This window comes from Elephas maximus, chromosome 7 (assembly GCF_024166365.1).
Source record: "Elephas maximus indicus isolate mEleMax1 chromosome 7, mEleMax1 primary haplotype, whole genome shotgun sequence".
Classification (NCBI taxonomy): Eukaryota; Metazoa; Chordata; class Mammalia; order Proboscidea; family Elephantidae; genus Elephas; species Elephas maximus.
In genome coordinates, this window is record NC_064825.1 from 128143832 (window position 1) to 128212880 (window position 69049).

The 69049-nt window shown below is 48.2% G+C and overlaps 4 protein-coding genes across 7 annotated transcripts in view; 3 read left to right on the top strand and 1 right to left on the bottom strand.

The window, feature by feature from the left end:
- Window positions 1-16103: 16103 nt before the first annotated feature.
- Window positions 16104-44933, bottom strand: BATF2 (basic leucine zipper ATF-like transcription factor 2). 3 transcript variants are annotated; one of them, XM_049892423.1, is made up of 4 exons: window positions 44755-44933; window positions 43970-44042; window positions 20076-20180; window positions 16104-18228 (listed from the first exon to the last, which is right to left on the bottom strand). In XM_049892423.1, the coding sequence occupies exons 1-4, from the start codon at window positions 44772-44774 to the stop codon at window positions 17587-17589; spliced, it is 840 nt and encodes a 279-aa protein (XP_049748380.1). In that variant the 5' UTR covers window positions 44775-44933; the 3' UTR covers window positions 16104-17586. The 3 variants fall into 3 exon arrangements, with proteins under 3 accessions (XP_049748380.1, XP_049748379.1, XP_049748381.1); XM_049892422.1 differs by having other exon boundaries at window positions 16105-18231; XM_049892424.1 differs by lacking the exons at window positions 43970-44042; window positions 44755-44933 and adding an exon at window positions 21609-21806 and having other exon boundaries at window positions 16108-18231.
- A 63-nt stretch (window positions 44934-44996) lies between these two features.
- Window positions 44997-51944, top strand: ARL2 (ADP ribosylation factor like GTPase 2). The gene is made up of 5 exons (XM_049892426.1): window positions 44997-45151; window positions 48255-48365; window positions 48451-48613; window positions 50378-50458; window positions 51468-51944. Exons 1-5 carry the CDS (start codon window positions 45087-45089, stop codon window positions 51600-51602), a joined length of 555 nt encoding a protein of 184 aa, XP_049748383.1. The 5' UTR covers window positions 44997-45086; the 3' UTR covers window positions 51603-51944.
- Window positions 51945-55710: 3766 nt separating this feature from the next.
- Window positions 55711-65953, top strand: SNX15 (sorting nexin 15). Of its 2 annotated transcripts, none has more exons than XM_049892427.1 (8): window positions 55711-55930; window positions 59798-59833; window positions 60058-60178; window positions 63246-63361; window positions 63459-63627; window positions 63895-64038; window positions 65049-65306; window positions 65569-65953. In XM_049892427.1, exons 1-8 carry the CDS (start codon window positions 55832-55834, stop codon window positions 65673-65675), a joined length of 1050 nt encoding a protein of 349 aa, XP_049748384.1. In that variant the 5' UTR covers window positions 55711-55831; the 3' UTR covers window positions 65676-65953. The 2 variants fall into 2 exon arrangements, with proteins under 2 accessions (XP_049748384.1, XP_049748385.1); XM_049892428.1 differs by having other exon boundaries at window positions 63898-64038.
- Window positions 65954-67591: 1638 nt separating this feature from the next.
- Window positions 67592-69049, top strand: part of SAC3D1 (SAC3 domain containing 1) — a 2533-nt gene continuing 1075 nt past the window's right edge. The window contains exon 1 of the mRNA XM_049892429.1: window positions 67592-68324. Coding sequence (XP_049748386.1) covers window positions 67751-68324 — 574 coding nt within the window. The 5' untranslated portion in view covers window positions 67592-67750. The remainder of the gene's footprint in view (window positions 68325-69049) is intronic.

Genomic DNA, 69049 nt, shown 5'->3' on the forward strand with positions numbered 1-69049 from the left:
GGTAAGAGAGTACGCAATACTGGGGAAGTCAGCACAACTTGACCAATGCAAAGTCATTGAAGCTTCATAGACACACCCAAACTCCCTGAGGGACCAAATTACTGAACTGAGGGCTGGGGACCATGGTCTCAGGGGGCATCTAGCTCAGTGGGCATAACCTAGTTTATATTCTACATCCTACTTTGGTGAGCAGCAACTGGGGTCTTAAAAAGCTTGTGAGCAGACATCTATGATAATCCATTGGTCCCACCCTGTCTGGAGCAAGGGAGAGTGAAGAAAACCAAAGACACAAGGGAAAGATTAGTCCAAAGGACTGATGGACCACAACTACCACAGCCTTCACCAGACTGGGTCCAGCACAACTAGATGGTGCCTGGCTACCGCCACTGACTGCTCTGACAGGAGTCGTAATAGAAGGTTCCTGACAAAGCTGGAGAAAAATGTAGAATAAAATTCAAACTCACAAAAAAAGACAAGACTTATTGGTCTGACAGAGATTGAAGAAACCCCAAGATTATGGCCTCCGGACACCCTTTTAACTCAGTACTGAAGTCAATCCTGAGGTTCACCCTGGTGGTGCAGTGGCTAAGAGCTACGGCTGCTAACCAAAAGGTTGGCAATTCAAATCTACCAGTTGCTCCTTGGAAACCCTATGGGGCAATTCTATACGAGTCAGAATCAACTCTACGGCAACAGGTTTATTTATTTACTTATTTTAAATAAAAAAGACAACAGTACAAATAGTTCAACCATGTACATGAGAATAAATGGGCACATCAGCCCAGGGGCAAGGACAAGAAGACAGGTTGTTGTTATTGTTAGGTGCCGTCGAGTCGGTTCCAGTTCACAGCAAACCTAGGCACAGCAGAATGAAACAATCGCCAGTCCTGCGCCATACTCGTGATCATTGTTATGCTTGAGCCTATTGTTGGAGCCACTGTGTCAGTCCATCTCATTGAGGGTCTTCCTTTTTTTCACTGACCCTCTACTTTATCAAGCGTGATGTCTTTCTCTAGGGACTGGTCCCTCCTGATAACATGTCCAAAGTACGTGAGATGTAGTTTTGCCATTCTTGCTTCTAAGGAGCATCCTGGCTGTACTTCTTCCAAGATAGATTTGTTCATTCTATTGGCAGTTCGTGGTGTATTCAATATTTTTCACCAACACCATAATTCAAAGGTGTCTATTTTTCTTTGGTCTTCCTTATTCATTGCCCAGCTTTCACATACATATGAAGTGATTGAAAACACCACCGCTTGCATTGGGCACACCTTAGTCGTCAAGGTAACATCTTTGATTATTAACACCTTAAAGGAGGTCTTTTGCAGCAGATTTGCCTAATGCAATGCGTCTTTTGATTTCTTGACTGCTGCTTCCGTGGGTGTTGGTTGTGAATCCAAGTAAAATGAAATCTTTGACAACTTCAATCTTTTCTCCATTTATCATGATGTAGTTTATTGGTCCAGTTGTGAGGATTTTTGTTTTCTTTATGTTGAGGTGTAATCCATACTGAAGGCTGTGGTCTTTGATCTTTATCAGTAAGTGCTTCAAGTCCTCTTCACTTTGAGTAAGCAAGGTTGTGTCATCTGCATATCGCAGGTTGTTAATGAGTCTTCCTCCAATCCTGATGGCCTGTTTTTCTTCGTATAGTCCAGCTTCTGGGATTATTTGCTCAGTATGAATAAGTACGGTGAAAGGATAAAACCTGAACCAATACCTTTCCTGACTTAAACCACATAATATCCTCTTGTTCATTCTAATGACTGCCTCTTGATCTACGTACAGGTTCCTCATGAGCACCAGTATCTGTTCTGGAATTCCCATTCGCCGCAATGTGATCTATAATTTGTTATGATCCAAACAGTCGATTGCTTTTGCATAGTCAACAAAACACATGTAAACATCTTTCTGGTATTCTCTGCTTTCAGCCAGTATCCATCTGACACCAGCAAGGATATCCTCTGTTCCACGTCCTTCTCCGAATCTGGCTTGAATTTCTGCCAGTTCTCTGTTGATGTACTGCTGGACCTGCTTTTGAATGACCTTCAGCAAAATTTTACTTGTGTGTGATGTTAATGATATTGTTCAATAATTTCTGCATTCAGTTGGATCACCTTTCATTGGAATAGGTGTAAATATGGATCCCTTCCAATTGGTCAGCCAGGTAGCTGTCTTCCAAATTTCGTTGCATAGATGAGTGAGCACTTCCAGCACTGCCTCTGTTTGTTGAAACATTCAGTGCAGCTTGGACCCCTTCCTTCAGTACCATTGGCTCCTGACTATATGCTGCCTCCTGAAATGGTTGCACGTCCACCAATTCTTTTTGGTACAGTAACTCTGTGTATTCCTTCCACCTTCTTTTGACGCTTCCTGGGTCGTTTAATATTTTCCTCTTAGAATCCTTCAATATTGCAACTCGAGGCTTGAATTTTTTCTTCAGTTCTTTCAGTTTGAGAAATGCCAAGCATGTTCTTCCCTTTTGATTTTCTAACTCCACTTCTTTGTACATGTCATTATAATACTTTGTCTTTGCGCAGCACCCTTTGAAATCTTCTGTTCAGCTCTTTTACTTCATTTCTTTCTTTCGCTTTCACTACTTGACATTCAAGAGCAAATTTCAGAGTCTCTTCTGACATCTGTTTAGGTCTTTTCTTTCTTTCCTTCCTTTTTAATGACCTCTTGCTTTCTTCATATATGATGTCTTTGATGTCATTCCACAACTCATCTGGTTTTCTGTCATTAGTGTTCAAGGAGTCAAATCTATTCTTTAGATGGTCTCTAAATTTGGGCAGGAAGGGGCAGGAAAGGTGGACAGATGGAAATGGGGAACCCAAGGTCGAGAAGAGGAGAGTATTCACATGTAGTGGGGTTGGCAACCAACATCGCAAGACAATATATGTATTAATTGTTTAATGAGAAACTAATTTGCTTGGTAAACATTCACCCAAAGTGCAATTAGAAAGAAAGAAAAAGAAACAGCACGCCATGTACATGGGACTAGGCCATGAAGCAGCTTGTGCTGAGGAGCTTACATTTATCCCCAAAACAAGATGATGCTCACTTTTTAAAGTGAGCTTTTAGTTTCATGAAAGTGTTCACGGGACTCCACCCTGGCCCCTTCCTTTTCTGCCTGTTGATTCTTACTTATCTTTCAAGGCCAGCTCAAAGGCCACCTCCTCTGGGCAGCCCTCTCTAATCTCCCTAGCCAGAAGAGACTGGCTGCTTTCCAGGGCTCTCTTTACCTTGCCTCTCACTTACTGGTCAGTCTGCCTAGAGGGTGGGAGCTATAACTTACCCATATAACTTTGGGCTCCTCATGGGGCTTAACATAGGCTCTAGCATGTAGAAGGTGCAATTAAATGTTTGAGGCACTCGGTGCAGTGGTTAAGCACTTGGCTGCTAACCATAAAGGTTGGCAGTTCAAACCCACCAGCTGCTACCCAGGAGAAAGATGTGGCAGTCTGCTTTCGTTAAGGTTTACAGCCTTGGAAACCCTATGGGGCAGTTCTACACTGTCCTACAGGGTCACTATGAGTCACAGTCGTTGCAATGAGTTTTCGGTTTTTTTGGTGATAAATGTTTAATGAATGTGAATGAGTTTATAAATGAATGAAGTATACTGGTCAATCCAACTCTGGAGTCTCTGGAGTCATGTCATATCATATTAGTGGTTCTCAAACTGGAGCATGCTTCAGAATGACCTAGAGGACTTGTTAAAACACAGCCTACCCCTGAGTTTCTGATTCAGTAAGCCTAGAGTAAAAAAAAAAAAAAAAAAAAAATTTTTTTTTTTTTTTTAAGCCTAGAGTAGGGCTGAGAATTTGCATGCCAAACAAGCGAATTCCCAGGTAATGTTGATACTGCTGGTGGAGACCACACTCAGAGAACTGTTGGATGATACAGTCCCGGTGGTGTGGCTGCGGTTACGGTTCAGGTGTTTCTCACATATGAGCCCTGGGCTGGGGACTGGCAAGAGACTGTCCTTGCTACAGTTCATCTCAACCAACTGTCTGGCATTGAAAATGACCACCTAACCCTTCCAGGGATTTCCTTGGTCTTGGCCAGTGCCCACCCTCTTTGAGCAGGAGCAGGGGTTTACCTTACCTTTTTCTGGTTCCATTCCCCCAGGGACTTCCAGAGGAGCTTCCCAGAGGCTCCCCAGTCAGGTGGGTTCCTTAACCAGCTTCCTCTCCCCTGAGCAGCTCCATCTAGGAGTCTCAAGGAAAGCATAAATCCTGGGTGTGTCTTATGGAGAAGCTTGGGATGTAGGGAGCAGCCTCCACCCTGCAGCTCTTGGGGCAAAAGCCTGCAGACCCACTACCTCCCTGAGAAGGTGGAACGGGGGCTTGTCTCCTTTAAGAGCTTCTGCCCCCCTGGACCAGTACAGCTCCCCAGGCTCCACAGGCTGAGAGATGGAGCCGCTTAATCAACAACTCTGCTTCCTGTAGCACCTGGGGCTCCCCCTTCCCAAGCTCCCCAGGCTTCCCAGGCCAATTACCCACCAGGCAACGGCCCTCAGCTGGGGAGGCTGGCAGACCAGAGTCTGGCCCTGCAGGACCCCTGGGAGCAGGTTCAGGGTCTAGAGTTGACCCCATTCAGAGCAGCAGCTGAGGGAGGGATGGTCTCCTAAGGATATGGAGTTTCATTTGGTTAGTCAGTTTGTCACTCCCCCTCTGTGTTTTGGGTGTCTGGGTCGCAGTAAGGCTGCCCTCCATTTTGAAAGCACAACCTGGTGACTGCCCAGATGCGAGCCTTGTAGAGCTCGGGGAGAAGATGGGGTGGGCCAGGCCGCTCATAGAGGCTTCCATATCCTGCCCAGTTCAGCCCCAACCTTGGAGAACTTTGTGCATTGTCTTGACAATGGGGTCTGGTTCTTGCAGGTGCTGGTTGCTATAGGACTGAGCAGAGAATCCCAGGAGGGAGACAGAGACCCCTGTGGAAGAGTGCTGCTTGGAGGGGTTCTGTGTTCGGACTTAACTCAAGGAGGCTGAGCTGCTAGAGGCTCAAGTGTGGCCAAGAATCATCTAGGAGGCCTGTTCAATGTATTGTGGCCCAGGCCCACCCCCAGGGAGTCAGATTCAGGAGGGGGGGGCAGTACTCTGCATTGTAGCAAGGATCCTAGGTAATTTTTTTTTAATACTTTATTATGAAATCTTCAAATATTTTTGTTTTTGGTATGCTCACCTCCTAGATTCTTTTGTTAACATTTTACTCTATGTGCTTCATCACATATCCATCCATCTATCCATGCTTCTGTCCATCTATCAACCCATCTCATCTTTTACGTGATTTCAAAGAGGTTGCAGATATAACAGTATTGTTGTTGTTATTGTTGTTAGCAGTTGGCCCCTGACTCATGGTGAACCCATCCATGCACAATGGAAGCAAACAGTGCCTGGTCCTGTACCATGTCCACCATTCACTGAGGATCAGACCATTGTGCTCCATAGGGCTTTCACTGACTGACTTTCAGAAGTAGCTCACCGGAAATGTCTGAGTAGTATGATGGCTCCACATCTTCGTTAACACTTTGTATTGTCAGTTTTTTCATTTTAGCCATTCTGGAAAGTGTGAAGTGGTATCTCATTGTGGTCTTAATTTGCACTTCCCTGATGATATAGGTGGAAACCCTGGTGGCATAGTGGTTAAGTGTTACGGCTGCTAACCAAAGGGTTGGCAGTTCGAATCCGCCAGGCACTCCTTGGAAACTCTATGGGGCAGTTCTATTCTGTCCTATAGGGTCGCTATAAGTCGGAATCGATTCGACGGCACTGGGTTTGGTTTGGTTTGGATGATATAGGAGCAAGTGTCCAGGCTGTGAAGTCAGATAGACCTAGGTTCAAGTCCCAGTTCTGCCACCCACCAGCTATATGACCTTGGGCAAGTTGTTTCCCACCTCTGAACCTCAGTGTTCTCATTTGTTAAGGTGGTGGTTGTTGTTAGGTGCTGCTGAGTCAGTTCTGACTCATAGCGACCTTATATAAATATGTGAGAGATGTAGTTTTGCCATCCTTGCTTCTGAAGAGCATTCTGGCTGTACTTCTTCCAAGACAGATTTGTTCATTCTTCTGGAAGTCCATCGTATATTCAATATTCTTCACCAACACCATAATTCAAATATATCAATTCTTTTTTGGTGTTCCTTATTCATTGCCTAGCTTTCACATGCCTATGAGGTGATTGAAAAGACCATGGCTTGGGTCAGGCACACCTTAGTCATCAAAGTGACATCTTTGTCTTTTAGCACTTTAAAGAAGTCTTTTACAGCAGATTTGCCCAAAGTAATATGTCATTTAATTTCTTGACTGCTGCTTCCATGGGCATTGATTATAGATCCAAGGAAAATGAAATTCTTGACAAATTCAGTGTTTTCTCCACTTATAATGATGTTGCTTATTGGTCTAGTTGGGAGGATTTTTGTCTCTTTACATTGAGATATAATCCATACTGAAGGCTGTGGTCTTCGATCTTTAACGGTAAGTACTTCAAGTCCTCTTGGCTTTCAGCAAGCGAAGTTTGTGTCATCTACACATCGCAGATTGTTAATGAGTTTTCCTCCATGTTCAAACCAGAGCAACTTTCAGAGCTCTGATGTAGTCACCGCTTGTGACCTCTATGGCTGTCCCCAACTTGCCAATTCAGACTCCCCCTCAGGTGTTCTACGGTTCTAGTTCAAGCCCCTTTGAGCTTTGGACACACTGAGGAGGAGAGGGGCATCACTACAGCAGGGTTAGGGCTCCCCAAGGCCTAGCCTACTCCATCCCACAAGCATCCTTCCTCTAACTCTTATTTATGCTATTGATTCCGTTTGCCTGGAATTCTCTCCCTGACGTACGAGTCTTCCCACCCCATTATCTAGCAACTTCTTGTATTAGTTAGCTATTGCAGTGTAACAAATTGCCCCAAAACTTAGTGACTTAAAACAATAAGCATTTATTATCTCACAGTTTCTATGGGTCAGGAATCTGGGGGTGGCTTAGCTGGATAGTTTTGGCTCAGGGTCTCTCATGAGTTTGCAGTCAGGATGTTGGTTGGGGCTGTAGTCATCTGAAGTCTAGATTGGGGCTGGAGGGTCTGCTCATGCACATGCCTAGCAAGTCGGTGCTGGCTATTGGCAGGAGGCCTCAGTTGCTTGTTGCATGGACCTCTGCATAGGATTGCTTGAGTGTTCTCAGAACGTGACAAGTGGCTTCTCCATGCAAATAAGCAGATTATTTCATTTGTTTTAATTATTTCCTTTGATTTAATAATTTCCCTTCTGGAAATCTAGCCTAAGAAAAGAATTCAAAATGTGGGTAACCATTTCTGAACAGATATTCATTATGAGGTTATTTATCATGGTGAAAAATTGGAAACAGCCTAAGTGTTTGCAGTACAGTAAATTACTTAATATGGCCCTTCTAGCCATAAAAAAAAAAAAAAATAGTCTTTGTAACTCCTGCCAAATGACTGAGTGGAGCTATGCAAATGAGGCACATGTGGGCCACCAATGGGATTGGGTAGCTTACTAATAATGTAAATAATGTACCTAGCATGCTTGTAGAGTTGGGGCCATGCAAATAAGGTGCGTGGATCCCTAATGAGGGGATCAGTCAGTTTTGCCATCCCGCTAGGCTTAAAATGAGCCATCCCAGAGGCAGGCAGAAAGGACCTCACCACCAATAAGAAAGAAGAGCTAGGAGTAGAGTGCATCCTTTGGATCCGGGATCCCTGTGCTTAGAAGGTCAGGGAATCATGAGGCTGGGAGAGAGAGCTGTAACACTGAAGACAGTGAGAAGCAGAGGCAGAGCAACTGCAGCGGGAGAATCAACAGACCAGCAGGAGATGCAGCGGGCTTCTTGGCCCACGGAAGAGAAAGCTGAGTGCGTTGGGGCAGGAGGCTTGCTGGAGGAGTAGGGTGCCTCCAGGCGCCTGATGGGGCTAGGTTTGCCGGTCCACAGAGCTAGAGCTGAGCGCCTTCCAGCCAAGGCTCACTGGTGGAGTGGGGTGCCTCTGAGTACTTATCGGCAGAGCTAAAAGAGCTTTGTAACGTTTGCCCAAGCAAGGCAGAGTCCGAGGGTCAGAAAAAGACCTGCCTGCTGGTACAGCTGAAAGCACACTGCCCTGATGGAAGAACTGTATCCTGAGCCTTCCTGAACCTGAATTGTAACCTGTTACTTCCCTAATAACCCCATAACTGTAAGGTCTGTGAATTCTGTGTGGTCATTTCAATGGATTATCAAACCCAGCAGAGAAATAGAGAGTGCCGTGGGAGGGACAGTTGGAGTCAGAATTGCTAAAAAGGTTGGCGAGAAGACGTATGTCTGACCTCCGCCTCATACAAATCAGCCTTGGGCTATTGATCTTGATTCTCCCCCCTTGTGAAGTTAGACAAGGAGGCTAGATGCCCCCTCGCCACCATTTTTACAGTGGTTCAAGAGGAAATGGGTGGTTAAGTAAATGATTAATACAGCCACCAGAATGGACTGTCACACAACCATTAAAGTGATTGTTTTGAAGAGTAGTTAATAACATGGAAAATGTCTTTGACACTCTCCTGAGAAAAAAAAAAAACAGAATAAAAATTTATATATAATATGATCCTGTGTGGAGAAAAAATTTACAGGAAATATGCCAAAATGTTAACAGTGGAGATTACCATACTTTTTAAAAAAATTTTTTAATAATTAAAGATTTATAGGAAGTTACAAAGATAGTACAGAAAGGTCTCATGTACCCTTCCCCTCAATAGTTACATTTTACATAACTATATAAAAAAATAACTATAGTACAATCTAAATATATATTGTACTGTATAAAGTATATGTATATACTATATATATTATTTCTAATACAATAGGATTGCTATGAGTCAGAATTGACTCAATGGCGTTGGGTTTGGTTTTGATTTATAGTACAATATCCTAACCAGGAGATTATCATAAAGTGTGTATATAGTTCTATGTCATTTTATTACATGTGTACATTCTTGTAATCATCACCACAAAGATCTTCAGCAGGCCACCTCTTTAGAGTGACACCTACTTGCCCCCCACCATTCCAAACCCCTGGTACCCACTAATTTTTCCTCCATCTCCATCATTTTGCCATTTTGAGAATATAAGGAGAATTACACAGTATGTGATCTTTGAGACTGGCTTTTTTGTTTCACTCAGCATAAAGCCTTTGGGATCCATCCAAGTTGCTTTTGTGTATCAATACCCATATTGCTGAGTAGGAGTGGTAGCTGCTAACCAAAAGTTTGGAGGTTCAAAAACACCCAGAGGCATCTCAAAAAAAAAAAAAAAAGGCCTGGTGATCTACTTCTAAAAAATCAGTCATTGAAAACCCTGTGGAGCACAATTCTTTTCTGACACACATGGGGTCGCCATGAGTTGGAAATGACTCAATGGCGATGGATTTTTAGTATTCAATGGTATGGGTAATTTGTTTTCCTGCTTTTCAAATTTCCTGTTGAGCATGAAATATTTTAATCATTAGGAAAGAGGAAAAGTACTGTCAAGGGGAGACCAAAGACAGAGAGAAGCAGATCATGCCTTCAAGGAAATTTTGTGTTGAATTAAATAATAGAATTTTAGGCCTGGAGTGCCCTTGGCAGTCACCTGGGCAGGTCTTCCATATTGAAGGAGTCCTCCTTGCAATATCCTGACGGGTAGTTTTGCAGCTTCTGTGTGGATACTCCCAGAGACAGGGAACTTACTACCATACAAAGCAGCTTATTAAATTGATAAAAAAAGTGCCTTTCTCCCTGAAGTTCATTATAGGTATTTTTACCCTGCCTGGAGTCTCTTCCCTGTCCCCTCTTTTCACTTAAACAGAAGCCCAAGACAGTGAGAAAAGCCTGCAAAGGCCTGAGCAAGCTCCTGGATATGCTAGATCCAGGACTGGCCACTCTTGGGAGATTTCAGCAATCTCTGGCTTAGAAAAACAAGGGGGCAGCAGACCTTTTAAAATGGAATGAAATTCCGCATGAACACACACAGACATTCATGATCCCCAAGGAGCAGTCTCCTTCCTGCAGGGTGGGAATGCATCAGACGGCACCGAACCATTAATTCAGAGGAAAAGAGTTCAGGTTCTCTCCAGCCTAGAGTCCTCCACGTTAGACCAGAGATCTCCCTTTTCCTCCAGCCTTCCCAGCACAAACCCTGGTGGTGTAGCGGTTAAGTGCTACGGCTGCTGACCAAATGGTCAGCAGTTCTAATCTACCAGGCACTCCTTGGAAACTCTGTGGGGCACTTCTACTCTGTGCTAAAGGGTCACTATGAGTCGGAATGGCAGTGGGGTTTGGTTTGGTCACTATGAGTCGGAATGGCAGTGGGGTTTGGTTTGGTTTGGTTTCCCCCAGCACATGCTCTGATCTGTCCATGGTTCTGATTGTTAATGGTTTTCATAAGGGGTCAAGATGGGCTCTTTCACTGTTTTTTATTGCTGACATTTATTGAGCACTTACTACGTGCTGAGGAACTTTGGTGGTACAAATGGCTAAGCACTAGGCTGCTAGCCCAGCGGCTCCATGGGAGAAAGACCTGGTGATCTGCTTCCTTAAAGATTACAGTTGAGAAAACCCTTGACGGCACCCAACAACACTACCATGTGCCAGAGGCTGTGATATGCTTCTTACGTGAAGCCTTTTTTTTTTTTTTACCGAAGTACTTTAGACATATAGAAAAGAGCACAGATCCTAAACGTACAGCTCACTGAATGTTCACGCCACACAAATCAAGGAACAGAACGTTATCGGCATCCCAGAAGGGCCCGGAGTCCCCTCGCAGGTGCTGTCTCCCAACCATAACCACTACCTTGACCTTTTTTTTTTCTTTCAAAGAGAGTTGAATTTTATACTAACCTGCATGATCTACTATAGGCATTATTAAGTTCGAAGATTTTCTATTTACAATTTTATTACAGACACAAGAAATGGCAAAATTCATCATTCTATTATTTAGTATAAGGAGCCCCGGTGGTGTAGTGGTTAAAGGCTCAGCTGCTAACCGAAAGGTTGGTGGTTTGAATCCAAGAACCGCTCCGCAGGAGAGAGATGTGGCAGTCTGCTCCTGTAAAGACGACAGCCTTGGAAACCCTATGGGGAATTTCTACTCTGTCCTATAGTGTTGCTATGAGTCGGAATTGACACAACAGCAATGGGTTAATGGGTTACTGTTTGGTATAGGAGAAATCAAGCATACTTCTTTTGTGGGGGAGGGCAGAGAAGACTTTTAGCAAGGCCTGGGGATTACAGATGGGACTCCATTGCAGCACAACACGGAGCGCCACTTTCAATGCAAGAGCAAACACCCCCCCTGCTGACCAGCATTGTGGTCTCACTGCTCAGCCTTCTCCCCAGGGCCCCCACCTGCCTGTGTGAGCTTCAACCCTTCCCTCTCTTGTCCCACCTTGCCTCTCTTCCCTCTCCCCCTCCGCTGCCTTTTTCTTTTTTCTTTTTTTTTTGGTGAGAAATATGTATAACAAAACATTTACCAATTCAATCATGCTTACATGTACAATTCAGTGACATTAATTACATTGCCCCGTCTTGTGCAACCATCATCATGGTTTCCGTGATATGATAGACTAGTTTTGAATTTTATTAAAATGAAATCACACAGGTCGTCTCTTCTTTTGTGCCTGGCTCCTGTAGCCCGATATTATGTTGGTGAGGTGTTCTCATATTGTCCCGGAGAGTCGTAGTTTGTTTATTCCCGTTGCTGTATAGCATTCCACTGTGCGACATGTTCCACAGTTTATTTATTCTACTGTTGATGGGAATTTGGGTTGTTTCCAGTTTTCTACTATTCTGAATATTGCTGATATAAACATTCTCATTCGTGTCTTTTGGTGAACATATGCTTTTCTATTATACATAAAATAGTTGTTGTTGTTCTTGTTAGGTGCTGTTGAGTCAGTTCCAACTCACAGAGACCCTGTGTACAACAGAACGAAACACTGCCCAGTCCTGCACCATCCCCACAATAGGTGTTCTGCTTGAGTCCATTGTTGCACCCACTGTGTCAATCATCTCGTTGAAGGTCTTATTGTTTTTTGCTGACCCTCTACTTTACCAAGCATGATGTCCTATATGTTACACACAGCTATATAACATACATATCTATGTTATATACCAGAAGCCAGTTGCTGTCAAGTGAATTCTGACTCATGGTAATCCCATGTGTGTCAGTAGAATTGTGCTCCATAGGGTTTTCAATGGCTGATTTTTTGGAAGTAGATTGCCAGGACTTTCTTTCAAGGCTCTTCTGTACATATATCCCCATGGCTGTCGAGTCGGTTCCAACTCACAGTGACCCTATAGGACAGAGAAGAACTGCCCCATAAGGTTTCCAAGGAGCAGCTGGTGGATTCAAACCCTGACCTTTTGGTTAGCAGCTGAGCTCTTAACCACAGCTCCACCAGGGCCCCTCTGTACATATGCATTATATGTATATTCACATACATGCTCAGAGATAGATAGTAGATGGGTACATTTTTTAATCCCCATTTTCTAGATGAGAAAACTGAACCTTGAATAAATTGAGCCAGGAGGTAGTGGAGCTGGAACTTGAACCCACGCTTTCTAATTAGTCGGTAATGTCGCCCATTGCATAGGCTATTTAAAAGTACCCACGACATGCCAGACTGGGTGCTGTCACTGAGAAAGATGAGAAGATAGGAAAGCACAGTCAAACAAGAAGGGAAATGATAGATGCTGGTGAAAGGCACAGGTAGGGTGTGATGAGGACCCTGAGGAGAGGGAGATCATTTCTACCTTGGAGGATCATAGCATAGAAGGTTTCCTGAAGGCAGAAGCATTTGAAGAGGAAGGATAGATTCTGGGCATTCAGGAGTGAGGAAGTGTCTTAGTCATCTGGTGCTGCTGTAACAGAAATACCACAAGTGGATGGCTTTAACAAAGAGAAATGTATTCTCTCACAGTCTAGGAGGCTAGAAGTCTGAATTCAGGGTGCCAGCTCCAGGGGAAGGCTCTCTCTCTCTGTCAGCTCTGGGGAAAGGTCCTTGTCATCAACCTTCTCCTGATCTAGGAGCTTCTCAGTATCGACTTGATGGCAACGGGTTTGTTTGTTTGTTTTCTACTTTACCAAGCATGATGTCCTTCTCCAGGAATTGAGCTCTCCTGATAACATGTCCAAAGTATGTGAGATACAGTCTCGCCATCCTTGCTTCTAAGGAGCATTCTGGCTGCACTTTTTCCAAGACATATTTATTCATTCTTTTGACAGTCCATGGTATATTCAATATTCTTCACCAACACCACAATTCAAAGGCGCTAATTCTTCTTTGGTCTTCCTTATTCATTGTCCAGGTTTTGCACACATGAGGCAATTGAAAACACCATGGCTTGGGTCAAGCACACCTTAGTGTTCAAGGTGACATCTTTGCTTTTCAACACTTTGAAGAGGCCTTTTGCAGCAGGTTTTCCCAGTGCAAAGCGTCTTTCTATTTCTTGGTCATCTAATGCTGATATAACAGAAACACCACAATTGAGATGGCTTTAACAGAAGATTATTCTCTCACAGTCTAGGAGGCTAGAAGTCCAAATTCAGGGCATCACCTCCAGGAGAAGGCTTTCTCTGTTGACTCTGGAGGAAGGTCCTTGTCATCAATCTTCCCTTGGACTAGGAGCTTCTCAGTGCAGAAACCCTGGGTCCAAAGGTCGTGCTCTGATCCTGGCATTCTTTCTTGGTTCTATAAGGTCCCCCTGTCTCTCTGCTCACTTCTCTCTTTTGTATTTCAAAAGAAATTGGCTCAAGACACAATCCAATCTTGTAGATTGAGTCCTCCCTCGTTAACATAACTGCCACCTATCCCACCTAATTAACATCACAGATGCAGCATTTATAACACATAGGAAAATCATATCAGATGACAAAATGATGGACAATCACACAATACTGGGAATCATGGCCTAGCCAAATTGATACACATATTTTTGGAGGACGCAATTCAATCCATGACAATTGCGAAGAACAGGAATTTCAGAACACTTAATTGTGCTCATGAGGAACCTGTACATAGACTAAGAGTCAGTTGTTTGAACAGAACATCGTTTATAATCAAGAAAGGTGCATCAGGGTCATAAAAAAAAAAAATAGATACCACTAATTGTCCCCCAGTACCTTCCTCAGTAGGAGAAGCTCGTGTTTAAGGTGGGTACATGGCCACCTAGAGTTAAGACACTGTTTCCCAGCCTCTCTTGCAGCTAGACGTGGCAAGACACTTTGTTCTAGGCAGTGGAATATGAGTGGAAATATCTTCTTCAACTTCTGGCTTCCTGACCCACTGAAACTGTGAGATAATAAATGTTTGTTGTTGTTTAAGCTGCTACGTTTTGGAGTAATTTGTTATTCAGCAATAGGTATAAATTTCTAGGATCTCTTCAGTCATGTGGAAGGCCTATCTATAGTGGAGGCTGTGTTTACAAATTTGGGGATTCACAGATATTAACACGTATCGTTTCTCAAGAATCTACATTTCTTCCTACTCCTTTTATTCTGTTGATATTTTTAACCAACATAATATCAAACTATATCGACAATTGCACATTCTATTTTTTGCTTAATACTGTGTAAGCGTTCTCTCACCTCAATATTCTTCAAAGCATTCTTCATATATATATATAGTGCTTTAGGTGAAAGCTTATAGCACAAATTAGTTTCTCATTCAAAAATTTATTGTTTTGTGTAATTTGTGACATTGTTTTGTGACTTTGGTCGCAGTTCCTGCAATGTAACAGCACCTCCCCCTTTCCATCCTGGGTTCCCCGCATTCATTCATTCAGTTTTCCTGTCCCTTCCTGCCTTCTCATCTTGCTTTTGGGCAGCAGTTGTCCATTTGGTCTTGCATATTTGATTGAACTAAGAAGCACATTCCTCAAGTGTTATTGCTTATTTTTCAGGCCTATCTAACCTTGGCTGAAAGGTGAACTTCGGGAGTAGCTTCGGTTCTGAGTTAGCAAAGTGTCCAGGGGCCTTAATCTTGGAGGTTCCTCCAGTCTCTGTCAGAGCAGTAAGTCTGGTCTTTTTTTGTGAATTTGAATTTTGCTCTATGTTTTTCTCCTGCTCTGTCTGGGACCCTCTATTACGATCCCTGTCAGAGTGGTTGGTGGTAGCTGGGCACCATCTAGATCTTATGAACTCAGGCTGGTGGAGGCTGTGGTTCATGTGGTCCTTTAGTCCTTTGGGGTAATATTTTCCTTGTTTGTCTTTGGTTTTCTTTGTTCTCCTTTGCTTCAGACAGGATGGGATTAATAGATGTATCTTAGAAGGCCGCTTGCAAGCTTTTAAGACCCCAGATGCTACTCACCAAAGTAGGATGGAGAACATTTTCTTTACAAACTATGTTATGCCAACTGACCTAGATGTCCCCCGAGACTACGGTCCCCAGCCTCAAAGCATTCTTTATTCTTAACAGCTTCCTATGAGCATACCAACATCTATTTAATCACTTGCCCCTCATTTATTTTGAGCTTAGAGTTTTACCCGCTGGGGTCATATCTATCAACATGTGCCAGCCCCTCCATCCAGGTCCCACAGTGAGAGTACAAGAGAGAAGGCAGGATTGCCTGTGGTTAAGTGCTCCTGACTGTTGAATCAAGTCTAGCCATTTCCTAGCTATGTGACCTTGGGCTTGTTTCTTAACCCCTCTGGGCCTCAGTTTCCCCTTCTGAACTATGGGGGTGACAACAACATCTACTTCACAGAGTTATCGGAGGCACCACTGAGTTAATCCAAATGAAACACTTCACATGGTGCCTGGCATATTTTAGGGTATATGGGCACAAGCCAGACCATGGTATCTTCAACCCTCCGTGAAGTCCTGGTCCAAGGTGCCTAATGTCGACTCTTGTCTTGGGTTCCAGCCCTTCACTCATCAATGGCTTCTTAGCTCCCCTCCCACCAGTCTGCTCCCCCTGAACCTGCTGGTGACACCGGCTCTGCCACCTGCCATAATTCTGTAACTACCACACCTAACCTTGTGGGACCCTGGGCAAGTTCATCCCATCTTTGGGCCTCAATGGTTCCATGAGGGGTTACGTACCCCTAAAATTCTAGACTATTCCCTCTTCTTTCAAAGATTCTCTGGTTTCAACTTTATAGCATATACCCAGAGCTTTCAACAACTGGCCAAAGCAAAAAAAATTGGAAAACATTTTATTTCTCATAGCATATGTGCTGAGGCTCGCGCTCGGCATCATGGAGTGTGTTAAATACTAACATAGTGTCTTGCTTCCATGTGTGTGAAAATCCAGGCAAAGAGCTGGGATTTTCCATCTCGAGCCCCCTGAGAGTGCCCATCTGGAGCCTGAGTGAGAAGCCCCCCTCTCTAAGCAGACTTCACAGCTGAGTTCCCTCCTGGTCGCAGCCCTTGTTCTTCCTCCACCTGCCGGCAGCCCAGGCTGGGAGCAGCAGGGGAGAGTTACTGCCGAGAGTCCAAGGGTAAGAGGTAAGACGGGGCGGGGGTACAGGAGTAGACACAGGCCTGGCGAAACAAAGGCCTGTGAACCTGGCGCTTGGTTGAGAACAACCTGACACCTGCCCTTCCCTCACTCTTTCCTCCTGCCTTTTGTTCTGACACAAAGGGTTCTCAGAAGCCCAACCACCACAGCCTTCCTGGGGCAGGGAGCTGTTCTGGAATAGCCTGAAGAGCTGATCTTGCAGGATCTCCCCCAGACTTCTTGGCATGGCCATGGGTACTCAGCCCTCTTAACCCAGAAGAAATTCCTGGGAGACTGCTCCAGGCCTTTCCCCACTCCAACCCATAGTCAGCAAGATCCCCCTTGGCACAGAATGCTCTGCTGGGGGAAGAGAAGAGTCCACACCTGGGCTCCTCCTTGGCCCCTCCCTGCCCAACTTTGAACTCTGGACAGGCCCCCAGCTCAGCAGTTCCGGACTGCAGGGCTGGAGAAGAGAGCCCCTCCCCACTACCGACACTTAAACCTCCTTCACCGGCCTCAGTTTCCAGGACTTCAACCTTCAGGGCACCTGGGCCAGGATCCCTCCAGGAGAAGGGGGAGCAGAGGGCAGTGTTTCTGGTCCCAAGAAAGGTTGTGTGACCTTGGACAAGTCACCTGGTTTCTCTCAGCCTCTGTTTCCTTATCTGGAAAATTAGAGTGAAAATCTGGACTCTGCAGCTGGGCAGTAAGGCTGAAATAAGATAGCCGGGGTGGCAGCCCAGCCAAAGGAATAGGCTCAAAGGCTTGCTTTTCCCCAGGGCTTCCAATCGGTTAGCTCCACTTCAAACCCCTGCTGAGAATTTGCATTTCCACTCCAGATGTACTGAATCAGGATCTACAGTTTAACAAGATCCCCAGGTGATTCTTGTATATAATAAATTTTTGAGAACCACTGCTCTACCAGGGGTTCTCAGAACTGGTCCCTAACCAGCACCACCAGCAACTCATGGGAACTTGTCAGACATGCAAATTCTCAGCAGGGGTTCAACCCCAACCAGCCAGTCCCACAGCCCTGCTTTCCCCTGTGAAATCCTGGGCAGCTGACGACCAAGAGGATACCCATGTGCGGAGGCTGCTTCCTGAGCCCATTAGGGGCCAGCCTGGCTCCAGGGGCAGGGTTAGAAGTGGACTTGGGCAGAGGAGAGCAGAGGGAAGGCCGGGAGAGGGCAGGGCCTGAGACCAACACCCAGTCCTTGCCGATTTGCTGTGGAGAAGGCAGACGCTGGTGTGTACTCCCCGCTCTGCGGCCTGGCAAGCCCTAGAGGCGCCAAAGGGCTGTGGGGTGAGGACTCCGGCTTCCCTCCAGCGGGGTGCTCCCAACGAAGGGGCTGCAGAGGGGCAGTCGGGGCTGGGGGGCTGGACAGGAGGGTGCTGAGCTCCAAGGAAGGCCCCAGCAGGCTGGAGCAAGCGGAGGAGGGAGGTGGGACAGGGCTGGTGGATAACTGGGCAGGAGGCACAGGGACCGCATCAGGGCCCACAGACGGTGAGGGCAGAGGGGATGCAAGGAGGCCCGGGGGCTTGTAAGGCTGCAGAGCTGGAGAGATGTGCCGAGCCGGAGGCGGGGAAGCTGGGGTCTGGAAGATGTCGGGCTGCCCCACGCAGCCGTGTGGCCCAGGGCGCCCCGGGGCTGAGAGGGAGGCGGCGTCCACCGGGCACAGGCGCTCGTGCAGGTGCAGGATCCGGCCCCACCACGCCAGCTCAGACTGCAAGGCCCGGATCTCCCTCCTGAGGGTGTGGTTGTGCTTTTCCAGCGACTCGTGCTGCTGGAGGGAGAAGCAGGTGGGCCGGGAGGGGGGTTGTCGGTCAGCAGCTGGGCCCATCCTAAGCCCCCACCCCCAGTGACCTTGACTTCAGAGGGGACCATACCACAACCCATCTGAATGTCCAAGCTGAGCCCTCTGGCTGCTCCCTCCTCACCCCTCCACGAATACCTCTCACCATTCTACCTCCTAGTGGGACCCGCCCCATCCGCCCCTCTCTCCCTTCCCACCTCCAGTTCCCTGAGCAGGCATCACTCTCACCTGGGATCGCCTGTCCTGGTCCCAACCCACTGCCTTCAAGTTGATTCGGAGTCAACTGCCCCATAGGGTTTCCAAGGCTGTAATCTTTAGGGAAGCAGACTGCCACATATTTCCCCTGTGGAGCAGCTGGTGGGTTCGAACTGCCAACCTTTCGGTTAGTAGCTGCGCTCTTAATCACTGTACCACCAGGGCTCCTTTCCCTAACTGGCCCCCAAACCACCCCATTCTCCTCATATCAGCCAGAGGCGCTTCCTAAAGTGCACAGTGACAGTGTCATTAATCACACACTAAGCCCTGTAATGGTGCCCACGAGTGCTAGGGCCCAACCTCCTGCGAGGGACCTGAGGCCTGCACAGGCTCTCTTACTCCCGCTCCTCCTTGCTCCCCCTCACTTCCTGTTCCTGGAATGGACCTTGCTTCCTGGACACATTTCCGGTTTCCTCTACCAGGCCACCTCCCATTGTCCCCCCTAAGCCCTCACCCCACGCTAACCTTCACATGCCTTCGCATGCAGTATAGGCGTCAATCTGCCCAGACACCCCTGGGCTGTTTAGTGCCGCTGCCAGGTGCTCTGCAGGGCCCTGAATGCACCCGTCAAAGCACGGGGAGGAAGGGTTCCCAGGGGTCCTGTTTACAGGCTGACAGCTCAGCAGCCCTGAATAAGCATTTATGAAATTCTATTCTACCAAATGCTGGGTTCTGAGGACCCACGGGAGACCCTGGTGGTGTAGTGGGTAAGTGCTACAGCTGCTAACCTAAGGAATCGACTCGATGGCACTGGGTTTGGTTTTTGGTTTTTGAGGACCCATGGGGGGCAATAACCTACACACAGCTCCAAATAACCATTTATGATAATAATAATGGTAAAAAATGCCAAAAAAATTTTTATTTCTACATCTCCTGGTGGTATCCTCCCTCGATGGAGGAAAAAGGGAAACCCTGAGTGGCCAGCTGCCGTCCAAGGTCAAGCAGCAAGTGTATGGTGGAGACCTCCACGGCCCCACAGGGCTCCTCTGCCTCCTTTAGTCTCCACAAGGGTCTGGTCTGTGGGCAGGGATTATTGCCCCATTTTTCAGATCAGCAGAGCGAGGCTCAGTGAAGTAAGCAATTTGGAGTCAGTGAGGCTGCCCCTGGGACCCTATCCAGCTGGTCTTAACCCGGATCCAGAGTTTCTCATAGCATGGCCTTGACCACGCACATCAGAGCCCTGACAGTGATTAATCCTAGCTCAGCTCCTGGGGCCCATCTCAGCCACATGCGGTGGGACTTCTGGGCAAGGGGCAACCAGGAATGTGCATTTTAACAAGTGTCTTAGCCGATATGCTCTTCACTGCGCTGGGCTCTCCCTATGTGCTTCCACTTTCTGTCTCCCCTCCTCCCAGACTGGAGGCACCTTGAAGGCAGGGCCCCATCGCCAAGTGTGTAACTGACACATGGTTTGTACTCGACTCCCAAACTCAGGCAACCCGGGAAAAGGCAGCAGTTTAGGAAACAGCTACACAGGCGGGATGGAGAAGAAAGAGGTGGCCCCTAGGTCAGTGGGGTCAGGTGAGTGGGGTAGGAGCGGAGAGGGAGGGTGCCCCCACCTGGTGCAGGGCGTCTGCCTTGTCCGTGTGCCTCTGCCGGCTGCGCTGGGCGGCTGCCTGGTTCTTCTGCTTCCTCTTCAGCTGCCTCTGATGCTCCTCGAGGTCCTGCAGGGCATGAGGCAGAGGGCTCAGGGGTCTGCTGTTTGTAAAGCCCTGTCCTTCCCCTGAGTGAAGACCCCAAGGGTCTCCTTCTCCCAGAAGCCCTCTCTGCTCCCTTGGCACCCACACACTCCATTGTAGACATTCCTGACTGCATCCACTTCATGGTAACGCCAGCCCCCCACATGTACCCCTCACAGTGCACGTGGGGACAACAACAGGTGGGGAAGTGGATTTAATTAAACACATGGGGCTTGGGATTCGAACCCAGACACACTGACTTCCAATCCCACATTCTCTCCTACAAGCCATGTGGCTCTCGGCAAGCCCCTCACTGCTCTGAGCCCCAGCCACCTCACCTGTAAACCCAGGGGCTGTAGCCTTCCTCAGAGCTGGGGAGCAGAGGGGACAGAGCACATGGAGCACTCGGCCCAGGGCGGTGCAGAGCCGGCAGTTAATAAACAGCAGCTGCTGTTGTTACCAGCCATCCCTGCTAGTATTTCCAGTCAAGCTGTTGATTTCCCTGACCATGACCTCCACGTGTACAGGCCTGGCATCTGATTCCATTTCCCTGTACCCAGTCAGACCCACAGCTGGTATTCACTCACTCAACAAATATTTATTGAGCACCTACTATATGCCAGACACTGAGCTAGAGGGACACAGCAGTGACCAAGACGCAAAACTCCCTGCCCTCAAGTTGCTAACATTTTAGGGGGCGGCAACAAACATGAATGAATGAACGAAGAGCCCAATCTGATAAAAGAGAGAACTTAAGTGTTGACAGCTGTGACCTCCTCTACTCTGCAGTTCATAAAATTTAGACACAACATTTAACCTAAATGGCCAGAGTTCTGGAAGGTCAAGTTAAGAGGGAACATTGGAGACACCACAGCCCAGCGCTCCTCCCACAGATCACTGTGAGGGGTGTGTCCTGAGTGTAAGGACCTCAGGCAAGAACCTGCCACCCAGGTGAGGACTCTGTATGCTCCTCATGGTCACAGCAGGCCCATTCCAGACACAGCATGGTGGTGGGGGGGTGGCGGGGAGGATGGGCAAGAGCTGGAGCCTGACGGAAAAGATCCCATGAGGAGGTGGGCCTTGAGCACCTGCATCCTGGGAGCCAGGGCCAGGGGGTTGGGGGCGAAAACTCTTGTAAGGGCAGTGAAAGGAGAATGGGTGGGTTAGGAGAGAGCTGGTATACAGATGCCAAGCCCTGACGTGGAGGCTGGATATGCAAACAAGAGTTAAAAAGCCTTCATTCCAAGAGGACACTGAGGCCCAGAGGGAGGCTGTGTGGAGCCCAAGGTCACCGAGCCCATGGGTACAAGGCTGGGACTAGATGCTCCCGATGGCATTCCTTAATGCCTGAGCACTAGGAACCCTCCAGCACAACCCTCCCACCCCCGCCCCATCCTGGTCCCCTGCACTCACCGTCCTGGCCAGCAGCCCATCGCCCCTACAGAGGTGCATGGCTTGGTCAAGGAGAGCAGAAGCTCTCTCTGGTTCTGGGGCGTCCCTCAGCACTGTGACCTCCCTGTGCCCTCTGGAGCCAGAGGAAGTGGTGGTTTTTAAACCCCCCAGTGGCCACTCCGCCCCCAGCCAGCCAAGTTTCAGTTTCTCCTAAAGCCACCGGGTGCTCAGAATCCCTGGCTCAGGGCTGCTCACGTGGCTAGAATTTCCTAACTTGAACCGGCCTTCCTGTCAGGCCCCTTCTCCCTGAGGAGCTCGGTGGAGGGTGCTCCAGTTTGCTGGAGGGGGTGGGGACCAAAGGCCCCATGTGGAGAGAGTGTTCTGGGGGGATGGAAGAAGGGCTGCCGGGGACAGAGCTGAGAGGATCTCTGGGGGATCCCATCAGGGACAAGGGCTGATGTGGGGACTGAGAGAGCCCCTGGGCTCTGGGATCAGGAGAGCCCAGGTTCACTCCCCACCTCTGGAACATTGGAGCTGTGCAGCTTTGAGCAAGTGACTCGCCCTCTCTGAGCCTTAGTTTCCTCATCTATAAATGATGTGAGAGGATGACATGAATGCCCACTCACAGGCTTGGTGTGGGAACTAAGCAAGCTAATCCAACCACAGCCAAATCCTTCTGAGACTAATGTTGAGGCAGGTTTGTAAAAACAAGCAATGGCCTCCAAAGGTTTTCTGTGCCCTAAAACAGGGAAACAAATAGATAAATTATGGTGTTTTCATACAATAGACCATGTAGCAGTAGACAGCGTCATCTAAAGGTTAGGAGCTCTTTGCATATTATAAAGTACTATCCAGCCGTGAGCAGGGTCTGTTTGCCTTGGTTATCTAGCGCTGCTGTAACAGAGGAGCCCTGGTGGTATGGTGGTTAAAACACTCGGTTGCTAACCAAAGGTTGGCAGTTTGAATTCACCAGGTGCTCCATGGGAGAAAGATGTGGCAGTCTGCTTCCGTAAAGATTCATAGCCTGGGAAACCCTATGGGTCTGTCCTGTAGGGTCACTATGAGGTTTGGTTTCCGTGGGGCTATAACAGAAATGCCACGAGTGGGGGACTTCAAAAACGCAATTTTATTTTCTCACAAGTCAGGAAGCTAGAAGTCCGAATTCAGGGCACTGGCTCTTGATGAAGGCTTTCTATGTCTGTGGGCTCTGGCAGAAGGTCCTTGTCTCTTTTGAGCGTCTGTTCTTTGGCAATCTTCATGTGGTGTGACATCTTTCTTCCCCCATCTCTGCTTGCTCCTCTGTCCTAATCCATTCTTTTTATATTTCGGTGGTGATTGGCTTAAAACACACCCTACACTGTGTGTTAGAAAACCGATTCCCAAATGGGATTATAACGAGAGGTAGAGGACTTAGGGTTCACAATGCTTGTTTTGGGGGAACACGATTTAATCCATAACACTGTTTATGTTGCTAGAATCCATTCCCCCTCTGAGATTTGTGGGGACAGAGTCTGGATTCTAGGATGAGCGCAGGCTCAGAATTAAAAACGCCTGGGTGAGCAGGATTGGGCATGAAGGGTGGGCCTTGTTCTCTTTGCTTCTGAGGGGTCTGAAGGCAGAGGCTGAAATGGCGCCCCCATGCAGTGAGGCGACCCCTATTTCTCTGAATTGCTTTTGCTCCTCAGAAGCCAGGAGGGCTGGGGCTTCGTGCCTGAGACAGGCTCCTGTGGGGCTCATTAAGCCAGGCCATGAGCTCCACTGGGAGGGGCCGGGAGCCATGTGTATGATGTAACCAAGGAAAAACACCAGGAGGAGCTAAGGCCCAGGAGTCCCCACCCCAGCAGCCAGCCCCAGCCCTGGACTCCCCCATGTTGCCCACCCCCATCTTCGCCTCTCAAGGCCCCAGCTCTGGGTAGAAGGAAAGAGGAGGTGTGCCAGCGGCTCAGGCCCCTGCCACGAGGCCACAGACCTGGAGGGAGACCAATGAAAATAGCGTTTATGTCTTGATCTCCCTGAGGAGGCGGCTGGCGGCAGTGGCAAGAAGAGGGGGCATGAGTGGCTAATATTTAACCATGAAAGGCTGGGTGAGGCTTCCAGCAGTGGACACCCTCCAGGCTGGCAGGTTGGGTTTTCAGTTCTACTCTATCACATGGGGTCACTATGAGTTGAAATTGACTTAATGGCACCTAACAACATTATTATTAATTTTAAGAAAATACAGCAGGATTGGAGAACAGATTTTTTTTTTTCTAATGAAAAAAAAAGTCAATGACTGTGTCCATGTGTGGGAAGCAGACCTTAATATTTAACATAAACTGATCACATTTTTATATGCTTACAAAGAGTTCCAACAAGAAAAGGAAATGAGGTTCTCTGGATTCTTAGTTTTCCCTACTTAACCCTTCATATTCTGCCCTCTTGGTAGACTTGCCTTAATTTTGTTCAGTTTAGCAGTGCTGTTTACTCCCCCATGCAGTTGTTCACTTAGAGGGTGAGGAAAAAACTAATGCCCAGAGAGGGAGGGGTGTGACCCACTCAAGGTCACCTGGTAGGTTGGGGCAAAGCTGGGGGAGCACACACCTCTCTCCTCCCAGCCCTCAGTCCTTCTCCACAGCCAGCTTGGAAGGGCCTGGCCCTCCACCTTGTCCATGAGCAAAGCCCCAAGCCCCAGTAAGTGGGGGCTCAGAGGCCTCAGATCCCAGAGCTACAAAGTGAGCTCCTGGGGGCAGGATCTTTGCCCATTTCACCCTCTGAGGTATCCCCAGTGCCTCAAACAGTTCCTTCACAAGCTGGGTGCTCAGTTAACCAATAAACAAATGCAAGTTCAGCAGGCAGCTTGCCACAGGGACCCCGGCCGCTTCCTGGATGAGACAATAAAGTGTTGATGTATTCGCTCCCCCAGGATCTGCCCTCGGATGCTGGGAAACTCTTCCCAGTCAGCTTCCTCGTTTTCTCAGTGAGGAAACTGAGGCACAGGGCGGGGACTGTCATAGGACCGGTTTGAGAGAAGGCAGGATGCCATGACACTCTGCCCCAATCCCTTTCCATGACACTCTGCCCCAATCCCTTTCCACACCTCCTGGGGTTGGAGAGACACCCCCGGTCCGACTGCCCAGGGACCTCATTGAGGTCTCCTCATGCTGTGCACCCCTCGTTTGAGGCCTGGTCTCCTTGGGGCACTCCAGGGAGCTGTAGATAATGGGCAGCTGAGAAGCAGACCAGGTGGTGGCTGCTGGAGTGGCCAGGCTGGCTGACTTCCCACGCACTGTGAGTGGAAGCTAAGCCTCAGCCAGGAAGCATTTACAACCAGGCGAGGCATGGAACACACCAATGGCACAGCCAACTGGCAGGGCAAGGCAGGAGGGCAACAGGACTGCACTGTGGGGAAGGCTGCGGGGCGGGGCAATTCCTGCTGGGAGGTCAGGGAAGCTTCCTATCAGTGGTTTTGGAGGGTGGGCAGACTCAGATGCCAGGGCCTGAAACTGCCTGGCAGCCTTGGCACAGTGTGAAGATCCTAGACCTGAATGGAGGCAGGCTGCCTGGGCTGATCGCAGGGTGTGAAGATCCCAGACCTGAAAGGAGGCAGGCTGCCTGGGCTGATCGCAGGGTGTGAAGATCCCAGACCTGAAAGGAGGCAGGCTGCCTGGGCTGATCGCAGGGTGTGAAGATCCCAGGCCTGAATGGAGGCAGGCTGCCTGGGCTGATCGCAGGGTGTGAAGATCCCAGGCCTGAATGGAGGCAGGCTGCCTGGGCTGATCGCAGGGTGTGAAGATCCCAGGCCTGAATGGAGGCAGGCTGCCTGGGCTGATCGCAGGGTGTGAAGATCCCAGGCCTGAATGGAGGCAGGCTGCCTGGGCTGATCAGGGTGTGAAGATCCCAGGCCTGAATGGAGGCAGGCTGCCTGGGCTGATCGTGGGCAAGACACTTAACTAACCTCTGTGTGCCTCCCTGTACAATCGGATACTAATGTACAAATTTGACAAAGTAACATCGCAAAGGGCCTAGCACACTGCTTGATGCGAGATAAGTCACATCAGTGTTACACTGTTAACAAAAGCACTCAATAAATATCTGATGAATGAACACATAACAAGCTTGTATTTTATTATTATTTAAAGGATCCCTGGTGGTGCAAACGGTTAACCGCTCGGCTGCTAACTGAAAGGTTGGTGATTTGAACCCACTTGGCTGCTCCGTGGGAGAAAGACTCGGCCATCTGCTTCTGTAAATTACAGCAAAGAAAACACTATGGGGCAGTTCTACTCTGTCACATGGGGTCACTATGAGTTGAAATTGACTTCATGGCACCTAACAACAACATTATTATTAATTTTAAGAAAATACAGCAGGATGGAAGAACAGAGAGAATTTTTTTTTCCTAATGAAAAAAAAAGTCAATGACTGTGTCCACGTGCGGGAAGCAGCCCTAAATATTTAACATAAACTGATCACATTTTTATATGCTTACAAAGAGTTCCAACAAGAAAAGGAAATGAGGTTCTCTGGATTCTTAGTTTTCCCTACTTAACCCTTCATATTCTGCCCTCTTGGTGGACTTGCCTTAATTTTGTTCAATTTAGCAGTGCTGTTTACTCCCCCATGCAGTTATTCATGAAACCTTCACTGTGTGAGATGGGTCTCTTTCCCTTATAAATGACCCAACTCAAGCTTAAGTTACTGACAAGGCCAGGGTGGGACAGCTTCAGGCATGGCTGGATCAGGACCAAAGTTATCAGGAGTCAGTCTCTTGCTCCATCTGCTCGCCTCTGGACTGACACATACTCATGGTAGTGTGACGGCCACCAAAACACCAGCTTAGCTGCCCCAGGAGAGTGGGAACATTCCCCTACCCCGTGCCACTATTCCAGTAGTTTCAACAGAAGTTCTTGGCCTGGCCCTCCTTGGTCTGATTTGAGTCACGTACCTAATCCTGACATCAGTCATTGGAGCCAAGGGATGGGGTAAGATTGGCGAAGCTGGGGTCCCAGATCCATCCTGGAGGGCCCCCCTGTAACCATAGAGACTAGTGGTGAGGAAAGGGCAACTCCCAGAGGCCATCAGATGCTGTTGATGGCAGGAGGGGGAATGGATACTGGGCTGAGGCCACCATCTTGGCAGTATTCAGACAAGAGGAAGCCACTGCTCAGTGGTCACATCCCCTGGCCCAAATCCCATTCCAGGTGGGACTGACTTGAGTGCCCACACGTCTCTGGCACCAAGCCCAGCGGGCTCTCTCTTTCCATTGCTTCACAGCAGCCCCAGTTGGGAAAGAAGATCCCAGCAGTCAGGGCCCCAGGGGCAGGAAAACAAAGGCTTGATGAACTGAGTGCTGGGCAGGGGCTGAGGGCCATGACATCATGGGGCCTCCCAGGCCCTGGAGGGAAGGACTGACTTTCACTTTCAGCACACCACCATGTGAACACCTGCCCACTCACCCGTTAAAGCCAGGATCTACAAATGCCAGCGCCTCTGAGGAACCAGATGACTTCATCTGGGGTTCCATAACGCCGTCCTCGCCCAGTCCTCAGTGACCATCAAGAGGAAGCTGGACTGGCACAGGCTCCCACGGCCAGCCCACCCACGTCCAACCTGCTCCAGTCCTGCTGGAAGCCTTTACCGCCTTCCAAAGCTTTGCGCTTCTGATTCTCTGCAATTCCCTTAACGTACACGTCTTCCCCTGAAGCTGACTCAGACTTTTGCAAGTGGGCAGGGAGTACAAATAATGAACAGCTAAGCATGTACAAGTCAGCGAGCCACCCAGGGCTCTTTGGGAGATAGCAGTGGTGAAAACAGCTTCTAGAAGTTTCCCACGTAGTCCAAGCCTCAGACAGACCTGGTTCAAATCCCAGCTCTGCCATTTTCTAGCAGACTTGGACGCTCCACTTGGTTTCTCTGGTCCTCAGTTTCTTGTCTGTAAAATGGGTATAATACCCTCACTTTGCCAGGGCTGTCATGCTGACTGAAAGCACACATGGAAAGTGGTCACCAACGAGCTCAGAAGGGTGAGTTCCCTCTCTCTCGTCCCAGTTTCCCTGGCTGGGCCCCCTCCTTGAAATTACATTCCTACAGACCACTGATGGCCAAGGAGCCTGGGCTGGGCACCTGCTAACATCCTGGATGCTCAGAGAAGAAGGACCATGGCCCTGGCATTTGTGAGAGCCTTCCACTCCTCACACTACTCTCAGCCCTCTCAACTTCCTTGTGGGCTCCTGTACTCTCGTGAGATAGGAGGGCCTCATGTGGAGGCCGGTTTGGAGAAGGGGCCAGCCAGGTCATGGGGCAAGGGCCAGGCAGGCTGGTCATGGCAGGGTGAGCCCGGGATGGGGCAGGGGGGAATAAAGCCCAACCCAAACCAGCTTAGCCAGCAACTCACATTAACAAACCAGGGAGCGCTAACCTTTGCAAACCCAGGACAAGGGAGGGGATGAGGGACGGCGGGGGAGCCTGGCAAGGCAGGTTGTGGGTTGGTCACGGCCAGAGGACTCTAGAGATTAACCAGCCAGTGCCCTTGTTTGATAGCTGGGGCAACTGAGGCTCAGTGAGAGGAGGGGACTTAGCCAAGTGCAGGACATGGGGTGGGGCCTACCGTTTCCACCTTACTCGGCAGTGAAGTGGACATATGGGGGCCTAGCACACCCAGGAAGGCAGAGGGAGTGCTCATACCTGTGGTGAGAACCTGTCCTGGGCCAACAGGGGAAGGGCTGAGGTAAGCATGTGAAGATGGGGCCTTCCACAGTCCCCAACACAGTTTCTGAAGGAAGGGAGGACCCATCCAGAAGGAAGGCCAGGAAGGCGGGTCGGAAGAACTGGGTTCACCTGCAGCTCATGTGCTACCAGGTTGCAAGGCCTTGGGGAGCCTCACGCCCTCTCTGGGCCTCAGTTTCCCTATATGTAAACGGAAAGAATTTGACAACTGATCTCTCAAGGTCCACTTTGCCGTGGCTGGAGGCAGACAAGGGAGACTACAGAACCCCCTCAGGCGGGCTGTACAATTGAGAAAACGCGGTGGTAAACATTGAACTGATGGCAGGTGACCTGAGTTCCTGTCCTGGCACTGCCACCTACCCACCTACCTGCCTTCTCCTCCCAGACTCAGTCTCCCCCTCTGGGGGAGGGACTGCCTATGTAATGCCCTCCTCAGTTCACATCTGTGTGAATTTCAGAGGGTGGGGGCTGGGTCTTGGTTTGTGGGGCAGAGAATCCTGGTGGTTAAGTACAAGGCTGAAGAAATTCAGCTGCTTTCTAGCTGTGGGACTCTGAGCAGTTAACTAACCCTCTGTTCTGGTTTCTTTTAGTCAACAAAGATTTCTTAAGCATCTACTACATGGCAGGCGCTATTCTAGGTGCTGGGCGACATTTGTTTTTAAAAAAAAAAAAAAACCTCACCTTCGGGAGTCCCTGGGTGGAGCAAACAATTATGCACTGAGCTACTAGACAAAAGGTTAAAGGTTGGTGGTTTGAACCCACCCAGGAAACCCTGGTGGTGTAGCGGTTAAGTGCTACGGCTGCTAACCAAAGGGTCCGCAGTTTGAATCCGCCAGGTGCTCCTTGGAAACTCTACGGGGCAGTTCTACTCTGTCCTAGAGGGTCGCTATGAGTTGGAATTGACTCGACGGCACTGGGTTTGGTTTTTTGGTTTTAGAGGCACCTCAGAAGAAAGCCCTGGCGATCTGCTTCCAAAAGGTCACAGCCATGAAAACCCTACAAAGCAGTTCCTCTCTGCATGTGTGGGGTGGCCACGAGTAGAAATCGACTCAACGGCAACTGGGTTGGTTTTGGGTTTTTTCCTTGCCGTCATGGAGCTTGCGTTCTATTGGGGATGGCAATGGGGAGACAAGAGCGGACATAAATTAAGTGAATTATGCATGTAGTCTGTTCCAAGGCCCTAAGCGCCATGGGGGGAATAACAGAGCAAGGTCAAGGATTTGAGAGTATGCAGTGAGGGAGTGGAGTAGCTTCCAGTTTAAATAAGGTGGTCAGGCTGGGCCTCAATGAGGCCGGACACCTGAGAAGAGGGAGATGGCAGGCAGATGTGGGGACGGGGCAGTGGGAAGTCCGCTGGCCAGGTTGGGCGTTAGTAGGGAGGCCACCTGGGGGTTGAATGAGAGGTGGGTGAGGGCGGAGGGCCAAGCGACCCTGGTGGAGGGTGTCTCAAGCCATTGAAGACCTTGGGCTCTTCCTCTGACAGATCCAGGGAGCACTGGGTGACTCTGAGCAAAGGAGGCACAGGATCTGATGTGGGTTAAAAGGGGACCTCTCTCCTGGAAGGTCCTGCTGTGGGCGAGTAGAGGCAGGTGAGCAGCGTCACTGGCTCATCTGTCACGTGCAGATGAGAGTGGTGCCTGCCTCTTCGGTTGCCAAGGATTCAATGAGTGAAGGTGCAGCAGGGCCCAGGCGCCTGGGAATTGTCAGTGACCACCCCCTCGCTCATGTGTGGCCGAGCCCTGTGGAGATCAGGAAGCAGCCAGCAAAGCCTAGCTGGTGAGGGGGACATGCACGTGGCTGCTGGAGCTCGGATTTTCAAGTCTGTCCCAACTCTAAGGTTCTGGAAAGGCCTAAGGAAGTCATATGCCTTGAGTGGACGGTGGGGGGCGGGGAGGATGGGTGGGTGTCACCTGGAGATTGGAGAGGCTACCTTCCCTCGCTTCCACACAAGGCAGCTGGGCTGAGGTGTGTAGCAAGAATGCCTGGACAACCTGACTTGCCATTTGAGGTGATCAGCTGTGGCCTGTACATTGTGGCCTCCACACTGAATAGTCAGTGGCCAGCACTGGGAACAAGGCTGGCCTTGGTGACTTAAGGTCTCTGGGGAGATAAAGGGTACAGGACTGTTCCAGGCCTAGGCAGAACTGTGATCTACACGCAGTTGTCATTCAGTGTTTACACTGCACTTTCACTCCTCCAGTTCTTTGTTTGCTAACAGGGACAAAAACCTACACTTAGGTATGCTGCCACCAAGTGCTGGCTGGTGTCTCTGTCATGGACATGCAGCCCAAAAAATAAGACTTGTACCATAGACATGTCTTACCAGAGAGAAAAGTATGTTTTTTCTCTTCTCATCAAAACTGTAACTTTAGTTTTAAAAACCTGGTATGAACATTACAGTTTAAAAGAGGCAAATAGGAAATTTTTCTAGAGCAAGCTTAAGAATAAATATTTAGGTACGCTTCTTGAAAATGCATAATGATCAACAATTATTATATTTTAACCAGGCTCTTTTCCCCTGACTTTTTTTTCCCCCCGAGAATGAAATAGTTTTGTTTTTCCCTTTTGATTATAAAATAATACCTGGAGTGGCTGGATCAAAAAGGCTACTATACCTTTTAAAATTAAAACTATAATGCCAAATTGTTCTCCCTAGTCCTTGGCTAAAAGGTGCCTTTCTAAAAGGCATCTAGAACTCTATCCTCAAGTTATAGTTCACTTAGCCCCAAGAATTTCTCCCTTTGAAAGCAGGTTTCACAGCTGTCAGGATTGGGATATTTTGTGATTCTTTCTGGTGAATGTGTGTGTGTGTATGTGTGTGTGTGCATGCGCTGTTTGTTTTCTTTATGTTGAAGTGTAATCCATACTGAAAGCTGTAGTCTTTGACCTTCATCAGTAAGGGCTTCAAGTCCTCTTCACTTTCAGCAAGCAAGGTTGTGTCATCTGCATATCACAGGTTGTTAATGCATCTCCCACCAATCCTGATGCCACATTCTTCTTCATATAGTCCAGCTTCTCGTATTATTTGCTCAGCATACAGACTGAATAAGTCTGGTGAAAAGATGCAACTCTGACGCACCTTTCTCGATTTTAAACCATGCAGTATCTCCTCGCTCTGTTCGAACAACTGCCTCTTGACCTAGGTAGAGGTTCCTCACGAGGGTAATTAAGTGTTCTGGAATTCCCATTCTTTGCAATGTCGTCCATAATTTGTTACGGTCCACACAGCCGAATACCTTTGCGGAGTCAATAAAACACAGGTAAACATCTTTCTGGTATTCTCTGCTTTCAGACAGGATCCATCTGACATTAGCCATGATATCCACATCCTCTTCTGAATTTGGCTTGAATTTCTGGCAGTTCCCTGTCAACGTACTGCTGCAACTGCTTTTGAACGATATTCAGCAAAATCTTACTTGCATGTGACATTATTGATATTGTTCAATAATTTCCACATTCTGTTGGGTCACCTTTCTTTGGAATGGGCATAAATATGGCTCTCTTCCAGTTGGCTGGCCAGGTAGCTGTCTTCCCAATTTCTTGGAAATTTCCAGAGCGGCATCCATTTATTAAAACATCTCATTTGGTATTCTGTCAGTTACCAGAGCCTTGTTTTTCACCAATTCCTTCAGTGCAGCTTGGACTTCTTCCTTCAATGCCATCGGTTCTTGATCATATGCTTTCTCCTGAAATGGTTGAGTGTCAACCAGTTCTTTTTGGTACAGTGATACTGTGTATTTCTTCTATCTTCTTTTGATGCTTCCCACGTCATTCAATATTTTGCCCATAGAATCCTTCAAAATTGCAACTCCACGCTTGAATTTTTTCTTCAGTTCTTTCAGCTTCAGAAATGCAGAGAGTGTTCTTCCCTTTTGCTTTCTTTCTCCAGACCTTTGCACATTTCATTATAATACTTTATTGCGTCTTCTCAAGCTGCCTTTTGAAATTTCTGTTCAGCTCTTTTACTTCCATTTGCTTTAGCTACTCCATGTTAAAGAGCAAGTTTCTGAGTCTCTTCTGACATCATTTTGGTCTTGTCTTTCTCTCTGTCTTTTTAATGACCTTTTGCTTTCTTCATGTATGATGCCTGTTGGGGGTTGAATTGAGTCCCCTAAAAATCTGTCAACTTGGCTAGGCCAAAATTACCAGTATTGTATGACTGTCCACCATTTTGTCATCTGATGCGATTTTCCTGTGTTGTAAATCTTATCTCTAGGATGTTAATGAGATGGGATTAGTGGCAGTTAGTTGATGAGGCAGGACTCAATCTACAAAATTAGTTGTGTCTTAATTCAATCTCTTTTGAGATATATAAGAGAAACTCAAGGACAGAGACATGTGGACCTCATAACACCAAGAAAGTCATGCTAGGAGAGGAGTACATCCTCTGGACTCAGGATCCCTGGGCTAAGGAGTTCCTAGTGCAGGGGAAGATTGATGACAAAGATCTTCCTCCAGAGCCAACAAAGAGAGAAAGCCTTCCCCTGGAGCTGACGCCCTAATTTGGCCTTCTAGCCTACTAGACTGTGAGAGAATAAACTTTTGTTTGTTGAAGTCATCCATTTGTGGTAGTTCCATTATAGAAGCACTAGATAACTACGATAATGTCCTTGCTTTGTCTTCTTGAGCCACCCTTTGAAATCTTCTGTTCAGCTCTTTTACTTCTTCATTTCTTCATTTTGCTTTAGCTACTCGACGTTCAAGAGCAACTTCGAGAGTCTCTTCTGACATCCATTTTAGTCTTTTCCTTCTTTCCTGTCTTTTTAATGACCTCTTGCTTTCTTCATGTATGATGTCATTCCACAACTTGTGTGGTCTTTGGTCATTAGTGTTCAATGAGTCAAATCTATTCTTTAGATGGTCTCCAAATTCAGGTGGTATACTCAAGATCATATTTTGCTCTCGTGCACTTGTTTTAATTTTCTTCAGTTTCAGCTTGAACTTTCATATGAACTGACGGGTCTGTTCCACAGTCAGTCCCTGGCCTTGTTCTGGCAGATGACATAAAGCTTTTCCATCATCTCTTTCTGCAGATATAGTCAATTTGATTCCTGTGTTTTCCATCTGGTGAGGTCCACATATATAGTCACAGTTTATATTGTTGAAAAAAGGTATTTGCAATGAGGAAGTCATTGGTCTTTCAAAACTCTATCATGCAATCTCCGGCATCATTTCTATCAGCAAAGCCATATTTTCCAACTACCAATCCTTCGTGTCCAACTTTTGCATTCCAATCACCAGTAATTCTTCTCTGACCGTAAAGCCACAAAAGTAGAAATCAAGAACAGAAAAAGCAGGGAAAAGAAATCAAACACATGTAAACTGAACAACACCTTGCTCAAAAACTACTGGGTTATCGAAGAAATTGAGGATGGAATAAAGAAATTCATAGAATCCAATGAGTATGAAAATGCTTCCTACCAAAACCTTTGGGACACAGCTAAAGCAGTGCTCAGAGATCAACTTACAGCAATACAGGCACATATCCAATCACCAGTAATTCTCAGTGCACCTTGATTTCATGTTTCATCAATTCCAGACTGAAGAAGTTGGTAAAAATCTTCAATTTCCTCATCTTTGGCAGGGGGGGTTGGTGTATGAATTTAATAGTTTTATTAACTGGTCTTCCTTGTAAGCATATAGACATTATTCTATCACTAACAGCTTTGTACTTCAGCATAGATTTTGAAATGTGACTAGGCCCCAGGCCTTGTCTTTAAAAGCCCATTTACCCACTAGTTAAATACTGTGACTTCCTGGCCTCCTCCTGTCTCATGGAGCTTACAGGTTGATTTTTTTTTTTAATGATGCTCACTGAAATCCTACTGTGTGGCCCCTGGGAAGCTACAGCAATAGCTCGGACAGGACAGGACTTCAAGCCTGATGTTTATTTATTTTTATTGTACTTTAAGTGAAAGTTTACCAATCAAGTCAGTCTCTCATACAAAAATTTGTATACACCTTGCTATGCACTCCTAGTTGCTTTCCCCCTAATGAGACAGCACACTTCTTCTCTCCACCCTGTATTCCCCGTGTCCATTCAGCCAGCTTCTGTCCCTCTCTGCCTTCTCATCTCCCCTTCAGACAGGAGCTGCCCACGTAGACTCATGTGTCCACTTGAGCCAAGAAGTTCACTCCTCACCAGTATCATTTTCTATCCCATAGTCCAGTCCAATCCCTTTCTGAAGAGTTAGCCTCGGGAATGGTTCCAGTCTTGGATCAACAGGTCTGGAGACCATGACCTCTGGGGTCCTTCTAGTCTCAGTCAGGCCAGTAAGTCTGGTCTTTTTACAAGAATTTGAGGTCTGCATCCCACTGCTCTCCTGCTCCTTCAGGGGTTCTCTGTTGTGTTCTGTCAGGGCAGTCATCGGTTGTAGCCTGGCACCATCTGGTTCTTCTGGTCTCAGGCTGATGTAGTCTCTGGTTTATGTGGCCCTTTCTGTCTCTTGAGCTTATAGTTACCTTGTGTCTTTGATGCTCTTCATTCTCCTCTGCTCCAGGTGGGTTGAGACCAATTGATGCATCTTAGATGGCCAATGCTAGCATTTAAGACTCCAGATGCCACTCACCAAAGCGGGATGCAGAATGTTTTCTTAGTAGACTTTATTATGCCAATTGACCTAAATGTCCCTTGAAACCATGGTCCCCAAACCCCCGCCCCCGCTACACCAGCCTTTGAAGGGTTCAGTTTACTCAGGAAACTTCTTCGTTTTTGGCTTGGTCCAGTTGTGCTGACCTCTCCTGAATTGTATGCTGTCTTTCCCTTCGCCTAAAATAGTTCTTGTCTACTATCTAATTAGTGAATACTCCTCTTCCTATCTACCCACCCTCATAACCATCAAAGAATATTTTCTTCTGTATTTAAGCTTTTTCTTGAGTTCTTATAATAGTGGTCTCTTACAACATTTGTCCTTTTGCAACTGACTAATTCCACTCAGCAAAATGCCGTCCAGATTCCTCCATGTTATGAAATGTTTCACGGATTCATCACTGTTTTTTATCGATGTGTAGTATTCCATTGTGTGAACATACCATAATTTACTTATCCATCGTCTGCTGATGGGCACCTTGGTGGCTTCCATCTTTTTGCTATTATAAACAGCGCTGCAATGAACATGGGTGTGCATATATCTGTCTGTGTAAAGGCTCTTATTTCTGTAGGATATATTCCAAGGAGTAAGATTCTAGACTGTATGGTAGTTCTATTTCTACCTTTTTACAGAAACGCCAAATCGATTTCCAAAGTGGTTGTACCATTTTACATTCCCACCAGCAGTGTGTAAGTGTTCCAGTCTCTCCACAACCTCTCCAACATTTACTATTTTGTGTTTTTTGGATTAATCCCAGCCTTGTTAGAGTAAGATGGAATCTCATTGTAGTTTTGATTTGCATTTCTCTGATGGCTAACGATCATGAGCATTTCCTCATGTATCTATTAGCTGCCTGAATGTCTTCTTTGGTGAAGTGCCTGTTCATATCCTCTGCCCATTTTTTAATCGGGTTGTCTTTTTTGTTGTTTTTGCAGTATCACATAGATTTTAGAGATCAGAAGCTGATCGGAAATGTCATAGCTAAAAACTTTGTCCCAGTCTGTAGGTAATCTTTTTACTCTTTTGGTGAAGTCTTTGGATAAGCATAGGTGTTTGATTTTTAGGAGCTCTCAGTTATGTCTTCTCCTCTGGTGTTTGTGTATTGTTAGTGATGTTTTGTATATTGTTTATGCCATGTATCAGGGCTCCTAGCTTTGTCCCTATTTTTTCTTCCATGATCTTTATCGCTTTAGATTTTATATTTAGGTCTTTGACCCATTCTGAGTTCGTTTTTGTGCATGGTGTGAAGTATGGGTCTTGTTTCACTTTTTTGCAGATGGATATCCAGTTATGCCAGCACCATTGGCTAAACAAACTGTCTTTTCCCCATTTAACTGACTTTGGGCCTTTGTCAAATATCAGCTGCTCATATGTGGATGGATTTATGTCTGGATTCTCAATTCTGTTCCATTGGTCCATGTATCTGTTGTTGTACCGGTACCAGGCTGTTTTGACTACTGTGGTGGTATAATAGGTTCTAAAATCAGGCAGAGTGAGGCCTCCACCTTGTTCTTTTTTGTCAGTCCTGCTTTATTTATCCGGGGCCTCTTCCCTTTCCACATGAAGTTGGTGATTTGTTTCTCCATCTCATTAAAAAATGTCGTTGGAATTTGGATCAGAATTGCATTAAGCCTATAGATTGCTTTTGGTAGAATAAACATTTTTACAATGTTAAGTCCTCCTATCCGTGAGCAAGGTATGTTTTTCCACTTATGTGGGTCTCTTTCGCTTTCTTGCAGTAGTGGCTTGTAGTTTTCTTTGTATAAAATCTTTTACGTCTCTGGTAAGATTTATTCCTAAGTATTTTATCTTTTGGGGGGCTATTGTAAGTGGTATTGATTTGGAGATTTCCTCTTCCTAGTTCTCTTTGTTGGTGTAGAGGAATCCAACTGATTTTTGTATGTTTATCTGGTATCCCTATACTCTGCTGAACTCTTCTATTAGTTTCATTAGTTTTCTTGAGGATTCTTTAGGGTTTTCTGTGTAGAAGACCACGTCATCTGCAAATAGAGATACTTTTACTTCTTCCTTACCAACCTGGATGCCCTTTATTTCTTTTTCTAGCCTAACTGCTCTGGCTAGGACCTCCAGCACAATGTTGAATAAGAGTGGTGATAAAGGGCATCCTTGTCTGGTTCCCATCCTCAAAGGGAATGCTTTCAGACTCTCTCCATTTAGGATGATGTTGGCTCTTGGTTTTATATAAATACCCTTTATTATGTTGAGGAATTTTCCTTCTATTCCTATTTTGCTGAGAGTTTTTACCATGCATGTGTGTTGGACTTTGTTAAATGCCTTTCCTGCATCAATTGATAAGATCATGTGGTTCTTGTCTTTAGTTTTATTTATATGATGGATTACATTGATTGTTTTTCTAATGTTGAACCATCCCTGCATACCTGGTATGAATCCCACTTGGTCATGGTGAATTATTTTTTTGATATGTTGTTGAATTCTATTGGCTAGAATTTTGCTGAGGATTTTTGCATCTAAGTTCATGAGGGATATAGGTCTGTAATTTTCTTTATTTGTGGTGTCTTTACCTGGTTTTAGTATCAGAGATATGCTGGCTTCATAGAATGAGTTTGGGAGTATTCCATCCTTTTCCATGCTCTGAAATACCTTTAGAAGCAGTGGTGTTAACTCTTCTCTGAAAGTTTGGTAAAACTCTCCAGTGAAGCCATCAGGGCCAGGACTTTTCTTTGAAAAGGTAATTAAAAAAGAAGAGATTGAAAAGGTAATTTAAAAACTCTCAACAATCTCTTCTTTTGTTATAGGTTTATTTAGTTGTTCCACCCCTGTTTGTGTTAGTTTAGGTAGGTAGTGTGTTTCTAGAAATTCGTCCCTTTCTTTTAGGTTTTCAAATTTGCTACAGTATAATTTTTTTAGTAGTAACCTGATATGACTTTTAATTTCAGTTGGGTCTGTTGTGATATTGCCCATTTCATTTCTTATTCAGGTTATTTGTTTCCTCTCCTGTTTTTCTTTTGACAGTTTGGCCAATGGTTTATCAATTTTGTTAACTTTTTCAAAGACCCAGCTTTTGGTCTTATTAACTCTTTCAATTTTTTTTCTGTTCTCTATTTCATTTAATTTTCAAGCCTGACATTTAAACAAGGATCTCAATGCTAGTGGTAAAACCCATTGCCAACAAGTTGATTCTGACTCATAGTGACTCTGTAGGACACAGCAGAACTGCCCCCACAGGGTTTCAAAAGCTGTAATCTTTACAGAAGCTGACTGCCACATCTTTCTCCCATGGAGCGGCTGGTGGGTTTGAACTGCCGACTTTTCGATTAGCAGCTGAGATCTTAACCACTGTACCACCAGGACTCCTAATGCTAGTGGTAGTAAAGTAAAACAGTCCCGAGGTGCTTAAGGTAACAATTTTAAGTGCCCCCGAACCCTACTCCCCAGAGTTAACAGTTGAATTGTAGTGATTTTTAAACTTTTGTGACTGTGACCCATGGTGAGAAGTACACACATCCATATAAATATCTGAAACGAATGTTTCACCAAACACTACTTACCTTTACTACATCGGTATAGGTCCATGTGTTTTCTTTTTTGGTCTGTTCCTTTTATTTAATTTGTGGTAATACTATTAAGTTGAACTATATGAAACTGACATCTTTGTCGTCAGGTCACTCAAATACGGGCACTTCCATATGGCTCAACCTACTTGTGACCCACTGATGACATTTTAGGAGCCCTGGTGGTACAGTGGTTAGGGGCTCAGCTGTTAACCAAAAAGTGGGTGGTCCGAACCCACCAGCCACTCTGCAGGAGCAAGATACAGCAGTCTGCTTCCGTAAAGATATAGAGCCTTGGAAACCCTATGGGACAGTTCTACCTGTCCTATAGGGTCACTATGAATTGAAATCCACTCAAAGCGCTGCATCCCAGTTTGAAAAACATTAGCAGCTAAGGTCTTAACCACTGTGCCACCAGGGCTCCTGGGTATGCGTCTAGTTATTGTTATATTTTTAAACTGAGACTGAACTTCCATTTTTTTCACGTAACATGGCATGGGCATCTTTCCACACTGGTATGTTACAGTGCCACCTCACCTTCTCAGGGGCTTCCCATCACCTACCACATGCACATACCCTGGTTCAGGTAACTAGACCACGCAGAAAGCACTTAGGCTGTGTCTTAGTCACCTAGTGCTGCTATAACAGAAATACCACAAGGGCTTGACTTTAACAAACAGAAATTAGTTTTCTCATAGGTTAGGAGGCTAGAAGTCTGAATTCAGCATGCCGGCTCTAGGGGAAGGTCTTCTTTCTCTGTCGGCTCTGGGGAAGGTCCTTGTCTCTTCAGCTCTATTCCCGGGTGATCTTCATGTGACATGGCATCTATCTTCCCCCATCTCTACTCTCTTGCTTGCTTCTTTAATCTCTTTTATATCTCAAAACAGACTGACATAAGACACACCCTACATTAATACTGTTTCATTAACATGACAAAACCCGTTCCCAAATGAGATTATAAACACTACAGGGGTTAGGATTTACAACACACACTTTGAGGGGACACAATTCAATCCATAACAGGTTGCTTCCAGTTTCTTGCTGTTTCAAACCATGCCACAGTAAACTCCCTTGTCATAAATGTTCATGCACCTTGGAACTGGAATTTCTGTGGTCCAGACTCCTGCGGTAGGACGACAGACCCCGACAGTCTGGACACTTCACGTTTTGACTATCGATGTGTCTCAAAGCCCTTGACTAGGAATTATGCTCACTCTCTGGCCTTGTGTGTGTGCTTGGTGGAGGGCAAAGGGGTGCCAACTGAGTGCCCGGCCTGGCACCCTGCCTAGCTTCCCACCTGTCCACAACCTTCTTCTGCAGGGTGAGAAGCTCAAACTTGCTCCAGACCTCTCCCTCTCTAGATAATTTTCATGGAACCACCTGCAAAGACAGTGCACTTTACTGTCAACCAGGCCTGAGTTTGAATTGCTGCCCAAGCTTCTTAAACTCTCCAGACTGCATTATCACATCTACAAAAAGAGAATAGACTTCAGGGTTGCCGGGTGAAGGAGAAAATGTGGAGTGCTTTGAAAATGGCTTACAGGGGTGTTAGCCATTATCTTCAACGTGCGCCTGATGGTTCTTTCCCAAGCATTAAACAGAGCCCAATGTGTCTGTCAGTTTGTCATACTGTGGAGGCTTGTGTGTGCTGTGATGCTGGAAGCTATGCCACTGGTATTCTAATACCAGTACGGTCACCCATGGTGGTCAGCTTTCAGCTGAGCTTCTAGACTAAGACAGGCTAGGAAGAACGATCTGGTGGTCTACTTCTGGAAAAGAAAAAATAGCCAGTGAAAACCTTATGAATAGCAGCGGAACATTGTCTGATATAGTGCTGGAAGACGAGCCCCTCAGGTTTGAAGGCACTCAAAAGATGACTGGGGAAGACCTGCTGCCTCAAAGTAGAGTCAACCTGAATGATGTAAATGGAGTCAAGCTTTCAGGACCTTCATTTGCTGATGTGGCACGACTCAAAATGAGAAGAAACGGCTGCAAACATCCATTAATAATTGGAACATGGGGTGTACGAACCATGAATCTAGGAAAATTGGAAATCATCAAAAATGAAATGGAATGTATAAAGATCGATATGCTAGGTATTAGTGAGCTGAAATGGACTGGTATTGGCCATTTGGAATTGGACAGTCATATGGTCTACTATGCTGGGAATGGTAAGTTGAATAGGAAAGAGGTTGCATTCATCGTCAAAAAGAACATTTCAAGATCTATCCTGAAGTACAACGCTGTCAATGATAGGATAATATCCATATGCCTAAAAGGAAGACAAGTTAACACTACTATTCAAATTTACACACCAACCACTAAGGCCAAAGACAAAGAAATTGAAGATTTTTTACCAACTTCTGCAGTCTCAGATTGATCAAACATGCAATCAGGATGTATTGATAATTACTGGTGGTTGTAATGTGCAAGTTGGAAACAAAGAAGCATCAGTAGTTGGAAAATACAGCCTTGGTGATAGAAATGATTCCAGAGATCACATGACAGAATTTTGCAAGACCGACAAATTTTTCATCGTAAATGCCTTTTTTCAACAACATAACCAGCGACTATACATGGGGATCTTGCCAGATGGAAAACACAGGAATCAAACTGACTACATCTGTGGAAAGAGACAATGGAAAAGCTCAATATTATCAGTCAGAACAAGGCCAGGGGCCAACAGTGGAACAGGCCATTAATTGCTCACATGCAAGTTCAAGTTGAAGTTGAAGAAAATTACAACAACTCCACAAGAGCCAAAGTAGAACCTCGAGAATACCCCACCTAAATTTAAAGATCATCTCAAGAACAGACCTGATGCATTGAACACTAATGACCAAAGACCACACAAGTTGTGTAATGACATCAAAGAGGCCATTAAAAGGACAGGAAAAGAAAAAACCAAAATGGATGTCAGAAGAAACTTGCTCTTGAATGCTGAATAGAAGAAATGATGAAAGAAAAGAGCTGACCAGAAGATTTCAAAGGGCAGCTCAAAAAGACAAAGTACTATAATGACACGTGCAAAGATGTGGAGCTAGAAAACCAAAAAGGAAGAACACGTTCAGCATTTCTTAAGCTAAAAGAACTGAAAAAAAAAATTCAAGCCTCGAGTTGCAATATCAAAAGATTCAACGAACAAAAATACTGATTGACGCAGGAAGCATCAAAAGAAGATGGAAGGAATACACAGAGTCACTGTACCGAAAAGAATTGGTCGATATTTGACCATTTCAGGAGAAAGCATATGATCAAGAACCGATGGTACTAAAGGAAGAAGCCCAAGCTGCGCTGGAAGCACTGGCGAAAAACAAGGCTCCAGGAACTGACGGAATACCGACTGAGATGTTTCAACAAAGGGGTGCAGTGTTAGAAAGTAGTCACTTGTTTATGCCAAGAAATTTGGAACACAGCTACCTGGCCAACTGTCTTAGTCATCTAGTGCTCCTATAACAGAAATACCACAAGTGGATGGCTTTAACAAACAGAAGTTTATCCTCTCACAGTTCAGCAGGCTAGAAGTCTGAATTCAGGGCGTCAGCTCCAGGGGAAGGCTTTCTCTCTCTGTAGGCTCTGGAGGAAGGTCCTTATCATCAGTCTTCCCTTGGTCTGGGAGCATCTCAGCACAGGAACCTCAGATCCAAAGGACGCACTCTGCTTTCTTGGTGGTATGAAGTTCCCATGTCTCTCTGCTTACTTCTCTCTTCTATAACTCAAAAGAGATTGGCTTAAGACACTGTCTAATCTTGTAGGTCTCATCAATATAACTGCTGCTAATCCGTCTTATTACATCAGAGTGATAGGATTTACAACACATACGGAAATCACATCAGATGATAAAACGGTAAACAATCATACAATTATACAAGGGAATCACGGTCTAGCCAAGTTGACAGATACTTTTGGGGGGCACAATTCAACTCACGACACCAACCAACTGGAGGAGAGCCATATTTATGCCTATTCCAAAAAAACGTAATTCAACAGAACGCAGAAATTATCCAACAATATCATTAATATCACATACAGGTAAAATATTGCTGAAGATCATTCAAAAGCGGTTGCAGCAGTATATTGACAGAGAACTGCGAGAAATTCAAGCCAGATTCAGAAGACGACATGGAAATAGGGATATCATTGCTGATGTCATATAGAACCTGGAGGAAAGTAGAGAACACCAGAAAGATGTTTACCTGTGTTTTACTGACTATGCAAAAGCATTCAACTGTGTGGATCATAACAAATTATGGATAACATTATGAAGAATGGGAATTCCAGAACACTTAATCGTGCTCATGAGGAACCTGTACAAAGACCAAGAGGCAGTTGTTGGAATAGAACAAAGAGATATTATGTGGTTTAAAGTCAGGAAAGGTATAGGTTAGGGTTGTATCCTTTCACCATACTTATTCAATCTGTATGCTGAGCAAATAACCCCAGAAGCTGGACTATATGAAGAAGAATACGGCATCAGGATTGGAGGAAGGCTCATTAACAACCTGCGTTATGCAGATGACACAACCTTGATTGCTGAAAGTGAAGAGGATTTGAAGCACTTACTGATGAATATCAAAGACCACACCCTTCAGTATGGATTGTCCCTCAACATAAAGAAAACAAAAATCCTCACAACTGGATCAATAAGTAACATCATAATAAATGGAGAAAAGATTAAGTTGTCAAGGATTTCATTTTACTTGGATCCACAATCAACACCCACGGACGCAGCAGTGAAGAAATCAAAGGACGCATTGCATCGGGCAAATCTACTGCGAAAGACCTCCTTAAAGTATTTAAAACCGAAGATCCTCCCTTGAAGACTAAGCCATAGTGTTTTCGATCGCCTCATATGCATGTGAAAGCTGGACAATGAACAAGGAAGACTGAAGAATTGATGCCTTTGAGTTATGGCTTGGTGAAAATATTGACTATACTACGGACTGCCAAAAGAAGAAACAAATCTGTCTTGGAAGAAGTACAGCCAGAATGCTCCTTAGAAGCAAGGACAGGGAGACTTCGTCTCACATACTTTAGACATATTATCGGGGGGATCAGTCCTTGGAGGAGGCCATCATGTTTGGTAAAGTAGAGGGTCAGCGAAAAAGAGAAAGACCCTCAACAAAATGGACTGACACAGTGACTGCAACAATGGCCTCAAGCATGACAAAAATTCTGAGGATGGTGCAGGACCAGGCAGTGTATCCTTCTGTTATGCATAGGGTCTCTATGACTTGGAACCGACTCAAGGGCACCTAACAAGAACTCTGCTAGAAGTCCCTGGATGGTACAAATGATTAAAATGTTCAGCACCTAATGGAAAGGTTGAAAGTTCCAAGTCCACCCAGAAGTGCCTCAGAAAAAAGGCCTGGCACTCTATTGCAAAAAGCCAGTCATTGAACACCCTATACAGCACAGTTCTACTCTGACACACAAGGGGTCACCAGGAATCAGCATTAACTCCCCATCAACTGTTTGGTTCCTTTGTGCTGTCTACTCACACTTACCCTATAGTGAACTTGTGGAAGGGCTCAAAATAACACACGAGACTCACCCTTCTGAGCTTACAATCTGCTTGCTTCCTGGCCTCAGTTTCCTCAGTTTTTCTGGATCTCTTGGGTACTAAACTAAGGGAAAGAACCAAACTGTTGGACAAAGTCACTCATTCAACAGCAACTATTTATTGAGCATCTACTATTTGCCAGTCACTGTGGGCCTCAAGAAAACCCTGGTTGTGTAGTGGTTAATGTTTAAGTGCTACCGCTGCTAACTAAAAAAGGTCAGCAGTTCCAAGAATCCACGAGGCACTCCTTGGAAACCCTATGGGGCAGTTCTACCGCCCTATAAGGTCGTTATGAGTCAGAATCGACTGGACAGCAGCGAGTTTTTGGTGGGCCTCATTTTTGTCATCAGCAAACGTGAGATTGTTTTTCTTCAAAGGGAAACCATGGGCTCAGGCGGGACAATTCTTGTGAGGGTCTGTCCCCAGCATTGCAGGACACTACCTACTATCCCTGCTTCCCACCGTCTAAACGTGGGGGAATCTTCCCTCCGTCGCTGAATCAACCCAAAACACGCAACCCCACCCCACCCCGCACATTTCCAACGGTCCCTAGGGACCAATACCGGCATTCAGGAGCCTGGCAAGGGGGAGGCCCAATTCCTGTTCCGTCATTGGCAAATTTAGGATGACACCAAGGCCCCAAAAGAGCGGGATCTGGACCACGTTTCCGGGTAACAGGCCCTTACACAGCCTCCAGGACAGCCCCAGGTCATGAGGCTCTCGCTTCTGACTCCTGGGTCCCCGGCTGGCCACACCTTTTTGCAGGTACTCCCTACCTGGCCAAGATCCAACCCATGAACTTCAGGTTTCCGTTCCCGGCCGAGTTTTTGGGTCCTGGGAGGACGGAATAGACTCGCCCTCGCCCCCAACTGTCGGCCCTCGGGACGCGAAGGGTTAAGGCAGGTGGCCGCGCAGAAGCCGCGCCGCCGCTAGAGGGACCCCAGCAGAGACACAGCGCGGCCGCTCTGAGGTCACGTGGGGCAAGGGCGGGCCCAAAAAGGGCTGGCCAATGGGCTGTGCTGTCGCTGGGCGTGATAGCCAATAGGAGCAAGGAGCGGGGATCCCAGGACTAGGAAGAAACGGCGGCCGGGAGGGGGCTGCTGGGATCATGGGGCTTCTGACCATTCTGAAGAAAATGAAGGAGAAAGAGCGGGAGCTGCGACTGCTCATGCTGTATCCTCCCGGACGGCGGAGCCGCTAGGGTAGTGGGGTCCCAGCCGGGGGGCAGTGACAGACGCCCCCTACCGGGCGCGGGGTGCGCGGCCGGCCAGCTCGTACCAACTGCCCATTGTGCGTCACGCACGTGGGCCCTACCAATCGCTCGGGCTGGGGCCGAGAGGAGGCCGTACCATCGGCTCGGGGAGGGGGGACTCCAGTCCAGAGGCCAAAGGTGTGGGCCTAAAGGCGCAGCGGAGGGACCAGGCGTCCCAAGCGTAGCGGGGCGATAGGGCCCGGAGGTGACTCAGACGTCACCGTCCGGAGGCCTGGCACGAGCGTGGGACCGCTGTCCTCCCGGCTCTGACCTCTTCCCCCCTGTCCGAGGGTGCCGGCCCCGGCCCCGCCCCCAAACTCGGAATCCCGGGGACGCGGCCCCGCCCTCTGCTCCCGGGGGGCGAGGGTTGGTTCCGCTGGGCGGTTTGCTTGCGGGCTAGACTGTGTGTGACACCCCGCGGCCCCTCGGTGTCCCCGAAGCTGAGGACTTGTTAGCCCCAGGGTCCCTGCATTCATTCACCCTACTCTGTGTGGCGCAGTGGTAAAGAGTTCCGTCGTTAACCAAAAAGGTTGGCAGTTCGAATCCACCAGCCGCTCCCTGGAAACCCTATGGGGCACTTCGCGCCTTTCCTATAGGGTTACTATGAGTCGGAATCCACTGGACAGCAGTGGGAGTTTTACACTGTGCCGGGCCACGTGGGGCATCTGAGACCCACTAGTTGGGCCAGCAGAGAAGTCGCTTATGCGCGCAAATAATTTAAAAATATGCCCGCCGTGTTCATTTTAAAGATCCCGGAGAAAGGCGCAGAGAATTCACTCATTCAAGAAATACGTATTTATGGAGCGCCTCCTGTGTGCCATGTTTGCTAGGTAAAACAGCAAAACAAAGTTCTGTCCTCTTGAATGTTATAGAATGCCTGAGGGGAGAAAGATGATAAAACAAATAAAATATTTTTTGTGGGGAGAGAAGAATGCCGTTAAAATAGGGTGAGCCAAGAAAGGCTCCTGGAGATGACGGGTGAGTAAAGTGAGGGGTGAACTGTGTAATTACCTGGAGAAGACTAGTCAAGGCAAAGACAAGGGCAAGTGCAAAGGGCCCAAAAGGAACTCAGCTGGTGCGTTCAAGGGCAGTGTGACTGGAGAGAATGAGCAGGGAAGAGAGCACTAGAAGATTAGGTCAGAGGTGTCTGGGGAAGACAGTCCAGGCAGGGTCTTGTACAGAGGAGAAGAGTGGTCTGACTTTGGCTTCTGTGTTGCAAATAGAGGACATGGGTTAAGGGCAGAAGGGGGAGACCAGTTAGGGGTCAATCACGATAATGAGAACGAGATAGGATGGTGGCTTGGATCAGAGTGGAATCATCATAGTGATGAAGTAGGAAGGTAATGAGAGAGCAGGCAGGAATTGCTCCTGGATTGGCCAACGGTGTGAGAAAGCAAAGTCAAGCCTGACTCTTGGCTTTCTGGCCTGAGCAATTAGAAGAATGAGGAGCCTAGCTGACAGAGAAGACCAGGGCAGAGCAGGTCGGGACAGGGATGGAAGCTGAGAGCTCACTTGGCCATGTGAGATGCCTCTGAGACATCCCAGGAATGTCAGGGAGGCAGCTGGGTTTTGGGACAGGTGACCAGGGGAGCAGCTGGGCGAGAGGCATCAATTTGGGAGTCAACAGCATAAAGATGGTATTTGCAGTCAGGATCCTGGATGAGCTCACCTAGAGGGTGAGTGTGACAGAGAAGAGAGTGAAGTGTACTCCGTCCAATCAAGAGATCAGGGTGATGAGGAGGAGCAGCCAGGAGATATGAGGAGGCCCCAGCGAGGACATGTCTCAGAGCAAGGGCAGCATGGGTCAGGGAGTGAGAGACAGGCAGGTCTGTCAGGTGCTGCTGGTAGAGCTGGAAGATGGGAACCAAGCACCGACCAGCCATTGGAGAGCACAGTGGAGGTCTCTGGGGACTGACCATGGCAAGAGCAATTTTAGGGAGGCAGAGGGAGCAGAAGCCTGATGGAAGTGGGCTCTAGAAAGAGCAAGAGGGCAGATTGGGGAGAGTGATGGAGGCAGCGTTTCGAGGAGCTTTGCTGTAAAGGGAAGGAAATAAACAGCTAGCTGGAGAAAGGAGAGGGAACAAGAGAAGGTTTTGTTTGCTTTTTCTAAGCGGGGAGTAACAACAGTGAGGTTGTCAGCTGATGGGAATGATCCCGTGTGGAAGGAATCATGGATGATGCAGGGAGAGGGGAGAAATATCAGCTGCCAGTTATCAGGGGCCGTGGCTGGGTTTCAGGGCAGGTCCTCTCATCACCCCATTTCATGGCTTGAGTCACTTGCCCCAGGTAAGGTGAGCAATAAGAGGCTGAGCCCAGGGCCTGTGTCCCTCCACACACACACACACGCACACACACACACACACCACACACACACCACACAGAGCTACAAGTCCCCGTAAGTGTTGGAAGGAAAGAGGAAGGTTGTCTCTCCCACTTGGGGAACTCACCATTCCTTTGCACACTCATTCAGCAGTAAAGGGTTTGGTACATTCCAGAAACAACGAAGAAAGGGTAGGTGCCCCCAGTTATTTGCTCCTGCTGTTCCCTCTGCCTGGAATGCCCTTCCCCAGTCTTTCAGAAAACTGACTCCTTGTAGTTCGGGCCTCACCTCAAGACACCTTCTCACAGAAGGTGACCTTCTCAGAGCCTCATCATTGGGTTTCTGAAGCTCACCAGCATCTTAAGTTTCTCACTGGTTTGCACTTTTTCAGCTGTCTCCTTGCTCAATTGTGAGCTGCCCAAGGGTGGGGACTTTGTCCTCTTATCTGGGGTGCCCCCAGCATCCAAAAGGGGGCCTGGCATGTAGTAGATATTCAGTAAACATTTGTGGAATGAATTAAGGGATGACAACACCCACCTTGTCGGTGAAGTAGAGATGATAAGATGTTTATTTCTTGATCCTTCATATTTATCGTGGGTCGATGGCAGGCCAGGCATGTGCTCAACTGACTTTGATTTGTGGTGAGTGACAATGCCACCAATCTGCAGAGTGTGAGCACTTCTCCTTAATCCGGTGTGCCCCAGTGGCCTGGACAATGCTGGCAAAACAACCATCCTGAAGAAGTTCAATGGGGAAGACATCGACACCATCTCCCCGACGCTGGGCTTCAACATCAAGACCCTGGAGCACCGTGGGTGAGCAGGATTTCGGCGGGCGGGTGGGCAGGGAGGGTGGGAGAGGGGCTGGGCTGACCCTCCAGCTGCCCCCTCCCCTGCCCAGATTCAAGCTGAACATCTGGGATGTGGGTGGCCAGAAGTCCCTGCGGTCCTACTGGCGGAACTACTTTGAGAGCACCGATGGCCTCATCTGGGTGGTGGACAGCGCCGACCGGCAGCGCATGCAGGACTGCCTACAAGAGCTCCAGAGCCTGCTGGTGGAGGAGGTAGGCAGGGGCCTGCCTGGGCGGGGGGCTTCCACCAGATGCTCGGAGGGCTCCAGGACCCCAGAGGGTCACTTAGGGCCATACCCTGGTCCTTCACTGAGCACCCTCGGGGAGGCAGAGACACACCTTTCACTTGATTCAGGGAAGCCCATGGTGCTGTGGGCAGGGCACATGCTGTGGACCGGGACCTGGGGTCATAGCCCTGTGCTGTCACCGCTTCACAGCTCTGAGCTTCAGTTTCCACACCTTGGAATGACAGCCACATTATCAGATGACTCATGGTCAGTGCATGGAGCTCTGAACCTGGTTCAGGAGTCGGATTCTTTGCTGTGTGACCTCGGGAAAGACATTTAACCCCTCTGAGCCTTTACTTCCTCTTCTTTAAAATGGGGATTATAAGTGGGGCGATCGTATAACTTGTTGTCCAAAGTAGAGCACTTTTTTAAAAAATAAAATCTTAGATTCTGAGAATGTTGTGAAGATAGTACAGAGAGTTCCCATCCACCCTTCATCCAGCTTCCCAGATGTCAACAGTGTATGTGTCAGAACTAAGAAGTTAACCTTGTTGGCACCGAACAGCAACAATAACACTATTGGCTAAACTATAGACTTTTTTGGGGTTTCTTCTTTTTTCCACTAATGATATTAGTGCAAAAATGAGAGAAATCCAAAGTCTATAGTTTAGCTGATAGTATTGTGCCAAGGCTAATTTCTAATGTCATCAGTGCAAATTTAGAATTTGATCCAGGCTAAATAAAACAAAACCAATTACCATTGAGTCGATTCCAACTCATGGCAACCCCAAATGTGCAGAGTAGAACTGTCCCATAGGGTTTTGAAGGCTGTGACCTTTGGGAAGCAGCTCCCTAGGCCTTTCTTCCAAGGCACCTTTGAATGTCTTTGACCCACCAGTAAGCCCTGAACCAGTTGTGCCTCCCAGGGACACCTGATTCAGGCTGCTACATTGTATTTAGTTGCAAACCAGGGCAGTTTGAGAGTGAAAGAGGAAGAGGGTATTGTTAATAATTACGCAGATTGAGACAAAAGTAGGTTAGTGGTTACCGTGGACTGGGGGGAGGGGGAGTGGGGAGCTATAATTTTAAAAAATATTTATTTATTTATGCAGGGTCAACAGGTGTGAACAGGACTGTCCCAGGCACACAGGGACACGTGGTCTCCTGTATAACAGCAGCCCCCAAGGTGTTGAGCAGGTCAGATGGGAGCATGGCTGTAAAGTGCTCAGCCAGGCCTGGCACACCGAAGCTCTATGTAGTTAGGTCCACATGGAGGGAGCCCAGTTGCACGCACATATGGAAATAACTAGAGTCAGGAGCAGAGAGTGAGGCCTGTTGGGAGTGAACCAGTTAAAGGGCTGCAGAAACTTGATAGAGAAGAAGGCCCCTGGACATTCCCTGAGCAGTTCAGCTCATCAGACGCAAGCACCCCAGAACCACAGAAAGATCGTCTTGTCCAGTACCCCTCCCCATTTATGGAAGGAGAAATTGAGGCACAGAAGGGTGCGGTGCCCACTGGGTGGTGATTGAACTGGAACCAGGGCCCCACCCAGCCCAGGTCTCCCTCCAGCCCGTGTGGCGCCAGCCTCCATGACCTCTCCCTCCACCACGGGGCCTTGTCCAGATTGATCTCTGACCCCAGATGCTCTGGGAGATTAGAGGAGGGGCTGGGCTGCCTGGAGCGGGGCTGGGACACCCTCTGAGCCTCCCCCACAGATCCCCCACAACTACCTCTGTCTTCTCTCCCTAGCGCCTGGCCGGAGCAACCCTCCTCATCTTTGCCAACAAGCAGGACCTGCCTGGGGCATTGTCCTCTAATGCCATTCGCGAGGTGAGACGAGGCCTTGGGGAAAAGGGGTATGCGTTTCCTCATTATTTTATTTTAAAAGCATTTGTTAGTGCCCTACTGTGTGGCAGGACCTGTGGGGACACTGGAGATTCAGCGCTTAATAAGGCCTAGTGGTGCCCCTAAAACGCTCAACTGCTAACCAAAAGGTCGGTGGTTCGAATTCACCAGCAGCTTCTCGGGAGAAAAGACCTGGCAATCTGCTCCTGTAAAGATTACAGCCTAGGAAACCCTATGATCGCTGTGAGTCAGAATCAACTCAGCGGCACATTAACAACAGTGGTGCCCCAGCCTGGGGGAGGCAGACCTGCAAGTCGATTATTCCAAGAGCTAAGAGGAGCTAGCCTGTACTGAGTGTTCTCTCTGTGCTGGGCTCTTTGCAGGCCTTCACTCATTTAATCCTCACAACAACCTCCTGAGGAAGGAACTACTATTATCATTTTACAGACGGGGGAACAGGCTCAGAGGGACTAGGAACTTGTCCAAGGTCACACAGCTAGCAAGTAGAAAAGCCGGGATTCAAACCCAGGCTTATCTGGCCCCAGAGCCTGTATTGTAACTGTTAGTCTAGCTCTTGAACACCAGAATGACAAAGAAGGGATTAGAATCTTGGTTCTGCCCCTGACAAGCTGTGTGACTTTAGGCATGTTGCTTAATCTCTCTGAGCCTGGGTTTCCTCCTCTATAAAGTGGCCAACACAATCCCTATCTCCTGGAACCTTGGGAGGAGTAGATGAGAGGACATTTGTAGGGCCCTAGTGCAGTCCCTGGACCCTAGTGGAGGCTCAGGAGCCTCAGTTGCTGTCCCATTACTAAGGGGCAGTGCTGGCGTGGCGGTGTACAGAGAGCCCAGGCGTCCCAAGGGGGCTGACGGACCTCCCAAGGCCAGGGGAGGCTGCCTTGAGCAGGGCTTTGAGGGAGACACAGATGTCCCTGGGGTTGCAGGTAGGCGGGGCCTGTGGTCACCTAGCCCTCCCGCCCTTCCGCCTTCCCAGGCCCTGGAACTGGACTCCATTCGCAGCCACCACTGGTGCATCCAGGGCTGCAGCGCCTTCACTGGGGAGAACCTGCTGCTGGGCATTGACTGGCTCCTGGATGACATTTCCAGCCGCATCTTCACAGCCGACTGAGCCGCCCTGGACGCCCACCTCCCAGTCCAGACCCTCCCTTCCTGCACCCCAGCCCCGGCCATACACCATCCGTAGGGGGTGGGAGTCAGCCAGCTGGGCTAACACTCCCCGCCCCCTCCACATCCTGCTGCTGCTGCTGCTGCCCACTGCTGCTCCTGGGCCAGTCGGCTCCCGTGATAGGAGGCCTGCTGCCCTGGCTGCTACCCCCACTCCCCACCTGGCTCCCCTGGGGCTGCCACACTAAGAAGGGGACACTGGACCTGGGAGGAAACAGCCTCTGCTGCTACCGAGGCTATGGGCCTCGTCTTTGCTCCGCTGTGAGAATAAATCACTCCTTGCTCCTGGCTGAGTCATCTGTTGGTTGTCTTAGTCTAGTGCTGCTATAACAGAAACACCACAAGAGGATGGTTTTAACAAAGAGGAATTTATTCTCTCACACTCTAGGAAGCTAAAAGTCCAAATTCAGGGTGCCAGCTCCAGGGGAAGGCTTTCTGTCTCTGTGGGCTCTAGAGGAAGGTCCTTGTCATCAACCTTTCCCTGGTTGAGGAGCTTCTCAGCGCAGGGACCCCGGGTTCAGAGGTTGTGCTATTCTCCTGGCTCTTATTTCTTGATGGTATGAGGCCCCCTTGTCTCTCTGCTCACTTCTCTCTCTCTTATATCTCAAAAGAGATGGACTCAATACACAAACTAATCCTGTAGATTGAGTCTTGGGTCGTTAATATAACTGCCTCTTAACCATTATGCCACCGGGGTTTCCAAACTGCCTCTAATCCTTCCTAATTAACGTCACAGAAGTAGGATTTGCAGTACATAGGAAAATCACGTCAGATGACAAAGTGGTGGACAATCACACAATACTAGGAATCATGGCCTAGCCAAATTGACAAAGTGGTGGACAGTCACAATACTAGGAATCATGGCCTAGCCAAGTTGACACATTTTGGGGGGATAGTATTCAATCCATACCTCTGGTCCACCAGCTTCTTAGAGAGCCCCTGAGGGCCCACAGTCCAGCGAGACAGAGGGAGCAGGTGGCCTTTGTCTGAGGGTTAACTGGGCACGGGAGTGAGAAGGTAGAATATGCTCAGAAGCGGCTCCCCGAGAACCACTGGAAGCCAGCGTCTGCCAGAGTCTGGAAGAGCCCTGGACCCTTGCTTGTGCCCCTTGCTGCCCAGCCCGGTTTGCAAAACACCTGTATGCACATATGTGAGGACATACGGTTGACATTTAGTATCCGTTGGAATGTATTCAGCTACAAGTCACAGCAAACTCAATGCAAATGGTTCAGTGATAGGAACATGTACAAACTCATGAGCTGAAAGGTCCCGAGGACATCGTCAAGGACCCGGGTTCTTTCTGTGTTTCAGCCCTGCCCTACGCAGCATCGCTGGCTTGTTCTCAGGGACCCTGCCCTCCCTGGTAGCCTCAGTCTCCAGCTCCTGGTCCTCAGCCAGCAATGTCTAGAGACAATCATGATTTTCCCTGGACTTCCCCTACTGCCTCATCAGCCAGAATTCACGTCACAGCCACCCTGAGCCAATGGCTGGCCAGAGGAATTTGAGTACCATGATTGCTTTAGGTAATTCAAGATTTACTCCCAAATTGGCACTAAGATGCCCAAATCTGGGTTCTGTTAGGATGAAAATAGGCCTTTTCTTTTGCTGTGTTAATGAGGTCATACCACCACTAAAGGGTAGATCTTAAACCTAGGGATTTCTGAGTCATGAGAAGATCAGAATAGACGCAGAGACGCACGTGAGGGTCGTCTACAAGCCAAGGAACATTAAGGAACCAGGGAATGCCTGGGGCCACTGATGCCATAGTATCCATCTTGCACAGAAAACACACGGCAGGGGTTTCTAATTCTGTACATGGAAGGGTCGTCTGTATGTGTTCTAAGACAACATCGTTCTTGGTTGGCCACCCAACTAAAGCCCTGTTTCCAAATAGGATCGCATCCACGGGTACAAGGGCCAGGAATTCAACACATATTTTTGGGGAACACAATTCAGTCCATGACACATCCAACCACAGTAAACTTGGCCGTCCACTGATACCATGAGTCAGCTCAGCTTTCAGGCCTCCCTGGGGACCCTTCGTCAGCAACAGCATTGATTTAAAAAGTGACTTATGCACGGTTAGAGACAAAAGAGAAAATAATAAGAGTACACTCATCACTCAGGAATGTGAACTGTCAAAGGCATACTCATCACCGAAGAGTATGCACTGTGGCATACCCAGCAGGAGCCTAAAAGCAGGCCCCCTGCACTGTGAGCCTTCAGCTTTTCCATCTTCCCTGCCTTCTAAGGAGGACTTCTATGGCTCCCGTTGCTCCTCATGGCAATGGAATTGGTGGAGTTGGAGACCTGGAGAAGGCCAGGGGCCAAATTGATCTAGAGAGGAGAGGGCTTGGAGAAGACTGGGAGAGACAAGAAGGAAAGGGGAGGATGTGGGAGAGGCTGGGCCAGGGAGCAGAGTGGGAGGGAGAGATGGCAGACAGGGAGACTGGAGCCCCTGTTCCTCCCAAGAACTTTGGAGAGCAGGAGGCATGTCTAACGAGGTCTTCTAAGGAGTCCTGGTGTGTACTGTGTGTGTTTTATGCAAGACAGATGAGTCACAGCTTCCTCCTGAATACCTTTTGGGTGGCCTGCCATGTCAGGGCTCCCAAGAATCTGATTCTGGAGCATTTCCTTCTGGAGACCCGTCTTCCAGTGGCCCACACACCTGAGTTCCAGTAACAAGTGTGGCTGTTTCTTGAGCACTTGCCCCACCCTATCACATTTGAGCCTCACAACCACTGGGTGGGTGGTGCTATTTTTTATCAGTCAGGGCCCTGATGGCCAGCCACACACACGGATTCCAGCTGCCATCAGCAGAAAGGACATTTCTTGGAAAGATACTAGGCATTCACAGCATCCCAATGGAGGTCAGATGGCCAGGCTTGGGAAAGAGCGCGCCAGAGGTGGAGCAGCTAGACCTGTGGCCAAAATTGTTCTAGCTGTGCCCTCTGCCCCCCACACGAGATTCAAAGCCTCTGGAGAGAGTGTCCCCACCCCCAGAGGGGCCCCTGGAGCAAGGAAGGAGGAGCTGTCCCCATTGGGTTCTGGGGTAGAAGGCTGGAGAGCTACACATACTAGAGAAGCCCCTGCAAACAGAAACTGGGTGCTGCTGTGCTCACAGGAAGAGGCGGGGGAATGCTGGGCAGGCCAACAAATGACAAAAGGACATGTCCACAACAGTATGTTCTATCATGAGCACCCTCATTCTATTAAGAGAAACTGAGACTCCAGCTGTTAAGAGAAATTCACAGAGCTAGTAAAAGGTGTGACTTCAGAGCCCAGGATGGCATCCTGCTTCTCCAGGGTTGTTTTTGCTTCCCCACCCTTCCAGAAAACGTGAATTAGCGAATCCTGTGGAGGAACCCTGTGGGTGGTGCAAATGGTTACGGTTGGTCTAGCTACCAACCCAAGGTTGAAAGTCTGGGAGTCCACCCAGAGGCACCTTGGAAGAAAGGCCTGGCGATCCACTTTCAAAAAATCAGTCACTGAAAACACTGTGAAGCACAGTTCTCCTTTGACAGGCATGGGGTCACCATAAGGGAATCCACTGGAAGGCAACAGTTTTCTTTTTTTGGGGGGGGGGGGTTGGTAGATGGAAACATGGAAATAATTTGACTATGTTTAACACCATTGGGGAGCCCTGTTGGCACAGTGGTTAAGAGCTCGGCTGCTGACCAAAAAGTCAGCAGCTCAAATCCAGCAGCCGCTCCTTGGAAGCCCTATGGGGCAGTTCTACTCTGTCCTATAGGGTCGCTATGATTTGGAATCGACTCGAAGGCAGGGTTTGGTTTGGTGGTGAACACTGTTGGACGCAATACAGGTTAGTTGGACGAATGGAGGAACGACGAGAACTGGGAAGCTGGGCAGACGTCGTTTGGAGGTCCATGATGAGGGCCTACGCTCAGATAGGATGAGCGATCAGAACCTCCCCAATCCCTACTCTCAAATTACTATGTTTACACTTTACCAACGACCAGGAACTTTTCTGACGCTCCCTTGGCCCTGCGCCCGGGAGAGAGCAGCGCTGTCACTTGCAACCAGCTCCCTGGGCCTGAGGATGAAGGGCGCAGGCCCGGGCCAGGCGGCGGCTGGCGGAGGCAGGCCCGGAGGGGAGGGGGCAGCGTGGAGGAGGCGGAGGACGGCGGTCAGCTCCGCTCAGGTTTTGCTGCCATGTCCCGCCAGCCGAAGGACGACTTCGTGCGGCACTACACGGTCTCCGACCCCCGGACCCACCCCAAGGGCTACACCGAGTACAAAGTAACCGCGCAGGTGAGGTGGGGCCCAGCGGAGACCTTTACCTTTTTAACAAGAGGTGGGCTGTTTTGTACCTTAAGGCAAGACGCTGAAGGAAGCGCCCATTTTGGTCGACCGAAGTGAATTTCCCCTTTAAGGGGAGTCTGCGGAAGGGCCTTCCTTTACTCCTTAACCGTGAGGGGGCGGGGCCGTTGTAGGACTCTGCCACTTTTAAAAGGGCGTGGACGGTATTTCAGGACCCGCGAGGTGTGGGTACCCACGCCCATGTGGTGTGTTGGTATCAGGCTGTAAATTTCTCAAAATTAGCGTGAAAACTCTGGCTTAGCCCAAAGACTAGATAGTTCTCCAGCCTCTTGGTTTGGGTTTTGTTTATTGGTTTGTTTGTTATTTACATAAAAATCTTCTGAAGAGTTTACGTATTTTTATTCTAATAAAAGAATTAACTTATCAGTGGTTTAAAAAACTGTACAGTTCAAAAAGACTTAACAGCCTTCAGCAGTCATAGCGGGATGCCAATAGGTAAAGACTGAAGTTGATATCTGAAGCAGTAATAACATGATAAGATGTTACATAGAGGCGTGGAAGAAATCATGAAAAGAATTTAAAATAGGAACAGTATCACAAAATCTCTAGAATGTTATACAAGGAACTGGTAACAATGCGGGCCTCCGGGGAGAGGAACTAGGTGGCTGGGGGTAGGGTTGGGAAAGACTGCATTGTATATTTTTTGTACATTTCAGAGTTTTGAACCAGGTGACTGTTAAAACTGGCCCATGAGTAACTATTAAAGTGGACCAAAAACAAAGACACTTCCCAAGTAATTCCAGCGCAGAGTCCTACATATTTAAAGTGTGCTTTCCCCAAATCGTTTATACTGTTTTCCCATGCTTAAAAATACAAATAATGGAGATCAGGTGGGAAGGCTGTAGCCAGGAGCTATAACCTTTTCCTATAAGCATTTCTGTTGGATTTTTTTTTTTTTTTAACCAAGTAACGTGTTAGTTTGATATATTTTTATAATTTTTAAAGATAAATAATTTACCCTCCCTTTTTTTTTCTCATCACCCTTCCTCCTCATGGAAGGAACCATCGTTGGAGCTGCTTATTTATCCTTGCAGATGAACTTTACATTTACAAACAAATATATGTATCCACTTTTTATTATTATTTGCACACAATGTCATTCTGCGTCTTGCATTTTTCACCTGCTGGTATTCCTCAATGGTCTTTCGGTTTTGTATTTTTGTTGTCGTTTCACTTTTAAAACTTTTTAAATTAAGATGTAATTTACAGATAGTAATATGCACAAATCTTAAATGTACAACTCAATAAATTTTTACATATGTATACATCTCTGCAGATACCACTCTGATCAAGATATAGAATGTTTCCATCACCCCAGAAACTTTCTTTGCCCCTTTGCAGTCAGTAGCCCCCTTGCCACGGAGGTACCCACCATTCTGACTTCTGTTACCATAGATTAGTTTTGCATGTTCTTGAACCTCATATAGGGGCCCTAGTGGTGCAGTGGTTAAGCCTTTGGCTGCCAACCAAAAAGTTGGCAGTTGGAATCCACCGGCCACTCTTTGGAAACCCTATAGGGCAGTTCTACTCTGTCCTATAGGGTCCTGTGAGTTGGAATCGACTCAACGGCACTGGGTTTGGTTTTGTCTTTGAATCTGATACTGAAAATACTCTTTTGTGTCTGGCTTTTTTCACTCAATACAATGTTTTTGGAATTTGTCCATGTTGTTGCATGTATAAATAGTTTGTTCTTTTTTATTGCTGCATAGTATTCCATTGTGTGAATATTCTACCATTTCTTAATTCATTCTTCTGTTGTTGGACATTTGGGTTGCTTCTAAAATGTTTTTATTTCTTATGAAATAAGAAAAGATTGAAGTTGTCAAGGATTTCATTTTACTTGGATCCACAATCAACAGCCGTGGAAGCAGCAGACAAGAAATCAAAAGATGCTTTGCATTGGGTAAATCTGCTGCAAAGGACCTCTTCAAAGTGTTGAAAAGCAAAGATGTCACGTGGAAGACTAAGGTGCACCTGACCCAAGCCATGGTATTTTCAATCGCATCATATGTATGTGAAAGCTGGACAATGAATAAGGAAGACCAAAGAAGAATTGATGCCTTTGAATTGTGGTGTTGGTGAAGAATATTGAATATACCGTGGACTGCCAGAAAAACAAACAAATCTGTCTTGGAAGAAGTACAACCAGAATGCTCCTTAGAAGCAAGGATGGCGAGACTGCGTCTTACGTACTTTGGAGATGTTGTCAGGAGGGACGAGCCTCTGGAGAAGGATATCATGCTTGGCAAAGTACAGGGTCAGCGGAAAAGAGGAAGACCCTCAACGAGATGGATTGACACAGTGGCTGCAACAATGGGCTCAAGCATAACAACGATTTAAGGATGGCGCAGGACCGGGCAGTGTTTCGTTCTGTTGTGCATGGGGTTGCTATGAGTCGGAACCAACTCGACAGCACCTGACAACAACAACAAAGTTGTATGAACATTCGTATACAAGTCTTTTTGTGAACATACGCACATTTCTTCTTGGTATATACCTAGGAGTGGGGTTACTGGGTCATAGGATAGGCTCAAGCATAACAATGATTGTAAGGATGGCGCAGGATCAGGCAGTTTTTAGTTCTTTTGTGCATAGGGTTGCTATGAGTCGGAACCGACTTGACAGCACCTAACAACAACAACAACAACAACAATGGTACAGACATATGTATAGCTTTATTAGAAATTGCCAGTCTTCCAAAGTGGTTTTGCCTTTTTATGCCCCCATTCTCATCAACACTTGATATTATCAATATCTTTAATTTTACGCATTATTGGTAGGATTGTAGTATCTCATTGGGATATTTGCATTTCTCGATGACTAATGGCGTTGAATATATTTCATAATTCTATAGATGATTCAAACATCTTCTTTTGTGGTAGATGCCTGTTCAAGTATTTTACACATTTTTAAAAGTTGGGTCGTTTGTATTTTTAACATTGATTTATAGGAGTTCTTTCTATATTATGGATGAACCTTTTGTTAAGTATAGGTTCTTCAGTGATCTTTAAATATGGTTTCTTTTACCCAAAATATCTTAGACAGGTCTCTGCTGTAAAAAGCAAAGGCCAAAGTTTTAAACCTGGCAAGTAGGATTAACCTCCTTACTTGGTATGTGGTCTTGTGCAGTTCATGTCCCCTCTCAGAACCTCCTTCTCCTCCTTTTTTCTCTGAGCATGACAATCACGTCTGCCTCACTGGGTTGTAGGATAATGAACAGAAAATGTTTTGGAAACTGCGAAGTGCTCAAAGCTGTACAACATTATTTTTCAATTATTATGAACACAACATAATGAAAGCCAAGTCTTCTTTCTACCCCAGGCCCTACCCCTCCAGGAGTCACCAACCCCAGTAACAGGTCCTTCTGTGTGCACAGTATTTGGGCACAGAACTTCCTTCTTTAAGGAAGTAGTGGCTCCTGACAGAGCTTCATTCTTTAGAGAATTTGGGGTTCTTTGGTTTCCGAAGGAGACCTAGGGACCTGCCCTTTGAAAGAACTGGGACAAAAGTTCCCAGGAGCTAGCTTTGGATGGAGCAGTCTGGACAGGCCTTTAGAGACCTCCCCCCGCCCCCCACACCACCCCACCATGTGACAGAAGAAGAAACTGAAGTGCCTGGTGGAAATGTAGCCAAAGTACACTCAAAGCGTTGAAGCCAAGGCACTGTGATACCAGTGGGCAAAGGGTATTGCCCCTTAGAGGGAAGCTAGGAGGTGTCAGGCATCCTCAGCTTTCACAGGGTCTTGAGGTGTCCGAGGTCAGTCTCTGGTCTCACCTAGTTCTTGCTTTTCTTCCCCAGTTCATCTCAAAGAAGGACCCAGAGGACATCAAAGAGGTGAGGTTCCTGGGAGGAAGGGGGCCCTTCCTTACCTGCAGCTCTGAACCAGTCACGTAGCAGTTGGTAATTCTGGAGGAGACCCAGCCCTCCTTCCTCTCTGCCCTGGGAGGAGGGGGCACAGTGCCCTAGTCCTCATACCCTGGGATCAGGCTGGCAGACAGCAGAGGCGGGGAGGTGGCTTCCACCTTGCTGGTCCAGGCCATGCCTCCCATCCCACTCAGGTGGTGGTCTGGAAGCGGTACAGCGACTTCCGCAAGCTACACGGAGACCTAGCCTACACCCACCGAAACCTCTTCCGCCGCCTTGAGGAGTTCCCCTCTTTCCCCCGCGCCCAGGTGTTTGGTGAGTATTGGGCTTGGGCACTCAGGCCAAAGAGGGAGGGAGAGTTGGGCAAAAGGAACCTCTGCTGGTGGGGGCTGGCTAGAGGGGGACAGAGACACATTTCAGAGAGCAAATAGACATCTAGTAAATGAATGAATGGATGGAACCTTGGAGACGGCCCCATGTTAGCGATGGGGAAATCAAGGCTTAGAGCTGCAGAGCCCTTACTACATCTCAGGCACTTTAACAGTCCCGCTCTCTTTAGCCTCATTTTCAAATGAGGTAACTGAGCCTCAGCAAGATGAAGGAACTGAGCCTGTAAGTGGCAAAAGCAGGGTTGTTACCCACAAGCTGATGATTCCTACCTGCACTGTCCAGAATGGCAGCCAGGAGCTACGTGTGGCTGAGGCAGTCTTGAGATGTGCCTAGTCCGAACTGAGGTTTGCCATAAGTGTAGACCACACACAGGAAAAAAAATTAAGGTATCTCATTAGTAATTTTATATCAGTTACATATAGAAATGATAATACTTTGGATATATTAGGTTAAATAAAATATAAGGTAAAACCTGCGAAAGCTGGCACCTGTGTAAGGTGGAGACCTGTCAGAGAAGGAAGACTCAAATCTTCTCCACTAATAGAAAGTGATAGAAAAGTGGTAAGACTGCACCTTGTCAAAGGCAGAAAACTTGCAAGACATGGTTTTACCAGATTACAGTGACGCCTGTACGAGCCGGGACTTGATGGGACTGCCTTGTTTTTCTGGGCCTTGGAAGTTTTCTGCCTTTGACAGGGTTCAGTCTTCAACTACTTTTCTGTCACTTTCTATTAGTGGAAAATATTTGAGATTTCTTTCCCTGACAGTTTTCCACCTTACACAGGTTCCAGCTTTCACAGGTTTTACTGTATTTCTATTGCTCAGTACTGAGTGCTAATTTGTCACTTGGGTTTCGAGACTCACCACAGACATTCTTACTTGGCTAGAGTTAGATAACTCTGCTAGAACAGAGCAGTGAAACTGTAAAAAAAAGAAAAAAGGAGGGGGCTACTTGCTGTGTGGCTCTGGGCAAGTCACTCCCCCTCTCTGAGCCTTCCTTCCCTCCCTATTACATCAAAAAGCCATCTAAAATTACTTTGTTTTTGGTAGGTTGCCTTTCTCCCCCTCCCTGTCTGGAAGGTGATCCTATGAGAGCAGGAACCTTGCTTCTCTTTCATTCAGTCCCAGAACCTAGCCCACAGCAAAGCACATAGTAGGTGCTCAGTAAACTTCTGGTAAAGGAAGCAGGCAGGATCACATCAGCCATGGGTAGCTGTGGTCAGGGGTTGCCTTCGTCTTTGGAACCAGAACAGGCTTTGGATGGGTTTCAGGGCATGCCAACAAGCTCCGATTTGCGTTTTAAAAGGATCGCTAGTGTCTTACTTTTCTAGTGCTGCTATAACAGAAATACCACAAGTGGGTGGTTTCAACAAACAAATTTATTTTCTCACAGTTGAGGAGATTAGAAGTCTGAATTCAGGGTGCCGACTCTTTGGGAATGCTTTCTCTCTCTGTCGGCTCTGGAGGAAGCTCCTTTTGTTTTTTAGCTTCTGCTCCCGGGCGATCTTCATGTGGCTTGGCACCGCTCTTCCCCTCTTTCCTCTTTTGTTTTACTATAAGCAGCAAGGAGAAACCACGCGGCCCATTTAATATCTAGCTTAGAAATCTTATCAGCCAGATATCCAAGTTCATCACTTACAAGTCCTACATTCCACCAAACATTTGAACATAATTTAGACAATTCTTTGCTACTGATTAAAAAGCATTGCGCTTCCTCCATTGTCCAATCACATGGTCATCGTTTTCTTTTAAAGCCTGACCAGAAGCACATCTAATGTCCATATTTCTAGCACCATTCTGTTGCTGGTGCCATATGTGTTCTCTAAGACAATAGAGACTTTCTCTATTGCTCTCTTCACTTCTTTCTGAGCTTTCACCAGAATTGCCTTTGATGCCCATAATTCCATCAACAGTCTCCTCAAGGCAATCTAGACTTTTACTATTAGGCCCCTTCAGACTCTTTCAGCCTCTACTCATCACCCAATTCCAAAACCACTTCCACATTTTAGGTATCTGTTAGAGCAGCACCCCACTCCCAGTATCAAATGTCTTAGGCTGCGTTCTCTAGAGAGGCAAAACCACTGAAGCATATACGTATAAATATATGTAGATAAAGATTTATCTCAAGAAAATGGCTCAAGAAGTTAGGTAGGCTGGCAAGTCCCAAGTCCATGGGTCAGTCATCAGGCTGGAGGCTTCTCCTGACTCATGTGGTTACAGGGGCTGACAAACTTAAGATTGGCAGATCAGATGCCAGGCTGCTGGCTCACAGGCTGCAGGCTCACGGGCTACAGAAGCTGATGAGTCCCAGAATCAGCAGGTCAGATAGCAGGCAGCTGGCTGCTGATGCTGGTGAATCCCAGAATTGACAGGTCAGATGACAGGCTCAAGTCCCAAGGACTGGAGGTCAGATGATGATGAGCCAGAGATAGGATCCAGAGCAAGCAAGCTTTTCTAGAGTATCTGTATCTATTGGATGCAGGCCATATCCCCAAGGAAACTCCCTTTTCAACTGATTGGCTGCTCACATCAGCTGACAAAATTGAGGATGACTACATCATTATATAATTACCAAATTACATCATTACATAACTGTCAAACCACGGAGAATCATGGCCCAGCCAAGTTGACACACAACCTTAACCGTCACAGCCAGGCTCCCACGTTGAGGGTGGACTGGAGGGGGCCAGGTTAGAGACTTAGAGGCCAGTGAGGAGGCTCTGCTGAGGGTCCAGGCGGGGTGAGTGTTGGGGTCCTAGACCCCTCCCGTGGCGTGGGGGAGGAGCCAAGTGGATGGGTGGATGAGAACTCACTGAGGAGTAGAGTCAGCAGGGCCTGGTGCAAGGATAGATGCACCGGAAAGGAGAAGGAGGAACCATGGAGATTGCTGGGAGAATGGGGAGGGGATGGCAGGTTGCTCAGATCCCCAGGCTGAGCCAGGAATCCCATGAGGGTCACTGCCACTCCCTCCCCTCCCTTGTCGGGGCTGCAGGCCGATTTGAAGCCTCTGTGATTGAGGAACGGCGGAAGGGGGCCGAGGACCTGCTACGCTTCACCGTGCACATCCCAGCGCTCAACAATAGCCCCCAGCTCAAGGAGTTCTTCCGGGTATGCGCACTGCCTCTCTGCCTCGGAGGACCTGGGACACTGCCTGTCCATCACGCTGCACCTGTGACTCCCCCACCCTTGACTTTTTCCCCTGCAGGGCGGGGAGGTGACACACCTCTCTGAGGTGTCCAGGGACCTGAACATCCTGCCACCACCCCTGATCCCCATGCTGCCTCCTGATGAGCCTAGGCTGCCCCCTGAGGAGCCCCGTCTGTTCCAGGCGCTCCCCTCTGAGAGGAGGGGCCTTGAGGAGTTGGAGGTGCCAGGTGCATCAGGGGTTGGGAGAGGGAGCCAGGGCTGGAGGGTCCACACACCCTCCTGTCAGTGACCTTGGTATAAAGCCAGGAGTGTGTCCCAGCTCACCACCGACCTGTAGAAAAGCTTTCCACAGGTTATTTCCTTTTCTGGGCTACAGTTTCTTAATCTGTAAAGTGGGCACAAACCCCCATGGTTGTTGCAAGGCATTAATGAAAGTGTAATTCCATTTTGAAAGTTGGTGTAGGTGTTAATGTCCCCATTGATCTATTCCTCAGCAGATCCCCCACCATCCAGCCCTGCCCAGGAGGCCCTGGACCTCCTCTTTACCTGTGGGAGCCCTGAGGAGGCCACCGCGTCCCCTGCCCGTGGCCTGCTCACCGAGGCTGAGCTGGCCCTCTTTGACCCCTTCTCTAAGGAAGGTAACAAGCTGGAACAACAGGGGGCAAGCTGGGGCAGGATGCCCTTAGGGATAACGTGGGAGGAAGGCTGAACTAGAGGGTGTCTATTTAAATCACAGAAAGGCACCTGTCTCAGTCGGGCTGCCCTGCAGGCAAATGGCAGTCTCCATGAGAACTAAAACAAGCTGCCCCCTTCCCCAGGTGCCTCCCCAGTGAGAGGAGGGACCTCAAAAAGTTGGAGAGGCCAGGTACATCAGGAGTGGAGGGAGAGAGCCAGGGCCGGGATGAGGGGAGGGGGTGACCAACCAGAGTGGGGGCAACGTGTGTCCATGCGCTCTCCTGGTACCTGTCACCCACTGTTTTCACATTTGGGGCCTCACCTGAAATTCAAAGACCTCAAAAAAAGAGCCCTGAGATTATCTGATTCCATTTTTCCAAGATTTCAAGGCTGGGAGCACTTTTGTCCTTGGCCTGGTGTAATTGGTCCAGCCTACATTTAAACTTTGTGGAGGAAATTCTTGGATTTCTAGATCAAAAGGGAGTCAGAAGGGAAATAGGACCAGTGACGGAGGGCATGCAAAATAATGTTAATGTGTACATAAAGAGAGAATTAGGGGGGTAAAGCTGTTTTTACAAAAGCACATGAACCCCATCAATCAAACAGACCATGGCTGGTTTGCCAAACAAGGAGCCTGGGTAGTGCCAGCGGTTTGCTATTGGCTGCTAATCAAAAGGTTGGCAGTTTGAAACCCCTCAGCGGCTCTTCGGAAGAAAAGGCCTAGTGATGTGTTGCTCCAGTAAAAATTTCAGCCAAGAAAACCCTGTGGAGCAATTCTACTCTGTAACACGTGGGTCGTCATGAGTTCGGGGCGGCTCCAGTGCAGCTAACAACAGCAATGGTTTGCTACACGCGGGTGGTTTTTGGATTCCCTGGGCACTGTCCCTCTGAGCAAGAGGGGTGTAGGGGTGGGCAGCAGGCCCTGGGGGGAGGGAGGGCCAGTCTGGCCTGAGTCCTCCATATCTGGTTACAGAGGACGCAGGCCCCAGTCCCCCCCACGTAGGCGAGCTGGCAGCAATGGAGGCAGAGCCCAGGAGGCTGGACCAGGAGCCCTGGGAGCCAGGAGGGCTGGAGGAGGAAAAGGATGGGGAAGGAGGGCCCACCCCTGCCTATCTGAGCCAGGCCACAGCACTCATCAGCCAGGCTCTGCAGGACGAGAAGGCAGGCGTCTACCCTGCCGCACTGCAGGGCTACCGAGACGGCGTGCACATCCTGCTGCAGGGGGTCCCTGGTGAGTGGGTGCTGGGGGTGGGGGTCGGCCTGGAGGCCTGGGTGGTGCAGTGAGGAAGGGACTCACTGACCAACTGGGTGACCTGAGGCAGTTTCTTTCCTCTTGTGGCCTCAGTTATCTGATGTGTAAAATGGGGAGAATAGACGCAAACCCCCAGGAAAGGGCAAGAGGCACATGACAATGCTCTGTGTAAGGGCCCAGATCAGGGGTTCTAAAGGGGACTGGGCCCAGGTGCCTGGGCTGAGCCACTCTCTCTCTACAGGTGACCCGTCCCCTGCCCGTCAGGAAGGTGTGAAGAAAAAGGCAGCTGAGTACCTGAAGCGGGCAGAGGAGATCTTGCGCCTGCACCTGTCCCAGCTCCCACCCTGAGAGGGAGTGGACTCCTCCCAGGACTCTAGCTCCAGCACTGCCAGCCACCTTCTCCTCTCCCTGGGGCCAGGCCCTAGCCCCTGGTCTTGTAACCCCAGGGGCCATTTCTGTATGTAACTGGACCAAGAATGAGAAAACTAATTCTCAGCCCCCTGACTGTATTTACTACCTTGGTATCAGGGGTTCATGCTTTTTTTTTTTTAAATTGTGCTTTAGGTAAAAGTTTACGGCTCGAGTTGATTTCTCATATAAAAATTTATACACATATTGTTATCTGACACTGGTTGCAGTTCCTATGTGACAGCACAGTCCCCCTTTCCATCCCTGCTTTCCCATGTCCATCCAACCAGCTCCTGTCCCTTCCTGCCTTCTCATCCTGCCTCCTGACAGGAGCCTCCCGTTTAGTCTCGTGTATCTGCTTGAAGTAAGAAGCACATTCTTCATGAGTATTATTTTATGTTTTATAGTCCAGTCTAATCTTTGTCTGAAGAGTGGGCTTCAGGAGTGGTTTTAGGTCTGGGATAACGAATGTCTGGGGGCCATGGCTTTGGGGGTTCCTCCAGTCTCAGTCGGACCATTAAGTCTGGTCTTTTTACGTGAATTTGAGTTCTGCTCCACACTTTTCTCCAGCTCAGTCAGGGGCTGTCTGTTGTGTTCCCTGTCAGGCCAGTCATTGGTGGTAGCTGGGCACCACCAAGTTCTTCTGGTCTCAGGCTGCTGGGGTCTCTGGTTTATGTGGCCCTTTTGTCTCTTGGGCTAATATTTTCCTAGTGTCTTTGGTGTTCTTCATTCTCCTTTGCTGCACATGGGTTGGGACCAATTGATATACCTTAGGTGAGGGGTTCACACTTCTGATCTCACGTGTCTTTGTCTCACGTGTGAAGAGCAGCTCTGGTTGCTAAGCTATCAGTTTACCCATCTAAAACCAGGGTCTGCAAACTATGGCCATCACCTTTTTTTGGGGGGGTACGGCTTATGAGCTAAGAATGCCTTTTTACATTTTTTAATGATTGAAAAAACTCAAAAGAATAATACTGACAGGTGAAAATTACATGAAATTTAAGTGTTCATAGCTCATTTGTTTAGTAGTATTGTCAACTGCTGCTTTGCCAGCACACCGGCAGAGCTGAGTAGTTGTGACAGAGCCCGTAGAACTCACGAGCCTAAAATGTTTACTATCTGGCCGTTTACAGAAAAAGTTTGCTAACGGCTGATCTAGAAAATAGGGAGTATAGTCCCCAGGGAAGAGTGGGAAATGGCAGTAAGACTGATAAGCCTAAAACCCATACCCACTGCCATGTAGTCTGGTTCCAACTCATGGCAACCCCGTAAGTTACAGAGGACTGCTTCATAGGGCTTTCTTGGCTGTAATCTTCACAGTAAGTAGCAGATAGCCAGGTCTTTATCCAGTGTCACGGGGGAGTGGGTTCAAACTGCCAACTTTTAGGTCAAGTGCAAACCATTTGCACCACCCAGGGACCTAGTAAGACTAACCCAACCCAATGCCGTCGAGTCCAGGCGTAAGACTAACAGCGCCTGGTTATTTCGGGACAGGAAGGGGAGATGAAGAGGAACCCAAAGTTGAAGCACCCGCCTCTGCGAGGTCCAAGACCAAAAACGGACGCCTCGAAGGGCGGGAACAAGAAGGGCTGGGAGGGTGTGGCCCCACCCCTGTCCCGCCCCACCTATGAAGCGATTGGTTGCGGAAGAAACTACAAACCAGTGCATCATGGGAGTGGCTGTCCTTACGACGGAGCTAAAAGCTCTACAGGGGAATCACCAGGTTGCGCGCGGTGCATGATGGGGGGCGTTGGTGGGGCTTGAGCGCGCGGAACGGCAGTGAGGGTACTGGACTACAACGCAGTGCATCTCGGGAAGCCAGCTTGAGGCTGTGGGCGATCACGGGACCCGCAGGGAGGACGGCGGTAGGCGGGGACGCGTGCGGGAGGCGGGCCTAGCTGGGCACCGCCCGCCCTACGTCTCCGCTGGCCCGGCGTGCCGGCCCGCAGAATGGGGCGAGTGGTCGCCGCAGGCCCCGGGATGCTGAGTGTCGGCCCTTTCCCCGCAGCCCACCCATGCCCGGCTGCGAGCTGCCCGTGGGCACGTGCCCGGACATGTGCCCGGCCGCTGAGCGCGCCCAGCGGGAAAAGGAGCGCCGCCTGCACCGCTTCGAGGTGGTGCCGGGGTGCCGCGGGGACCAGCCCCGGGCCGATCCGCAGCGCGCCGTGAAGGAGTACAGCCGGCCAGCCGCCGGCAAGCCCCGGCCCCCGCCGAGCCAGCTGCGGCCCCCGCGCGTGCTCCTGGCCGCGGTGCGCTACCTGGCCGGCGAGGTGGCCGAGCGCGCCGACGCGTCCCGCGCCGAGGTGGCCAGCTTCGTGGCGGACCGGCTGCGCGCCGTGCGGCTGGACCTGGCCTTGCAGAGCGCGGGCGACGCCGAGGCGGCCGTGGTGTTGGAGACGGCGCTGGCCACGCTGCTGGCCGTGGTGGCGCGGCTCGGGCCCGACGCGGCGCGCGGGGCTGTGGACCCGGGGCTGCTGCAGGCCCAGGTGCAGGAGGGCTTCGGTTCGCTGCGGCGCTGCTACGCGCGGGGCGCCGGGCCGCACCCCCGCCAGGCCGCCTTCCAGGGCCTCTTTCTGCTTTATAACCTGGGTGAGTCGGGGACCGGCGGAGGGGCAGAGCTCAGGGACTGGGGCCCTCCGTGAGGACAGTGGATGCCGGGGAAGGAAGGAGGAGCCATTAGCTCCTTCCCGGGAAAAATTGGAGGCATCTGGTGAATGTGCGTTCCCAGAGCACAAGATCCCTGAGCCCCAGTGGGTGGCCTCGGGCCTGCCCCTTCCCTTCTCGGGGTCTCGGTTTTCTCGGTAATAAAAGTGGACGGGGAGGTATTGGAATAGGGAAGTTGCCCTAGCTAGTGTTTTTTAAATATTTAATGTCTACTTCCGCTCAGTCTTGTAGAGGGGCAAAGGACATACATAGATGCCGACAAACATACCTGAGACAGAAGTTTGTAGACATTAGATCCTTTCTGCAGGTGGTGCGTTCTAATAGATTCTATTCCATCTAATTGTAATAAAGTACTGTTGGCTTCACAGCCCACTGCTGGGTCAGAAGCCCCAGTTTACAACAATGGCCCAAGGTTCCCACGTCCGTGACTCTCCTGGGAGGTAGGCTCCTCGAAGGAATGGCCGTCCTAGGCCAACAGGGGAAGGCATGGAAGTGCTAGCTCCCAGATCTTTGGGGTGCCTGGCAACCAGGGCAGCGGGGAGAGGGCTAGATACGAAGTCAGAAACTTGGATTTGGGGGACAGGCTCCACTATGTACCAACTTTAGGACAGTCCGAGGCAGGTCGTTCAGTTACCTGGGCCTCACCGTCC

Excerpts from the sequence above, each read along its gene's own strand:
- BATF2 (XM_049892422.1), bottom strand. The coding sequence starts at position 44,774 with ATGGGTTGGATCTTGGCCAG. Across the intron at positions 20,181-43,969 it reads CAGATTGTAAGCTCAGAAGG|GACCTCGAGGAGCATCAGAG; the intron begins GTGAGTCTCGTG and ends CATGCCCTGCAG. Across the intron at positions 18,232-20,075 it reads AGGCAGACGCCCTGCACCAG|CAGCACGAGTCGCTGGAAAA; the intron begins GTGGGGGCACCC and ends TTCTCCCTCCAG.
- ARL2 (XM_049892426.1), top strand. The coding sequence starts at position 45,087 with ATGGGGCTTCTGACCATTCTGAAGAAAATGAAGGAGAAAGAGCGGGAG. Across the intron at positions 48,366-48,450 it reads AAGACCCTGGAGCACCGTGG|ATTCAAGCTGAACATCTGGG; the intron begins GTGAGCAGGATT and ends TCCCCTGCCCAG. Across the intron at positions 50,459-51,467 it reads CCTCTAATGCCATTCGCGAG|GCCCTGGAACTGGACTCCAT; the intron begins GTGAGACGAGGC and ends CCGCCTTCCCAG.
- SNX15 (XM_049892427.1), top strand. The coding sequence starts at position 55,832 with ATGTCCCGCCAGCCGAAGGACGACTTCGTGCGGCACTACACGGTCTCC. Across the intron at positions 64,039-65,048 it reads TGACCCCTTCTCTAAGGAAG|AGGACGCAGGCCCCAGTCCC; the intron begins GTAACAAGCTGG and ends ATCTGGTTACAG. Across the intron at positions 65,307-65,568 it reads CCTGCTGCAGGGGGTCCCTG|GTGACCCGTCCCCTGCCCGT; the intron begins GTGAGTGGGTGC and ends CTCTCTCTACAG.